This window comes from Podarcis melisellensis (genome assembly GCF_964234715.1).
Source record: "Podarcis melisellensis genome assembly, chromosome: 6".
In the NCBI taxonomy this organism is placed as follows: domain Eukaryota; kingdom Metazoa; phylum Chordata; class Lepidosauria; order Squamata; family Lacertidae; genus Podarcis; species Podarcis melisellensis.
The window spans coordinates 46,099,356-46,154,222 of record NC_138538.1 but is presented as its reverse complement, the minus strand read 5'-3'; the positions used below and the strand labels follow the sequence as shown (position 1 = coordinate 46,154,222).

The 54,867-nt window shown below is 46.4% G+C and overlaps 1 protein-coding gene across 2 annotated transcripts; it reads right to left on the bottom strand.

The window, feature by feature from the left end:
• Window positions 1-1,138: 1,138 nt before the first annotated feature.
• Window positions 1,139-29,055, bottom strand: LOC309373326 (chemokine-like protein TAFA-5). 2 transcript variants are annotated; one of them, XM_081917442.1, is made up of 6 exons: window positions 26,656-29,055; window positions 26,296-26,392; window positions 21,305-21,351; window positions 15,773-15,925; window positions 12,875-13,002; window positions 1,139-1,427 (listed from the first exon to the last, which is right to left on the bottom strand). In XM_081917442.1, exons 1-6 carry the CDS (start codon window positions 26,750-26,752, stop codon window positions 1,419-1,421), a joined length of 531 nt encoding a protein of 176 aa, XP_081773568.1. In that variant the 5' UTR covers window positions 26,753-29,055; the 3' UTR covers window positions 1,139-1,418. The 2 variants fall into 2 exon arrangements, with proteins under 2 accessions (XP_081773568.1, XP_081773567.1); XM_081917441.1 differs by lacking the exons at window positions 21,305-21,351; window positions 26,296-26,392 and having other exon boundaries at window positions 26,656-29,038.
• Between the last annotated feature and the right edge of the window lie 25,812 nt (window positions 29,056-54,867).

The window sequence follows — 54,867 nt, the reverse complement described above, 5'->3', positions numbered from 1 at the left end:
AGCTGTACCAATCCCCTAGCTGTTGGTTGATAGTGCAAAGGGCAGGCTGGGGTGGACCAGGACTGGTGTGGATGGCAAAGCCCAGGCTAGTAATTAGGACAAGGTCTCTGCCTTAATCTCAACCTTTGGTTTGTGGTAGTTTCTCTTCCACTTCCAGTTTAGTACTAGAGGCCAAATCAATCATGGGGGAAACTGTAACCTGGATGCTTTCATTCTTACATAGCTTAGCTTGAAGAAGCAAGCACTGCAGTTAAAAGTTCAAACACTGAAGAGGGGTCTCTTTCAAAGGCCCAGGGCCGCAATATGTCTGGCAAAAAACAACCACTTCAGAGATTTCCAAGGCTGTCCAAACGGGTTGATCTAGTCTGAGGGGGAAAATTGGATGGGAGTTTTTTTGCTTTTCTAAAACCAGTCATGAATGAATATCTTTTTCCAGTCAGAATGCATGAACAATGGCATGTAGCTAATCATATTAAATCAATTCTGCTCAGATTTTGAGCTTGCTCCCATTTAGTGGCGAAGGGCAATGTTTGGGCAGGTGCCATGAGTAAATGGAGGTAAATAAGAAGCTGTAAACACAAAAGGAAGAGGAAAGCTCATTAAATACATACATTTGTTTTTTTTTGTTTTTTTGTCCAGGTTATTTACCCTGCCATTTCACAAGGACCTTTCTTTTCTTTTCTTTTCTTTTCTTTTCTTTTCTTTTCTTTTCTTTTCTTTTCTTTTCTTTTCTTTTCTTTTCTTTCACACAGTATGCCCCATGCCTTTGGTGAACTTCCTCCCCGATGTAGGCAGGGAAGGCCACAGTCAGGAGTGGCAGCCATGACACGTACCATTCCCCCCCCCCAATCTCCTCATCTCCATTGGATTTGGGGGAGGGAGGGGGAGAGAACGAACAAGTAAAAGGAAGAGGCACAGGGAAAAAGAGAACATTTTCTTCACAGCAACTGGAGAACATCCCAGACTCTTAGCAACTGCCTCAGTCTGTCACAGCCATATGTCTGAAGGAGGCAGCCATTCCCCAAATCCAAGAGGCCTGTAGAAATCTTGAGTACCAAGTGGCAGAAATCCTCTGTTGTCATTTCGAGGGGGGAGAAATCTAGGGAAAACTGCATTTCATATTTAGAAACCCACAAAATAAGCCAGAAATAGTTATATTTGCTATGGGGAAGAAAGGGAAAGAAAAAAAGTGGAGGAAATCTCACAGGTACAACCCCAATATACTCTGTTGGTAGCCTTTGTGTTCCATGTTCAGGCACAAGAGGAAATACAGTTGGCATGGGCCCCAATTCATGGGGATGAACCCATGTTGAAGAAGCTGGCCGCTCCCTTTCCCCCAAGATGATTTGATCGCTGAACTGCTGCATCAGTGTGCAGGAAGTAGAGAAGCTGCTCTCATGGACAGGTCACCATGGCTGTCAGGAGACCTAGAGAAGAAGAAGCCATAAAGGGATTGGGTATATTTTATTGTATAATCTCTTGGAGTTATAGTTTGCCTCAGAAAACAGGCTTTCACACAAAACCTTGTACATGTGTACTAAAGACAGCTTGTACCTGTGTCCAGTGTAACATGTGAACAAGTCTAGGAGATATCAGAAGTCGCAGCATTACTTTGTAGAAGTTGCAGTCAGCATAGATAATGCTCTCAATCAACCTATTGTATTTTCTTTTTGCATTCCCAGTTTTTCAGATCATTCTACCTCAGCCAGGCAGCTCCATGAGCCAACTGGGAGCTCCTGGGAGCTCAAGGGGAACACTGATACCCTCCACTGAACAAAAGCCAAACCAAGTGTTTCGCAAAACAAAATCAAAGTATGTGCCTTTGAATGCAAATATTCAGTAGTACAACTCTTCCTATGGCATGATGTTCCACCTCAAAGGTTTAATTTTGATGTACCATTTGATTGACACTGCACCTCAAACTTGACTAAATTTAAAATTAAAAAGGGCACAATGTTACATTACATCAATGATGAAATTGGCTGTGTGCTGCGGTACAGGTGTCACAATGCCCTCTCCCCTGCCCTCAGGTCTTGTATTTAATTTTTTTAAGGCCACAACTTGCTTGCCAAGTTCATCATTAGCATAGCATGGGGGTGGGGCACCTCAGGCCCAAGGGCCAAATGCAGAGTCCTGTGGCACTTAGACCTCTCCTCACTGATCCTGCTTCACACACTGTTTTTGCCTGGCTGGACTGCTGTGGCCTTGAATTCTGCTGAGACCTTTTGCTAGTCTGAATGGAAAATACCAAGGGCTGTGTGAGTGTACGTGTACAAACTAGCCTCCTATCCATTTGTTGTGCACACTGCTGACATGTGGTCCTCGGAAGGCTACCTAGAAGAGAACACAGCTCTCCGTTTGAAACAGGTACCTCACCCCTGATGTAACATGTAGCTAGGTCCCATTCTTGTTCTATGGGGCCAGCTCCCTCCTCCTGTTCACTACAAACAGCCCGACACCAATAGGCTCTTTGGATGTTCAGCTTTATGAGCCCAGACATGTAACACAAGTGACATTCAAACATGACCATGGAACACATGAATGGGTGCACTGAGATGTGACAGAGGTTTGACGGACACTTTGTGTCCAGTATATCTGAAGGAGTGCCTCCACCCCTATTGTTCTACCCGGACACTGAGGTCCAGCGCTGAGGGCCTTCTGGCGGTTCCCTCACTGCGAGAAGCCAAGTTACAGGGAACCAGGCAGAGGGCCTTCTTGGTAGTGGCGCCCTCCCTGTGGAACGCCCTCCCACCAGATGTCAAAGAGAACAACAACTACCAGACTTTTAGAAGACATCTGAAGGCAGCCCTCTTTAGGGAAGCTTTTAATGTTTAACAGATTACTGTATTTTAATACTTTGTTGGAAGCCACTCAAAGTGGCTGGGAAGCCCAGCCAGATGGGCAGGGTATAAATAATAAATATTATTATTATTATTATTATTATTATTATTATTATTATTAATAATAATAAGTGAGCCTCGGCTCAAGAGCACAGACAAAACCAGCTAAGGAATTCCTATCTTTCCCAGCCCCTTGTGAATTCTGGACGTTCAGCTGTGTACGAAGGTGCAATGGAAGGTGGCCCACACACCGACCTGCGCCTAATCAGCTTGCCTTTATCCTGTTAAGTCCCACTGACATGTGCCACACTCGCAGGTGGCAGATCATAACAGCTTTAAGCACATTCGCTCCGGATTTTCCTCCTTAATCTCACCCTCAGCTTTTTCCTTTGGGTTGGAGAATGATATGCAAGAGTTTGGGAGCTGTGGAAAAGGAGGAGGGAGCAAGCGTTTTCCCCAGAGGACCAGATTAGTATGAATTCTTCCACAGGAAAGAAAGAAAAGTAGGAGTCACTTATTCAAAATTTTTGCAGAGTTCAGTAGAAACCCGATTGATTTTTTTGGTATGGGCATTAACATTTCTAACAGACCTGCCCTAAGAGAAACCTCAATTCCCCATTATGGGGACGGTTCCAGGATGAAGTAGAAATGCTGCCCTCATTCTCTGTTCTGTGAGCTTTTCAAAGTGCTGCCTCATAAAATGTTAGTTTCTATAGAAGGAAAGTGAACGCAAGTTACAGAGTGGAGGCTGTGCATGGCTCCCAATATGGAAGGTTCAGGAGGTGCACTGTCCCTGCTTACAAACTTTCTTGCAAAAGGCCACAACCGGGTGGATTACACTGTAAAGTAAGAACATAAAAATAGCCTGCTGGCTCAGGCCAGTGGTCCCTCTACTCCAGCATCCTGTTCTTACAGTGGCTCCTCGGATGTCTGTGGCAAACCTATAAGATGGACAAGGCAGCAGTCTCCCCTCCTATGGTTCCCATCAACTAGTATTCAGAAGCATTGCTGCTTCAAATTGTGCAGGCCCAGCACAGCCATCATGGGTAGTAACCTTTGACAGACCCCTCGTCCATGAATTTGTCCAGCCCTCTTTTAAAGCCATATACGTTGGTGGTCACCATTGCCTCCTGCAGGAGAGAGTATATCTGTCACAAATCTTCCACCATGCAGCTTCATTTGATGTCCACAAGTCCTAGTGTCATGAGGGAGGAAACGTTCCTCTACCCAGCTACTCAGCGCCATGCATAATTTTACGAGCTTCATTCACTGGTGAGAGCCAGTGTGGTGTAGTGGTTAAGAGCGGTAGTCTCTAATCTGGGGAACCGGGTTCGCGTCTCCGCTCCTCCACATGCAGCTGCTGGGTGACCTTGGGCCAGTCACACTTCTGTGAAGTCTCTCAGCCCCACTCACCTCACAGAGTGTTTGTTGTGGGGGAGGAAGGGAAAGGAGAATGTTAGCCGCTTTGAGACTCCTTAAAGGGAGTGAAAGGCGGGATATCAAATCCAAACTCTTCTTCTTCTTCTTCTTCATGTTGCCTCTTGCTCGACTTTTCTCCAAGCTAAAAAGTCCCAAATGCTGCAACCTTTCTTCATAGGAGAGATCCCCTTGATCATCGGGGCTGCCCTTTTCGGAACCTTTTCCAATGAGTCATCTTTTTTCCCTTTTTTTGCAGGGTTCTGTGTTTCCCCTGATTTGTACATAAATGATTCAGTGGCAAAAATGTGCAAACCCCACATTGTCAACCAGCTTGCATGAATATTTAATAATGCAAAATAAGAGCCGGGGCGATCGGGACGGGATTTGCCAAATCTGCGATTGTGTTTGATAAATATGGATGAGTCTCTCCACTCCTCACACACCCCTCCTCCATCATCCCCTGTCCCGAAAGCCCAAGGTGGATTTATCTCCCCTTAACAGCCGGAGAATTACATGCGGGGTCTCAATGCATGGATGAGGCAGTGGCATTGGGAGGAAAGGTTTAGATTTGTTAGGCACTAGGGAACTTCTGGGTAGAGACTGCGCCTGCACAAGAGAGGCAGGTTCCGCCTGAACAGCAATGGAACCAGACTGCTGGTGTTTTCATATCCAAAAGGCTGCAGAGCATCTTCTAGAACGATATCTGAAAGAAAGCTGCCAGGAGCTGGGGGACCATCTGGTTCAGATGTTACTTGTCCCTTGAGGGTAATGGTGTCAATATTTCAGGTCATGGAAGTAAGGGAGAGGATAGATCCTGGCAAAGGGCATACAGGAAGAAATGACAGCCAGCGAGACCAAAGAGTTGTGGGTGAAAATTGCACATGAAAATGATGTATGGAGAGGGACATAATGTTCTGTTTATGAAACAATGCTAGCTGGAGGCTTCCAGGGCAAGATGGGGGAAGTGGAGGGCTTGATGCTAAATGGGAACATAAAGAGGGTGGATGTTTCAGAAACCCAGTGGGACAAAGGAAGATCAGATATCCCAGGATGCAGAAAAAAAAATGAGGAGGGGGATATTGGGAGTGATGTTCCTCTATGCGTTAAAGAGGGCACTTTAACACTAACCTAGAAAACGTAAGAGGAATAAACTCTTCCACTGAATCACTGTGTGTGGAAACTTTAGGGTCTATAAAATAATTTGGTGCTGGGGAGTAAACATACAACTCTGAGCAAGCTCTGGGAGAGATCTTGATAGAGAAAGAAATCAAGAGAGGTAGCCAAAGGAGGAAAAGGTTGAAATATTGGGTGGTTTAAACTTTCTGTACGTGGAATCGATGCAAATGTACATACAAGTCATAACATTTGTAAATATGACAAAGCCTTAGAACACACTGCAATCCTATGTCCCATAGGAGGGCATCCTAAGGGGAATGCATCAGATCTCCTTCCGCAATAAAAGAGCTCTGTGTCAGAAAGGGAGCTCAGATGTCAGATTCTCTCTCCCTACCAATGTAGAAACATCCAGGACACTGGCCCTATTGACATACCAGCTTCAACATCAGTTGAAGGGTCTGGCAGAGAGGACTGGCAAAAGGTATGTTCCGAAAGATCCATAGTCTTCTCAGCCTCACCTGCAAAACCACCCCCATATTTCTAATGGGAGGGAAGTTGTTTTAAAAAGTCAGGCAAAAGGACGGAAGACAAGAGTGCTTTTCCAATCTCCCTTCTTCCCTGCTGCTGAGAACCTGGCAGGGTTTTGAATAAGGTTATATCCACACCATGCTTTTAAAACACACTTATATCACTTAAGAGTTGTGGCTTCTCCCAGAGATTTCTGGAAACTGTAGCTTATTAAGGTCTCCTGGGGCCTTTCAGCACCCTTAACAAGCTACAGTTCCCAGGATCATTTGGGGGAAGCCATGACTCTTAAAGTGGATTGCAGTTGTACCTTAGAAGTCTAACGGAATCTGTCCCAGAAGTCTATTCGACTTCCAAAACATTCGGAAACCAAATCACAGCTTCTGATTGGCTGCAGTAAGCTCCAGCAGCCAATCAGAAGCCCCTTCAGACATTCGGCTTCCAAAAATAGTTCGCAAACAGAACAGTCACTTCCAGGTTTGCGGCGTATGGGAGCCAAAACATTTGAGAACTAAGCTGTTTGAAAACCAAGGTGTGATAGTACTTTAAATAGATGGCGTAGATGTCATGTGACCTAAGGCAGTCAAAACTGTCTTTAGCTCCCTCCTCAACCCTGAGGAACCTTAGTCATAGAAAGGACTGCAGGGGAGGTGACACTGGACATATCAGACTGACTGGGAAGACTGAACACAGTGCAATCAAATGCAACACACAGTGGGAGGATGGGTGGAGGAATATATAGCACAATGATATTGCAAAGTGGGTGCATGTGTCTGAACATTATGGAGATAAGAAAACAAGCTTTGGGGACGGGGAGGGGCAAGGCTGATTTGTTGGGTCCTAAGCTGGCCCTGCTTCCATCGTGTAACATCATTGGGGCTGATATGGGCCCAGTGATTTTGCCAGCTCCAGCCTAGGGTAGTGATTTGCCTGCACCCCTACCTTCCATCCTGGCTGACAAGCTGAGCAAGTCTGCAGACATGGCAACAAAGCCACATCAGTGCAATCAGGGTTAGGATTGCACTAAAGCCATCAGTAATGGGAGCCATTCTATGTTAAGTGTTGTATGAAGGAAGTGCATTCTTTTTGTCTGAATCGGCCACCAATCAGTTCAATTGGGTAACCCTGAGTTCTTCTGTTATGTTCAATAAATAAGAAACTCTCTCCACTTTTTCTGCTTCACACATAATTTTGTGAGCCTCTGCTGTCCCCAGACACCAGCTTCCTCAGCCTGAAAGTGGAGATGAGCATTGCACCCCATAGTCGAATTCGACTGGACTTAAACATCCAGGGGTCCTTTACCTTTTTACCTCTTACACCCCGTTGCCTTTCTTCATCCTAAAAACCAAACAAAACACCGAAACACATTGCCATTTCTTTGTAGGAAATGTGCTCCAATCTGTTAATCATTTTCATTGCCTTTTGATACACTTTCCCCAGCAAATATATATATAAAGACACACACACACACACACAGAGAGAGAGAGAGGGGGGGGGGAGAAATGTGATTTACCCCTCACAGAGCTACAGTCACCAGTACCTATAACAAACCACATTGTCTGTGCACAGCCTAAGTATATGCAATTAAAATAATCAAATATTCCTCCTTGCCTACATGCCTGTTTTTCAATATAGTGCTTTCTTTACCCATTTCCTCTGCTGTCTCCGTATGTCCCTTTCTAGATTTGAAGCCCGTTGGAAGCAGGGGCTTTTCAAAACCTGTTCTTGGTGAAGTGACATGTACATAGATGGTATTATATAAATAACAATTATTATATAAATAACAATTATTTCACATTTGAATTATTTCAGAACTCTCTGGTGGATGCTGTCAATACTGTGTTGTTGATTTTGTTTAAAAAATAATGTGAATCAGCGGAAGGACTTAATCTCTTGTCGCTTCCTCTTTCCTGCCCAGAAAAAGTGTGTTTAGGTGTCTGTCCAACATCTTCCCATGAAGACCAACACAAAGAATGCATTCAGTTTCATCCTCCTCCAGTAATTCCTTTCACATCTTTGTCCTCTTAACGGCCTGACTGCCTCCTGGCTAGTTTCACGTTTCTGATGCGTTTAAAGACGTTTTAAGAATTGACATATTGTTTTTAACAATATGGTGCTCTGATACTTTTTTTTTGCTTGCTTGCCTTATTGTCAACTTAAATTTGTTTTTTTCCAGAGAGTTTCTTTTATTCTCATTGGGCAAGACCCACTTTTTAAAAGAAGCCTTCTTGTCTTTTAAAGCTTCCTTGACTCTGCTCATTAATTCTGCTGGCATTCTGTTGGACTTATTAGTCACTCTCATGTTCTGTGGTATACATTCTAACTGAGCTTCTATTGTTGTGGTTTTAAATAACTCCCTGAAGGGATTTGACCCTCTTGACTCTCTAATTCAACCTCCTCCTGTTTAATCTCCTTTTTTTAAAACAAGTTTTCTCTTTTAAAATTAAATATAACTGTTGAATTTCCTGGACAACTTTCTCCTCATAACCATAACTATATATTCCTCCACCCATCCTCCCACTGTGTGTGGCAGCATGGAACAGGGAAATGCACAAAATATGGGTGTGGGAACTTGAGGTGGGGCTGCCATTTTCCGTGACAGCCCTGGATCAAGTATGATGCCTAACTTCTGCCCTGGGGGAAGGAAGAATTTCAGCAGATATGAAACATGGCCAGGGGAGGCCGGTGGGGGAATCTGCATCTGGTGCAATTTCTTCAGCACCATTATTTACAGGTGCAGGAGCCCTCCTGGCAGCTGGTCTTGGCAGCCCAACTGATGCCCAGAGCAAAACGTACGTGGGAGGCAAACAGGCTTGGCCTGGCAATGCCCATCTCCGCTTTTCTGTGGGGAGCATCGCTCACCTCCCTCTAAACCTCAAAGCCTCTGGCATTAATAAAATATCCCAGTGCGCTTCTGAAGCAACCTCCAGCTCCCCATTCATTGTTATTCACTTACTGAGCTGACTGCAGCACGGGCTGCTGGGCCTCGCACATCCAGTAGCCTGCCAGCTGCTCCTGGATCCGTGTGATCATCTGGGAGGGTGCTGCTAAAGGAGCAGTTTGGCTCCGATGCCTTTTGAATAAGAAATAAACTGGCACACACCCCTCTTCTTCCTGGGTGCACTCTTGACCCTACGTCCCTTCCCACGTCAGGTGGTGGACCACAGCCAAGCAGCTCTGCTCAAAAGCCAGCTCCAGAGAGGCCGGGAGAGCATGAAATAGGCCAGCCATGGCTGCAAAGGCCCCAAACGTAGGAAAGTGGAACTGGAGGCATCACAAGTTTCTTGGCAGGCCAAAGCTAATCCTCAGCTGTAGAATGGTAGCAGGGGGAAAACAGGTTTTCAATGTGAAACATCGTTTCTCCACTACCCAACATCAGCAAAAAGCACTGCTATGCTGTTCTGATGTGCCTGTTCCCCAAAACTACTAGAAAAGGGTGAACAACCCAAATTACAATCCACATGCTCTCCTGTACTTAACAGGGTGGCTTCAGATGTTCCAGGAAAACTGTTTTTTACGCTTTAAGCCACCTTTGTGAATATGGTTGTATGAAGGAGTGGTTCTCCAGCATCACCACACTTCCACTTCCCCAGATTTCTGAAGGGCAGCAACCCTGGGCTTGACCATGTCATTGTTCCCCATCAGCACTGAATCCCTATGGGGGGGAAGGTACCACTTCCTGTGTCATTCTGATATAGAAGTGACATGCTCTGAATTGCCATGAACTGAAATAAGAAGTAGAAGGTGTTCTGCATCGACATTTGTGCAACTCAGTTAAGATAACCATCCATCCCTGACTTCTTCTTGGTGCCTGCTGAAGACATTCTTATTTAGACAAATCTACCCAGATGTTTAGAAAGTTTGTGTGAGTTTTTAATTTGAGTCTATTCTATTCTTGCTTTAACTGTCTGCTCTAAATTAAGGCTGCAAGTTTTTAAAGTTTTTTATTGTTTTATCTTTTCTGTAAACCGCTTTGAGGTTTTTTTTACAATCAAGTGGTTTATAAATTTTACAAAACAAACAAACAAGCCTGCCATTCCTGATCTACAGAGGTTGCCAAATTTCATGGGTGACCTTGGGCTAGTCCCTCTCATTAGGTCTTACCTTTGCAAGGTTGTTGTGAAGATAAAATGTGGGAGGAGAGCAAGACATGGATGCCACCCTATGCATCTTGAAGCAATGGCAACACAAAATCCTAACACCCACCCCGGTGGGACCTACAACAGGATATTGCTGTGCAGAATAATCTTTTCCGCATTTCAGTCATGGCCTCCTCCTCATACTCCATTCTTTTTCCTCTCCCACCCCACGTGGTTTACCATTAGCTGTCTCTCCCTTCACCCCCCTGCTAATGGTCAGTCATTCTTCCACAACCTTAGCATGCTTAGTCTTCATTAGGTTTTTGGGGTGGGGGAAATGCCCTTCCCACTTAAGGCCCCCCCTCCCATGTTTTTTGCACATCTGCGAACTCTGCTATTCCCCTGAATCTGCTTATTCTTTCCCTCTTGTGTATGACTGGTCCCACTGCAGCTACATACAGAACAGCACTCGCAGTCTGAACATGGGCAATACGCGGAACAGCCACCATAGAACACAGACAGGTGGAAGGAGGCATGCAGCAGTTGCACTCACAGCCCTCTCCTTCTTTCATCTTCTTCCCCCACCTGTTAGACCATCAGGCGGAGAAGGAGATTAATGAGAGAGACCAGGAAAGCAACGGCGTGGGAGGTGCCTTAAAGCACTCTAAAGCATGGGCGTGGTCTTCAGGCTGAAGCCTGGCAAACTGAACAGAGGGAGAGTGGCTGGAGTTTCCCTTAGGAATAAAGAAGAACCAGCTTTAACTATGATGCACATTCATTTTTGCTGAAGCCACACTGCAGCACACCCAGCACAAAGCCAAGGCAGTAATCCAGGACTCTTACTATTCTGCTGTCAACTTGCATGGAGGAAAAAATGGAGCTCCTTTGTTTTGCAGGCCTTATTACTCCCTCTCTGCACCGCCGAGAGCTTTGTTTAAGATCCACCCAAATCCATCTCTACCTGTCTAGGCAGCAGTCATTTTAAAAGGCCCTCAGAGAGCACGATCCCTCCTGCGCCTGCGGTGAACTCAACAAAACAAATTGCTTGATGTGGGTCCCTGCAAGTGAGTTATATTAATAGCTGGCAAAGCCCTCGTGCGTGGACCATGTACCAACTCTATTAGCTAGGCTGATTCCCCACAGGCAGAAGGGCAGGCGATGCCTCCCTGTGCTCACAGGATAAACGGGAAGAAACGGCACTGCATATTCTGCCAAAGCTGAGCGTCGCTTCAGGCATCCTCTGCTTCCCAGCATTTCCTCCCTTGCTCCACTGTGATGGCGCATATAGTGACCCCCTCGCTCTAAAAGAGCCCTCTGGATATGGTGTTTTGAAGGCTAATATTCTCAAAAATCTAGATGGTAAGCCACATCCTATTTTTGAATTAGTTCAAAGAATGCAGGTGGGAATGAATGCACTCCAGCCTCCCCTCTGACATCCCATCCCAGCCAGCCACACCCAAGACAAGATGGATGGAGATTCTTCATCTATATGCCAGGATGTGCTTAGAAACCCTCCTTGTGGCTGGGAACCCTGGCTGGGCATGGTTCTGGAACACAGAACCCTTCTGAGCATCTTCAGCCAAACGCATATGTAATCTTCCTTCAGACAACGTGGGAAGGAAAGGAGATGTTGGGGCAGGCCAGTCTGATATCCCCTCCACTATTTACCGTATTTTTTGCTCTATAGGATGCACTTTCCCCCCTCCAAAAATTAAGGGGAAATGTGTGTGTTTCCTATGGAGCGAATGCAGGCTCCTTGGCTTCAGTGATAGCAATGTGAAGCCTCCAAAGCGCAGAGGGAGCTACACGTTGCTTTTGCTGAAGCCTGGAAAGCAAGAGGGGTTGGTGCGTACCGACCCCTCTCGCTCTCCAGGCTTCAGGGATAGCCGCCTGAAGCCTTTGGAGCGCAGTGGGACCTCGCACTGTGCTCCAAAGGCTTCTGGTTCCTTTTGCTGAAGCCGGGAGAGCAAGACTCTCCTGGCTTCAGCAGAGAGAGAGCTGCGCAGCACTCCTTCAGCGAAGCGGGAGGAGAAATAGAAGGGGCTCCGTTTCTCCTGCCGCTTCGCTGAAGGGGCACTGAGCAGACAGGGGGAGATTTTTTCCCCCTTGTTCTCCCCCTCTAAAACTAGGTGCGTCCTATGGTCGGGTGCGTCCTATAGAGCGAAAAATACGGTATTCCCTACCAGGAATGCTGGTGAAATTTGCTATGAGCTGGCCAAGCCTCTAACTCAGGGGTCAGCAAACGTTTTCAGCAGGGGGCCAGTCCACTGTCCCTCAGACCTTGTGGGGGGGGCGGGACTATATTTTGGGGGGTAAAGAAGAACAAATTCCTATGCCCCACAAATAACCCAGAGATGCATTTTAAATAAAAGGACACATTCTACTCATGTAAAAACACACTGATTCCTGGACCATCTGCGGGCCAGATTGAGAAGGCGATTGGGCCACATCCAGCCCCTGGGCCTTAGTTTGCCTTCCCGTGCTCTAACTGGCCTGTAGTCTTGCTTGCAGGATTTCCCCATACCTTGGTACCAAGAATCAGATTACATCCCTATTCTCCATGCAATCTTAGAATGACAGAAAATGGCTACACCAAAGGGTCTGGATACAAAGAACAGGAACAGACCTCGCCTTGTGGTATTTCTGCACAGCTGGTACCTACAGAATTGCTCTAGGCAGAACACAGTTGCTGCAGCCAGTACAGATCTGCCATGGGCCGAAAAGAAGTTTCTTGGCTCACAAGCTGCTTCTCTCTTTTCACAAGATGCCATCTAGCAAAAATCCTGCCCCTGCTATCGGCAACTTCCTCCCTCCTTCCTTCCTTCCCTTCCCATGGCTCAGTCCCCAAAGGAGGAAGTTGTTTTTGCTTGGCGACCCCCAGGGCAGTTTGCTTACCGTAACTGTTTTTATTCGCCCCAGTTGCCGAGTGCAGCTCCAGCCTGAACGGTTTATTAACAAAGTGCACTGCTCCCCGTCATCGCAAGGCTCCATTCCGCACCACTGTTTGTTGACAATGATCTGGGCTGCCGAACGTAGCCAGGGAAGTAAGGAGGAAGGAAAGTATGGAGAGAGAGAGAGGCAAAAAGGGACAAAAATTAAGCACAGGTTTAACAAGAACCATGGATAAAACGTGAGATTTGGGCTTTTTCATATGTCAATTTTATAGTGCAATTCTTTACTTATTTTAATATTTATACTCCACCTTTTCTCCAAAGAGCTCAAAGGGGTGTTCCCTCTCTATTTTTATCCTCACCACATTGCTATTCGGCTGAGAGATTATGACACATGAGCTTCATGGCTGAGTGGGGATTCAAGTGCTGCTCTCCCATGTTGCAGTCCAACACTCTAACCATTGTGCTACACTGCACCACGACAAAGGTGCAGTTAACCAACTGCCCTCCCAAATGAGTCTGTTTTCTCCCCACCAGCGAGATCACCTCCTCCATTTCATGGGAGTGGGATTCCACAAAACAGGTTAGCATGCCTGCACATACTAACTACTTACTTAAATAGAGTGAGGTTTACTTCTATATAAGCACGCATAACGTGGCACTGTTAAGACATATGGTATTTTGCTCATCATTGAGAAAGGCCCTTTGAAACAGAGCACTGGAAGAGGAAAAGGGGGGGAACAGAGTGGAAATGAAAGCAAAGGAAGAGGGAAGGGGAAAAGGAAAAGGGAGAGTGGATCAAATCTATGAAGCTTTGTGATGTGGTCATAACACCCCCGAACGTGAGAAAACAGGCCACCTGTGAGCTCAGAATAGCCTCATACTCGCCACACGTACCAAACACCCACCCACAGGCGGGGGACACCTTCCCACACACGCATAGCAACACTAGGTAGCATGTCACTGTTGCACAATCTCAGCACATTACAACACAAGGTCACACATGCCCACACACCAAAGCCTCAGGGAAGCTTCTTCTAAGGCCTTAAGGTTCAAGAGAGAATCCAGTGCATTTTTGTCTTGTTTTTACACAGTAGCTCCCCAAATATGATCAAGTAGCTTCCTAGAATGGGAAAGTAATGATTTTGTGGAGCCAAACCATTTCCGTGCAGCTCAAGACCAGGTTACCCTCAGTCTCAGAATCCAAAACACATGGCTATTTTCCCCTGAGGTTTTCTTGTTTCTCCCCAGACAGGCTAAAGCTTTTCTGATCACTCTAGTTAATGGATATCAGCAACAGCAAGTGTATTCTCAGGACCTGCCCACTAGGTCCTATTCTCATTCTCTCTCTCTCTCTCTCTCTCTCTCTCTCTCTCTCTCTCTCTCTCTCTCTCTCTCTCAGCTTATCCACATTTACCTTTCCTCTGCTCTTTCTAGTTTCTAGGCACAGCCTGCAATTTAAAGCTCTGTGTCCAAGCACCCCCCCTTTTCTTTCTGCTTCAGAGCTTTGCCCATGGAAACCCACTCTTTAAAGCTCAATCGGAGCAAACTTCAATCCAAGTTGATGTTTGCTCAGCACAGAGCCTTAAGGTGCAGACTTCTGTCTGGAAAGGGCAGGGCAAAAGGTAAGTGTGGATAAACTCTGCTCCCCTCTCTCTTACTCTCTCCTTCAGAACTTTTGTCGTCCAGTGTTTTAAGTCACAGTAAAGCCTCCACACAGATAGTGACTGGCCCTTCTCCCAGAGATTGCCTCTGTCTCCTCAGATGCTCACAGCAGAGAAGAAGAAGCAGTGCAACCGCTCAAACAATCTGATATCCCACCCGCTATAGCACAAAGCCCACGAGGTTACCTAGCCAGTGTGGTGTAGTGGTTAAGAGCGGTAGACTCATAATCTGGTGAACCGTGTTCGCATCTCTGCTCCTCCACATGCAGCTGCTGGGTGACCTTGGGCTAGTCTCTGAAGTCTCTCAGCCCCACTCACCTGACAGAGTGTTTGTTGTGGGGGAGGAAGGGAAAGGAGAATGTTAGCCGCTTTGAGGCTCCTTAGGGTAGTGATAAAGCGGGATAGCAAATCCAAACTCTTCTAGTGGTGGATGGAAAAGAAGGGAACAGTGAACAAGCAGAGCAACAGAATGAGAAGCAGAGAAGCTGCACACTCTTCTTTCGTTGCAGAGCTTTTAAAGAGATGGGCTTCCTCTTCAGGCGGGCACCTAGAAATGCTAAGCACCGATAACTGCTTTACAACAACATGCTTATCAGAAGAGGGCTTATGTATCTCCTCAGAGTGAGAGGGGGCTCTTGAAGCACGCAGATGGAGCGGCACTGCACATCAGTCCAAACCCATGAGTGAGGAGCCTTTTCCAGCCTGAGACCCACTTTCCCTTCTGGGCAACTTTCCTGAGGCAGCAGGCTAGTTGTGGGTGGGGCCAAAGGCAAAAGTGGGAAGCATGAGGCAGGCAAAAACACTCAAGGGGGTTGCAAAGCAAGGTCAGTAGGAGATGTGGCTGGTGAGGGGTTGTGGCCTAGGAAGAGTCCCTGAGGCCAGAGAGAGAGGCTTGGGGGCCACATTTGTCCCCCCAGGCTTGAGGTTCCTCACCAAAACTGAATGTAATAACTTTATTCTTTTTATAACTGTATTGGATCTTAGTTTTGACTAGAAAAACCTCAGCTGGTTAGTTTCAGCACCCCTGGCAGAGACCTATAGATTTAGAGTGGGGGGAAAGACAGCAGTCCCTGCTAGCATTGGAGAGTTCACAGAGACTGTGATGTATATCAGTAGGAGAGCACCAAAAAGCCTCAACATTTCTTTCCACGTTTAAAGATGTTCTTATTCCTTGTTGGACCTGATCCACAGATATTTGGAACAATCAACTGAGGGAGGAGGAGACCTTGCTCTCTTACCATCCACACATGCAGGTTTTGCTTTCGTTGTTCCAGCCACTTGACCCCTCCGACAAGCACACCGCGCTGTCTGCCTGGCGATCATCCTCTTGGGATGGCTCATATCTCTGTCCAATGCTGTGATTTCACATGTCCCCACCTCCAGCTCCTTTCCTGCAGTGAGAGATTGGGAAATGAGACAGACTTAATCCCAGCAGAACCGGAGAAGTATGCAGCCTGTTTGCCAGAGCAGGGCAGGAGGAGTCAGGCCTCTTGGGTTAAAGAGGCAGCCTAAAATGACTCAGCGCCAATTGAGTATGCACACACACACACACACACACACACACACACACACACTACATTTCAAATGCAACCATTCCCCGTGAAACACTTTTGTGCATATGTGTACACTTTTTTCCACTGAAAACAAAAATGATTCTACTGGTTTTGCATCTTCCCGTTTTGGCAATCAGCCAAAAGGATAAAAATCATGCCGAGAATAGAGACACCTTCCAAGAAATGTGAATCCCTTTCTTTAAGTATGTTAATGACCAAAGACTTTGTTATACCAGTCACTCAATATTTTCAATGAAGAGGTTATGTTAAGCATTATGTTTCATTGTTGAATATGTAAGTTTACGTCTAGAGCCAACGGATAGAATGAACACCATTAGATGTACTGCTGGATAAGTGCTTACAAGTGGTTCTTGTATTATTATTTTTAGAAACCAATAAAAAATGGTTTGTTTGTTTTAAAAAAATTACACCAGGCCTGTACAGTTCCAGCAACCTGGTTACCCTGACACTGAGAGGAACCCAGCCTATCTCCATAGGATAGCTAGCAATGTCCCAAGTCACTGGACCAAATTCAGCCATTTTGCATAGCTAAGCTTTGTGGTTGCACTAGATTCTCAACATGCTAAATCCATTCCTCCTCTCACTAGTCCCCTTGGGGATGGAATCTGGAAGTTTGGAAGAATCACACTTTTTTTTTTACACTATATACGAGGCTGAAAAGACGAGCCAACAGTCCAGGGGGTGAAATTCAGATGAGAAGCTGAACCCAGACATTCAACAGAAGGTTTTACCTCCTTTACAACTGCTGTAAAGCGCTTGGGATCTCAAAGCAGGGACTACTGCCAGCCATGCACCCAAGTGTTTTACCTGGAGAGCCACCTCTAGCCAGCACGGGGCTTCCCAAAGCCCAGCAAAACACCCTCACATCCACCTTTTCCCATTTAAATGGGTTGGCCTCACACAGACTCACTGCTTGTGTAGCAAGCATGCAAGAGATTGCTCCTATGGATTCCACTTTGTCTTTGCCACCTATCTACCTGGGCAGGCCGGCAGGCTGGCCTTCCTACCTGCCTGCCTGGCCACCCTGATAACAGCATGTTCCAACCGTTTCCTTCAATCTCTATGTACTCTTCTTGCTGCTTGCTGCGCTATCAGCTGTTATCCAGAGCAGGGAAACAGAATGCAGATCTACAAATACTGGGCCTGCTGGCTCATAAGCCCCTTATTGTTACTTCTTGTGTTACCGTCCGTCCGAATTCCTTTTACTTTCTCCCTGAGCCTTGAATATAATATACTTATGATATGTATCTCCACATATCTGTATCTAAAACCTGCCCCTTTGAATAAGTTCAAAAGCCCCTCTGTTTCCCTATTAGATGGGCAACACCACTTTCTCATTTCCTCACATCTTCTTCAGTGGCATTCATGTGATGGAAGTGCATGCGATCACCGGGATTTATACCGGCACATGCAACAGCCTTTTCATATTTATTTGGACTGTAATATATACATTCAATCTCCAGCTCCCTGTTCTCTCTCTCTCCTAGAGAGAGTTATTTGTTATCTGAATAAGTAGATGTGAGCGGCTGAGACGTTTCTATTAGAACTGTATTCACTGGGTATGATTTACCTTGCTGCATGCTCTGTTATACCTTTTCCTGCTTATGATGACTTGGGGACTGATCCTGCCTGGCTTGTTCAGTGCTACTGACATCAGCAGGGAACAGACTCATAGTAACTTTGCTTTAAATAACTCCTTATCATCAGCATATCCAAGTGCCACAAGTTACTAACACTGGGATGTTTCCATGACCCAGTGTGGCTGAGGGAGCCGTTTCACACAGCGGTTGTGTTTCTCACAGCCCAACTGAATGTAAAGTGTGATGAACAAAACACAGACTCCTGATTGCAGGGTAGGTATGGGCCAAGTATCGCAGCCAGTCATGGACCCACAGTAGACATCCCAAAGTCTTAAGGAGTCTGCACCTACCCATCACGTCTTACAAGTTTGCTTGTAAGCAACTTTTCAAACAGATGCTGGATAGTCCCCTTGATAGAGATGGGGAAATATGTCAATTTCAGGTTGTTGTTTTTTTCAGTTTCCAGTTTTTCCACATGCAGTTCCTCATATTCCTGCATCAGTTTCTGAATAATCTTTTAAAAACAAGTCCTCATGAGAATGCAGCAGCATTTCAGTGCAAATTTCTAATGTACCGTATGTAGGTAAATTTGCCTTGCAGTGCACACATTTTTTCCTGACATTATAATTTTTGTATGCTATTTTCACATATGCATTTTTATCCACACTTTATTCTAATGCATACTCTTTTTTGTACACCTTTCTTGGCTGGAGAACAGCCTGGCAAAATATGAAGAAGTGTGGATTTTGAAGGATGGCTGAGTTTCAGTTTGCGTACTGTTTGTAACATTGTGAATGAGATAGGCTTGCCAGCAGGAGCGCTGGGTTGGCTACACCGCTTCATCCAGACAGCCCTGGTCTTACCCTGCCTCCCAGCCATGCTGCTGCCAGGAGGCTACTGTTGCAGCCCTGCCCCACTTGGCAAGCTGCTTCAGCTACCAGCAATGTGTCCTGCAATATCTATGCAGCCATTGCAAGGAATGCAGCCCCTTTTAAGACTGTCGCTTGAAGCAACAAGGAGGCATGCCTACAGGAAAGTACGTTTACTTGTGATTAGGCACCCCAGCCTGCTACCTGCTATCTTTCAAGCAGTGCAGGGGGGGGGGCAACAGCCTAAGGGCCAGATTGCCTTCTGGACAGCCTTCCAGGGGGCCAGTGGCGGGCAGGGTGATAGGCAAAAGTAGATGCATCAATAAATGCTAGTTTTACCTTTGCACCGTGGTCCTGTTTCTTGACACATATGCATCTCTATCCACCATCCGTCTAGGCAAGGAAGGTAAGAGCTCTGCCTGGCAGAAACACTCACGGAGTGTGTATGGGAGGGCTGGTAAGGGGTGTGGTTTGGGAAGAGGGCATGTGGCCTGGGAAGAACCTCAGGGGCCAGGAAGCTAAGTGTGGAGAGCTGCATGTGGGCCTGAGGTTCTTCATCCATGAAGTAATGAATTTGTCCCTGGCACGTATTATAATCAAGAAAAGGAGGGGGGAGAGGAGGAAGGAAAGAGGGACAATGAGAGAGGAGGGACAAATCAAAATGGAAATAAAATAGGGGGAAAGGCACCGCTCTGGAAAATATTGATTGGAAGGAAGAAAGAGGGGGAAACGCTTCAACTTCTTTAACTGCCTGAGCAAAGAGGTGATTAAAGCACATTAAGGGATAGCTGCCATGTTCTGTGATCTCAGAAATATGCCCTAAAGTGTAGAAAGGCAATTATCATCCATGTCAGTGATTGCAAAAGTAGAAACAGACGGTACAATTTATTCCAAGCTAATTCTTTTTGGAATAAAAATGGTTGCTTTTTAACACCCGGTTCCCTAGTTTTCTGGGTACGCTAATTGCTGAACGCTCTTTTCTCCCAATTTGCTTAATATCAATGGAATGCTTTGTCACCTCGGAGTCTCAGCAACATCGCTCTACTAATGCATTTCATTTTTACATCCTTCTTTATCTTCACATGAATTGATATGGCATTGTGGAGCTGAAAGGGATCTGAAAATGATCTATAGCAACCCTTTGTCCTAAAGGAGCCTTAATGCACCAACCCTCAGCCACATCACACATGAGACCACCAAGAGAGTAACAGATCATCTAAAGCAGCAGTGGACAACAGTAGCAACAGGTGTCACTGCTGCCTACCTGGCTGGGGTGGTGGTGAGCTTAAGGCAACAGGGTTGCATCATCAGGACTGCTGGATTGGCTCTCGTCAATGCAACCGTGCAGGCCCAACCTTACCTATGCTCCAGGAAAGTAGAAGTCAGGTTCCATCCCACCACATAGGCTTCAAGTGATGGGCTCTACTAGATTATTTGCCATTTTGAGGCACATCAAGGTTTTCTGGCTTCCAGCTGTTTAATAATAGAAGGAACAAAAAGACTCCCCACTATTAGGTTGTTAGGAGTCCCTGATCTGTAGTGTTTCAGATGCAGACTTCTACACATGGATCATCCCATTGGATGGCTCATGGGGAGGCAATAGGTCACTGGCTCCACTGCCTGAGCCACCCTTTTGTAGCTGGCTCCACCTTCCTGGTATTTTGCACCTGGCTCTGATTGGTGGACAGCTTTCGGGGTCTATTAAAAAAGAAATCAGATCCCACAAACCTAAAGTCTGCCCACCCTTTACTTAATCTATAATGAAAGTGGAGAACTGAAAGTGGAGAACTGCTCTTTTTATGGAAGATGCTTTGCTGAGTTTCAATACTAGTTTAGTACTGATTTGATAAAGAGGTTAAGAGTTTCCGAGGCCCTGGTTCAGATCTCATATTGGCCACAAAAGCAAGCCTTGATCCTTTATAGAGGTGAGGGGAATAATATCTCTTCACTTCATGGTTTTCCTATTCTGTGCTAGCTCTGGGGGAAGGGGAAGCTGCATTTCTCCATCTCTGGATATATTTTTTTCCCCTATTTGTAAGCATAATCAACAGTTAGCACTTGTGTATATCTCTCTACATCTGCAGAGTATGGCATTAAACTGGACTCACAAACCCTCATGCAACTCATCTAAAGCAAGCATGAAATATTTATTATCTCCCTTGGGTAAAATGGCAAGCCAAAAATAGCAAATTTTAGCTTTGGGTCTACACTTGACTCAGAGATTTTATTGGCATCTCTCCACCCACCACCTATTTGGCTGATCAAAGAGAAGCTCGAACAACATATGAAGTATGGTTTGCTCAAAGCAAAAAGGCATTAAGCAGGAGCTTTAATTCACACATTGCCGCACCATGCTGAAACGACATTAAATCCCTGTGTAGTTTGTCATGTACGACAATTCTACTGGAACTTTCTGCTTTTTTCTTCTTCTAAATTTCCCATCTGTGGAATTCCCTCCCATTAGAAATCAGGCAGGCACCATCCCTGCTTAAATTTCAAAAGCTGGGTTAAAATGGTTTTATTTCAGGAGACCTTTGCACTATGAATATTGTTCTGATGTTTCCATTTTCTGATGTTTCAATACACGTTTTCCATGTTACACATTGTACGTGAGTTGCTTTGAGACATCTACTGAAATGTGGGGGATAAATTCCTGAAATAAACTAACAAACTTTAGTCTCTCTCGACTGAAACTGGAGCAGAGTTAAGCATTTACACAGCATATATTTCATTTTACGAGAGCAAACCTCTTTTGCAATGGAGGCATTCCTGGTCTTGCGAACTTTCAAAAGCCCTGAAAAACACAACCATGGCACATATTGAACAAGACTGTATTAGAGGGAAATGAGCAGTCATTGTCACTCTTCCTGATTTTGTTTCCAAAGCCGTTGATTCTTTGTCACAGTATATTAAGGTTAGACTAAAACAGGAGTGGGACACTTTCTGTCCACATGCCTAATGAGGCCCAGAAAGGGTCCTAATTTGGCCCATAAAGCCATTTCCCCCAAACAGTGCCCACTTGCCTGTCATCTTACGTGACATCAGGTGTAAGGAAGGTAAATGCGTGACTGGCTGCCATTACAGTCATACCTCTGCTCCCGAATGCCTTGGGGGTCGAACATTTTGTCTCCCAAATGACCAAAAAACTAGAAGTTGTTCCGCTTTTCGAACGTTCTTTCGGAAGCCAAACATCCAACAGGGCTTCTGCAGCTTCTGCAGGAGCTTCCTGCAGCCAATCAGAAGCTGCGTTTTGGAAGTCAAACATTTTGGAAGTCGAACGGACTTCCGGAACGGATTCTGTTCGACTTCCGATGTACGACTGTACTTTGAAGCCTGTTTGCAAGAGGTTTGTATTGAAACCGCTCAAAGACTTCACAAATATATCTCTCAGCACCCGTCAGTCAAGAGGTACTGAATGACAGTGCCTCTGACGCCCATCAATGACAAGGCCCTTTCAACTTGACACCTGGCATAATAATGAGGTCGGGTGACTGACAGTTGGGTGGCCCTGCCCACCGGTCATAGAAGGGTCATGGGGTAGGGCAAGGAAGGATCTAGCCCACCCGCCAGATCCAGTTCCCCACTCATGACCTAGCAGGAAAGGCCCAATACATTTAAAGCAGTATCATTCCACTTTAAACAGCCATGGCTTCACCCAAAGCATCCTGGGAACTGCAGTTTGTTAAGGGTGCTGAGAGTTGTTAGGAGTCCCCTTGTTCTCTTCACAGACCTATAATTTCCCAGAGTTCCCTGGGGAAAGGGACTGCTGGCAAAACCACTCTGCGAATAGTAACTCTGTGAGAGGAATAGGGGTCTCTCAGCACACTTAAAAAATAATAATTCTCAGGAATTTTTGTGAGAAGCCATCCCTGTTTAAAGTGCTACGATACTGTTTTAGATGGGGTGTAATACAGTCCACAATCTTCAGCTTGCCACTGAGTCTAAATGCAGACTTTACAACTACAACATTGAGCCAGTTGAGTTCCTTAATGCTTTTACTCTTCCGCCCATTTTGCTTAACATCCAGCCAACGAAGAGTTCTGAAGAACTCAAAACAGTTGCTCTGCTTTGTGATGTTTTCCTCGGTCCGCCTAAGCTATTGCCCAACTGTGGATTTCAGAATCTTTCTTATGGATCAATGCAGCTTCCATCTGTTTTATTTATTGCTGAATTCCAGGCAAAAATCACATAGCTAGTTTTGGATTTATGAGATTCTTTTTAGAATTTTCGCTATGCAGCACATCTAAAAGCAAGTCTGTTTGGGCTGTGTGTGATATGTACACACACTCACACATCCCAGCACTCGGTTTTCCTTGCCATGGAGGCATAGCAATGAACTGCAAGCAATCTCCACCTTAGCTGCTTTACAAACTGTCCAGTGAAAGAAGCTGTGCAGCAACTGGCCTTGTGGCCTATAACACACCTAGGGTTCTGGCAAGGCAGCTGATAATTTGGCAGTGTCTTGCCTCTTGCATGCGGGTGATCAGCACTGAACTCATAGCTCCTGCTCGACTGGCTGAGACTGCATCAACTGAATTATTGCATAAATGTTTGGTTTCAGTTGCTAATTGTGACATTATTTATGGATCCACATGGATCTGCAAAGTGCCCCTCACATCCTGGTTTGCAGGAGGCCTGTCTTGGGAGCTCACGTTTACGCTGACAGTGCTCTTTATGTTTCTGGGTGAGCAAACATCAGCACAGGATTTCTTCTGCAGCTTCTGGGCTTGCAGAGCTGTTTGTTACACAGCATAAACTGGGGGAAAGGAAGTTGGGGAAAACCAAGGGCAACAAATCAGTTACTTAACAAGGCTCAGTGGATCTTGCACACACAGGAGGGGGGGACCCAGGAAACGTTGGTTATCAGCTACCCATGCAAATTGCCAACGGCTTCTAATAGTCTACTTCTTGTGTAATTCCTATTCATTACTCAGTGGTGCTTTACGTGGAGTGTTTCAGACACAAACATAGCTAGGATTTTCTGTGGTAAGTCAAAATGAAAATAGAAAATAGAAAGACATTGGGTTCCTCTTCTGGTAGATGTCTGCCAACTCGGAAAACTGAACTCCCCTTATAGCTATCATCTGAAAATGGGACCCTGAGCGAACCAAAACTGAACCACAGAGTTATTAATGGTGGACATGGGTGGGTCTTTTCCCCATGGGGGGGGGGAGGACAGCCAAATGAACAAAGCATTTGTCTTCCTCTCCCAAAGTTGTGGGCTTGCGCCTTGTAAAGAGTTTTAGAAACCAGCTGTCTCCAGGGCACTCTTCTGCAAACAAATACCAAATCAAGTGGGCTGGGAAGTCAAAGAGGTGATATATCATTCTCTTGAGTGCAGAAAATCATAGCAACTAGTTTCTCATTAACAACCCAACCACACACAGGCCTAGGTGGCTCTTGCCTTTGGAAAATGATCTCTTTCAGGACCAAAATTGCAAATTTAATGGACTATGGGACTTTCAAGGAGACCTCACTCATTGCAGACCTCCTTCCTTTCCCCACTGGTAGCTTTTGCTTAAAGTAAGGGGTAGTACCACATTAGCTACCTGTGACTGAAGAGTTTTAGGACCAGAAAAAATAAGCTCTGCTGAAAGATAAGAATGACAAGTTTGAGGGTCACTGTGTTTAGGCTGCAGAAAGAGACCCAGTTGTGGCAAAGTGATGTGTTCAGCATCACAAGTGAAAGCTAGTGACAGGATTGGAACCTGATCTTAAAGGAGACCAGACTATTTGCCAGTCTAGTATTATCTACTGCAATTGGCACTGGCTCCCTATGGGCTCAAGCAGAAGCTTTTCCCATCACCTGATCAAGCTCCATGATGCATCTCAGCAGCCAAATATAAATGAAACTGGGTTGATATATTAAGATAGCATGTCCTGAAGGTCACATATCCCTATACCTTAGTGTTTACTCCAAAAACAAGCTCCTTTCTCTGTTCATCTTCTCTCTCCAAAAGCATCACAATTAAGTGCATGTTGGGCATGTTGAAGTACTTAATCGTGAAAGTGAAATGGAATCCTAGAAATAAGCCAATGTCTAAATCAAATGTCTAAATCAAAACCAACAATGCAAAAAAACCCTCTTCCTTAGACTGAGGTGCTTTCTCTCCCCTGCATGGCTTGCTACTTGGGCTACTCGGCCTAAATTTTAAAACTTTCTCCAACTGGACTGCAAGTATCAGATTAAATCAATCTTCAAACTCCATGCAATAAACGTGGTCATGTCACTTCTCACCCACAGCAGTACTGCTCAAAGTAGCTAGCAGCCAACAGACCTGAGCCCTTCCAGTAAAGGTTTGCTAGGCAAAATTGTTCAGCCCACTAGAAAGGGTCAGTGGGAGATTACCCAGTGTGCTAAGAGCAACACAGCAGCCATGAACTGCCCCTATTAAACAAGGTGGGCACAGAAAATGAGTTTGATGCAGAGAGAATGTGAAGTCACAAGGAGGAATTCAGTGTAGCCCTAGGCAGATGGCTCCATTAGTGAAAACATTTCTGCTTGCTTCGTGGAATGATCTACCTTCTCCTTTCCCTGTTCTGGGGGTTCTCCTGCCTCAAACCATTTGGGGAGGGTCACAGGAGGCATCCACAAGGAGGAGTGGAAAGTCACATTGTGCTAGAGGAAGCTTCTGCTTGGGAGGGCTACTGAGTAGAATGAATCCAGCCCATTGTGCATGCCCATGCGCAGCTCTTCAGAAATAAGTCTACTGACCCAAGTGGGACTTACTCCCAGATTTGTGCATCTAGAGCTGCGATGGGAAACACAGGGCCTTCCAAAAGTTGTTGCATGGCCAAATATCAGAGATAATGAGAGTTGGTATTCCAACAACTAGAGGGCCACAGGTTCCCCATCCCTGATATAAAAGGTTGCAGCCTCAGATAATGATTTAAACAGCCTTCCTGAAGTCCTCCAGATCTCTATTTTCATGAAGGTTTCCCTTTTGTGTGTGTTTGTCAAGTCCAAATGTTTCTTTCCTGGCTAGAACCACCATTCTTCTGCCCTGGTCTTTGGCTCTTCAGGTTCTGAATCCTTCTTATATATTTATTTTATTATTTCATAAAATTTATAAACTGCTCAATTGTAAAAACAAAAACAAAAAAGACCTCAAAGCAGTTTACAGATATGAGAAACTTGCTGCTTAAATCTCCTTCCAGGAGGATTGTTATTGCACATGTAGCTTGACTGAGCTTACAAATTTCGGGTTGAAGGCCCTCATTTTTCAATGGGCCTTCTTCCCACACAACATTGAACAGAAGTAAAGCCTTAAAATTTGCTGTTTACTCTTTTATTCAACCCTGCTGCCTCCTGTATGGAAAAACCATAGGAAATGTGTAGGTTGTGTCTTATGCCTTTGAAATTTAAATTCTTCAGATGACCACAGAGACCAGGAAAGGAAGACCTGGGATGGGTTGGAAGTGAGGTCAATAGTTCCTCATTCTTGCCTTTGTAGCCTTTTATAAAAGGAGAGGTTAGCAGAATGACCAAATGTGTTCTTGGAGTCTAGATCCCTGATTTTAATTTGAAAGGACTCTCTAACTCATCTGTGAAAAGGTAACCCAGGCCGTGTCCCTTGGATAACCTGGGTGCCACTATGGCACAGCATTTCAGCTAGCTTCCAATTGCTTGCTTTGTTTTCTATGCCCATACTTGGGCTGGTTTGTTTGGGGGGGGGAGCGGAATGGTGGGGTGGCCTAATCTTCCCTGCTTCAACATACCAACCGGCCTGAAGCTTACCAGGTGCTTTTATAAAATCCGAGGAGTCTTGGGTGCCTTAAAGGCCTTTCTGTCCAAATCCCTATGTGCCTTTCTGGTTCTGCTTGCTCTTTCCAACCTAAATAAACGAGGGATGATCATGGCCAAATGGGCAGGCATTTAGATTTGTTTTAAAATGTTCTCCTCGCCAGCAACCCCAGGATAACCCTCAGGACCTTAGACAGCGGCAATGATCCCAATTTAGATTAGCCCAGCCTCATCGCAGGGTTCCCATTTGTGCATAGCCTTGAAGGCGGAATAAGGGAAGCTCCTTCCCTGCACTCTCTGCAAAGGCCATAAGGTGAAGTGGCGAAGTGGTGTATGAAACGGGCACGGACGTACCTTCCTTGGGTGGATGAGAATACAGGAGCCAGAAGAAGAGGAGGCAACAAAGTGTAGCACTTATCCCTGTAGACAGCTCTCTCCATCCGGCCAGCATCCTTATAGAGGTTTCCCCAGATGGGCCAGCAGATGGGCCAAAGAGGGTGGTGCCCCCTCTCCGCCCCCTAAATCCAGACTTTCACACAATCCAACTACCAGGGGGGTGTTTTCCTGGCACAGAGGGGCTCCAGCTGTGCCTGGAGCACAGCTGCATTCCCTTCACAGCAGAGCCAAGCGACAGGCAGTAGCAGCATCAGGCTTCTGAAGGGGGGGGTGCAGCTTCAAACTGCTACTTTACAGAGGCCCCGACAGCTCCTTTTAGGATCCGGCGCTTCTCATCCCGAAGTCCAGAAGCGCCATAAGTCTTATTTCTCACAGGATCCCGAGGTGGGGGGGGGGGTGGCGATGGAGAGAAATGTCTTCTTTTTCACGTGCTATCTCCCAAACTCCAGCCTCCCCGCTTGTCCTGGGAAAGAGGGCGCTCCAAAACCCGACGGGCACCCAATGAGTCGCTTGAAAAGTATCCCCGGGGTCGTAGCCGGAGGGAGCCGCCCCTTTCCCGGGTGCCGGTGCAAGTCCCGACCGCCCTGCAGTTCGGTTCCCCGGACTTCCTCCGGGCCTTTCAGCTCCTCGGCGATTCAGCAGGCGCTGCGCCCGTTCCTGCGAGCACTTGGGCGCCGTTGGTCAGGCGAAACCCTCGCGGCGGCGCGCTCTCCTCCTTGCGGAAGAGCCCACCCGGGAGCAGATCGGCTCCTCGCCTGCGCCGCCGCCTGCTCCGCAGGCTTCCCCAGCGCGCGAGGAGGACGATTCATCCTGGGATGCGAGGAAGAGGACGGGGGGTGGGCACGATGCGGCGGGAGTGGGCGCGCGGGGCGGGGGTCCTCAGCCAGAAGCTTCCGCACCCTTTGGGGGGGAAACGCGGGATTCCGGGTGTGGACGCGCGTCGCGGCTCTCCCTCCAAGCGTGCCGGCGAAGGCGCGGGGCCGCCGCGGCTACCTGTGGCAGGGCGCCTTCCCAGGACCCGGCCGTCGGCTCGCGGCGTGATCTGTCGGGGTGTTTTTGCGCGCGCGCGCGCGGCGGAGGAGGGGTGATGAGTCGATCCGAGGGATCCGATGTGTGTGTTCCAAATGTGCATACACAGAAAGATACCCGGGCAAGATCCGGAGCTGGGGCTCGCAATAACCGCCCGCCTTCTCTTTTTCCACGACGCAGCACGGCCTCGCCACACACACGCGCGCACGGGGAGAGAGAGAGAGACTTCCCGGCTCTCCACAGCAGGAGCGGGCGGCACGTTCCCTGTGGCGGAGGAGCCCCGGCGCCAAGCCGAGTCCGACCGAGGGCTGCGGCAGGAGCCTCGCCTCCTTCACTTTTGCTCAGGCCGGAGGGGCGGCGCGGGAAGAAGCGCCTCCGGACTCCCCCGCGGAGACACCCCGAGGGGCATCTCTCCGCTCCCGCGCCGCGCTGCCGCCTCCTCCGCCTCCTGCTCCTGCAGGGTGCCGGCGATCCCCGCGAGAATCAGCCCCCCCCCTCCACTGCTGCTGCTGCAGCGGCAGCTTCTCGCCAGCCGGGGGTGGGCAGTGCCTGCGTCTTCCTCCTCCTCGCGCGGAGAAAAAGATCCGGGGAAAGTTTTTCTCTCGGCGATGAGCTCTCCTGTACTGCCTGGCGCCCCGAAACGGCGGCACCGGCGGCAGCGCCTGCCTATCCCTTTGGCCGCGGGCCGCCCTCCCAGACGGAGACCACCTGCTCTGAATTCTCCTTGGCGGAGTGTCTCCCTCCGCTTAACCCCTTCCTCGCCGCGCGCCCGGGAGCCGCTGCCTGCCCACCTGATCAGCTCGCCGCCGCCGCCGGGCTGCCGCATTCCCTCGCTCGCGCGGCGCCTTTTCTCGCTCGCTGCTCCGCTCAGGCCGGATGAGAGTCCGGCTTAGAAGCGGGGAGCGCGCCCCTCTCCTCCTCCCCTTAGAGAAAGGTGGAAACCGCAGGGCACGAGCGGGGGGGGGGCGATCAGGCAATGCCGCAGTTCTGCGCTTCCTTGTCCATCCCGGGCAAGTATGGAGGGACTGGAAAGGGCGGCTGGCCGTGCGCTCACCGAGAGCGGTTCGGCTTCTCGCGCCGGGCTCCCTCGCTCGTGGGATCGGCGCCGGATTGCCGCGACCCCGCTCCCCGCGAGGCCGGGGTGGCCTCCGGGTACTGCCCCCGAAGGGACAGCTGCGGAAACCGACGCCTCCGCGCACAATGCGCAGAAGCCGCGGGACAGGATGCCGGACGGGCTGCTTCCAGAGCTGGGCGGCTTGCCTGCTCCGCTGTGCTCGGCGGAGCTCGGGGCTGGATCCGAGCGCCAGGGGCGGTGAGCGAGCGAGGAGATCTAGCTAGAGATTTTTTTTTTTGGGGGGGGGAAATCGGCCGACTTGCCTTTGGGCTCCAAGCGACCTCCCCAAAAGGAGGGTGTTTGGCAGCCATGGAGGCCTCTCCAGTTCTCTGGGGGCTGCTGGCATGCCCTAGCCTAAGGCGTCCATGGGGGCATTCGCTGCCCTAGGCAGGCACGCAGGCAGATTCTGCAGGAATCGGCCACCGCACTCACGGCTGTGGCTGCCTCTGGCAAAAGTAGTACTTGTGTTTTCGCTCTCATCTGGGTTGCTTCCATAGGCTGGGCAAGAAGTGTGCGCGGGGGGGGGGGGTATTTCCGGGAAAACCCCCTGCATGGAACCCTGAAGAGTGGCTGCCAGCCAGTCAGAAAGCAACCTTCCCCAATCTGATACTCTGGACCGCAACTAGGACAATTTGCCATACTGGCTGGGTTTGATAGAAGCTGCACTCCAGGCTTGGGTAAAGACTGGTTGGCAGCTTTATTTTCTTCCTATATTGCCAGCTTGCTGCAGAGGGGGAAAGGGGTGTGGGTTACCTAGAGTGCCAGGAGGGCAGATTAAGAAGTCTGGTGGACCACCAGTAAAAGTCTGCAGGCCAGAGGTTTCATGTATTAGTGTAAACAGTTCTAACCAGATGGACCAGTAGTCTGACATAATATAGGATGAACCCCCTTGTTCCAATGTATTCCCCCATCCCCTGAAATCCTGATCAGATCCTGGTTTCTTCTGGAAATCCTGCACAACCTTCTGACATGTCACCACATGTAGATTAAAACATTTTCAGACCTGTGTTCACATTCTGATTCATTATGTTTATATCCTCTCTCAGGGCAGTGCATGTGTTTTTCTTTCTTCCTTTAATCCTCTCAACAACCCTGCAAGGTAGGTTGAGCTGAGAGATGGTGACTAGCTCAAGGTCACAGAGGGTGCTTTCACAGACTCTCACCATTTTCAGTCACATAGTGGCAACTTCAGGTTGCACAATTAAAGTTGATTATGAGGTCTTGCACAGCAAATCTTGAGTCTCCCCCAAATCAGACATTTTGCAATAAGGAAAGTGATGAGAAAATGCACTTGGAAGTGTGGGACAACACTTGCTTTGATGTACGTCATCTAGCCTCCCTACAAATAAGACTGAATGTTCACTAAATAGCCAATGTCACCTAATCTCTTTGCAAACAATCAGGATGAATGTACAATAATCAAGTCTGAAAGCACCCCTAGTTATCTTGGGTGAGTGAGCGGGATCCTGGCTCCATCAACATTAACCACTACACCACATTGGCTCTTAAAGACTGGTCCTTTCTCCCCTTTTTAAAATAATATACTTAGGATGCTGAATTCTCTTGGAAGGATTCCTTTTTGTTTTGTTTTTTGGTCAGAATCATGGAAGATGTGCAGCACAGGTTTTTATTTTTTAGTTGTTGTTTTTTTACTTTCCATCCCTGCTGTTAAACAACAGTATCTGTTTGGGTCCCATCATTCCCCTTCCTAGACACACCGCCTTGCCTCCAGCGCTCAACTGTCAGAACTGCTTCTCGTTGCTCTTTCCAATTTTGGGTCCTTCCTGGGTTGAAAGGCTCTCTTCTAAAGACTTGTGCAACAATTTAGTTCCCTTCATTCAAATGCAGCAAAAGGAGCCTCTCCCTCGCCATTGGAGGCTTCTACTGTAATGAAAAGCCCCTGCGTTCTCTCTTGGCCCTCTCCTTTGATTTGGGGGAAATCAATACATGTGTTCCACCACAGCAGTGCCTGTGACTGGTTTGTTAACTATGAGGGGCCCTGAATGAATAGCACTCGGGCGGGTAATTTACCATCAGATCTGTGGGGATAAAGGGAAACCAATATAAATAGTCAGTAATAAAACTGTTTACTGACACTGGGCGTTCTTTAAATGAGATTTGTATGCAGGAGAGTACACCTCAGATAAGCTCTCCAGCTTACAGTTATTGACTCCCTTGTCCAGTGAAGCCGGGGCTATTATTAGCACCAGAAAGCTGGGAGACTCTGTCTTCATAATGCACCTGATAATATTAATAAGGAAGGCAACCATATCAGAGTTGAAAAGGAGCCGGCGCACAAGTCAGCATTATTAGTCCTGCTTAAAGAGTAATTGTTGGATGCTGTCAGGGCAGGTATTCTTTGCAAGGGGCAATGCACCAAGATCCATTAGGCTCCCATCGATTTTTCATCAGGAGCTAAGAATGGCCAGAGCTTCATGGGACTGGGACCAAAATGCAGACAGTGTGTGTGTGTGTGTGTGTGTGTTGATGCTCCCGTTTACTGTGCCCTGCACTCACTGCATCTCCATTGCTGGGTTTTTAATCCATGCTCCCATGATGGTATCCACAATGCACATGTATCCTTTACTTTGTTATAAAAATTGGCTGTTTCTGACGCACACGGTTCTCAGACCAGCTTCACACAGATTGCAAGTCCTTAAGGCATTCCTAATTCCTCTCTAGCCAAGGTGTGGGCACCTTTGCATCGGGGTAAAGACATCCCCACCCATCAGTGCCCCCCCAACAAATATGACACTAACAAAGACATGCTGATGTGAGATGCTGGGGGGGGGGGAGAGTTATGAAATGTGCTATGGGGCGGGGGGGCAAAGAGCAACTTCACTGTGGTAATGTGAACACTGTGTGTGTGTGTGTGTGTTGCGGCCTTATTGCCTGCTTTGTCAGATTAATATTTCCAACCAAGTATTAGGTGCAGCTGCCGCCATCCCCATCATTATCTCTGTTTTATGATGGGTGGGGTTAGTTATGCAGGCAGGGAAGGTTTTCATTGATTTCCATTGTCTAGTATATTTCCCATGCTTCTGTAAACTAATGGTGATGAAGATGAAGTTCTAGGAGCCCCACTGATCAGGGATGGAGAAACTTGTTCATCCTGAGGCCCCACATTCCTTTCTGAGAAACCTTCTCGGGAACCACATGAGAGTGGCAGGTGGGGCCAGAGGTTAAGGTGGATGGAAGAACAAATGGAGCAATCATATTACGTTTCTACATAAGGCTGATTTTTGAATGCACACCACTCACATGCCTCTCACTATCCTCCATCCAGAATTTAAGGACCATTCCAGCCCGGCAAACACACTCAATGAGAAAGCAAAGGAGAGCCAGTAAAAGGCTGTCAAGTTTTGACCCTGCGCTACAGAAATAATATCAGAATCTCCTTATCTCCAGCAGTACTTGCTGTGGCCTCTTGGATTTGTGCAAACTCTTGTTTCCCAGCCAGATGCCTTTAAGTGAAAGCAATATTTTCCCCCAGAAGCTTTTCCTTTCAAAGGCTGCTGATGCTCCCTGTCCCTTGGTGAGAAGTTACTGCCCCCCCCCCCGCCTTGCTTCCGAAGGAATCTTGTCCCATCCAGCCTGAGGGAGGGAGCAGGAACATTCTGGGCACCAACCCAGCAGTGGGGATTGGCGGGGGAAGAGAGGTGTCGGTATAAAGTGCTTACCAGACTAGTGAAAGTTACTAATGAGATCTCAATTAAAGTCAATTGGGAGAAATTAAACAGGGGAGAAAATAGGGCAGCAGAGGCACAAAGGGAAATAAACCCTTTTCAAGGAGCTGGTGGAGAAGAGATCAAAGGCAGGGAAAGGAACCACAGAGAGGCTTCAGTGTGTTTTTGACCTGATTTTCTCAAAGGGGTCTTTTCCCCCAAGCACTCCTCCCTTCACAACTTTGAGGTAGTCTAAAGCTGGGTTGCTGTGATACGGAAAGGTTTGACTTCACAGGCAACAGGTCTCGGAGGCATCTCCCAGCTGCATCTTCTTCCCAGACAAAACTTGACACCTGAACTCGGTCCTTTGTGCTGACCTTAAGGCAGAGAAGCCTTTCTGTTTCGCAGTTAAGGAAGAAAGCACAAAGAGCACCGCTAATGAGGCGCTTGCTTTCCAGCCACTGCTTTGGGATGAAATGGAAAGGTGTTTGAACTTTATAGAACTCCTTCATGTAAGGGATGAAGATCAAAATCCCTCATATTTATGAAGCAGCAACAACAACAAAAGATTTGCCAGAAAATGAGTATAAAGGTACACTAGTGATGGTGGTGACTGAAGAACTACCAGAACATTGAGACAGGCAATCTAATGTGTTTAAAGTCTGTGAACTGTATTAAAAATGCAAACAATGAAATACCGTATTTTCATTTTTATTTTTAAATCTTTGCCTCATATCTGATTGTTCACTTCTGCAGGTACACCATACGTTCAAAGCAAGCTTAAATCACAAAACACCCAGATAATACGGGGAACTGTAATTAAGAGTGCTCGGAATTATAGCTCTGTGAGGGTTGAACTACAGTTCCCAGAATTTTTGGGAGGTGGGCGCTTTAAATTTATGTTGTGTATACTGCCTTCCTCCAGGGCCTGTTGGAAGATTTAGGACAGGTAAAGTACTTTTTTATTCTATGTAACATAGAATTTTAGTAGATTTGGCTGTGGTTTTCCTGTATATTTAGTGACGGTTGATGTTTCTGGATAATGTCATGGCCATTGGCTAGTGCAATAAAAGTTTGTAAACATGAACAAGTACTTCTTCAAAGAGAACAGTTAAACTATGGGACTTGCTCCCACAGCAGAAGGCAGTGATGGGCACCAATCACCACCCAAAGGGATTAGACAAATCGATGGCAAGAGCTACAGAAGGCTGCTGGCCATGAATCCTGTGCTCTGCCTTCACAAATGGAGGCTGTGTGGCTTCTGAATACCACAGTTGCTGGAAACCACAGGAGGGGACAGTGTTCTTGTGCTTGAATCCTGCTTTCAGGTTTCCAACAGGCCTCAGGTTGCCCACTGTGAGAACTTCATTTGTTGCAAATACAGTGCCAATTTGAGCTGCGGTACACTGTTACCAGGGATGTGGGTGACACTGTGGGTTAAACCACAGAGCCTAGGGCTTGCCGATCAGAAGGTTGGCGGTTCGAATCCCTGCAATGGAGTGAGCTCCCGTTGTTCGGTCCCTGCTCCTGCCAACCTAGCAGTTCAAAAGCATGTCAAAGTGCAAGTAGATAAATAGGTACCACTCCGGTGGGAAGGTAAACGGCGTTTCTGTGCACTGCTCTTGTTCACCAGAAGCAGCCTAGTCATGCTGGACACATGACCTGGAAGCTGTACGCCGGCTCCCTTGGCTAGTAAAGCAAGATGAGTACCACAACCCCATAGTTGTCTGCGCCTGGACCTAATGGTCAGGGGTCCCTTTACCTTTACCTTTACCCTGTTACCAAGACAAGTCCAGAGTAGCCACAAAGTAATAGCATCAATGGAACAAGCGAACAGAATTTCATGGGCTATTTTCAGATGTTTAACATTATTTTAATGTGTTTTTAGTCTTTATTACCTTACTGTGGCGCATGTGCTTGTGTGTGTGTGTGAATTGGTGACCTTTATAATAAATTGCAGGTCTCCAAACCCTCTTAAAAGAAAAAACTCCACTCCACTGGGATGTTAAGTAACTCTGTGTTGCCATCTAAGGAAGTAAAAATGTTGAAAAGAGATAAATTAAACAAAGTACCTGGATCCATCTGGGGGATGGTTTTATGTTACATTCTCTGCTAATGAGTGTTTTAACGCAGCAGCTCCTAACCTTCTCATAAAGAGCACCTCTCATACAGTGAAGTGTACTCACTTGAAGTAGATGCAAACATCAGACGCAAGAGAGAGACACATCTAGCCTGGATGCCAAGTTGGACAGAGGAGATCCACTTCCCAGGAGCTTTGGAGAGGCTCAGTCTGTACACGGCCAGATACTCAGGCCACATCCACAGCATACATTTAAAGCACCCGGCTTCCCCTTCCCAAAGAATTCTAGAAACTGTAGTTCACCCATCTTAGAGCTACAATTCCCAGCAGTCCTAACAAATAGCTTCCCCCAAAGAAATCTGGGTATTGCAATGTGCTTTAAGTGTACACTGAGGATTTAGCTTCAGTGCCATTTCATTAGCTGCAGGGTGACGGCCCCATGAGGGCAATCAAAACGCTTATTCACACAACCCTGCAGCTGCCAGATTCAACGCCTTGTTGTCCTCACAGGGGGTGGGAAGCCTTTTTCATTCTGAGGGCCATACTCCTTCATGTGGCACCACCTGGGTGGACAGGACCACAGGCAAAAGTGAATGGAGCAGCTCTTTATATAGTCAGCTGCATTCCAGCCACCAAAAAGTCAAAGGTTTCTCTCTTCTTCCTTCATCTAGACAAGCCAGGGACATTAAACTGGTTCAAGGACACATTACAGACCACTGCCTTAATTAAGCAGCAATAACTCGTAGTGAAATTGGCTTGGGTTTTAAACCCCTTTCCTGATCTCCTAAATATTTCTGTAAGACTTGCTGGAGAAAGGTAATGGGGTCTGTGACTCCATCATAGCCATACAGCTGGATTCTTGCACAAAGCATGTACCTATTTCTGCTCAGCAAAAATTGCTCTTAAATAGGTTCAAAACACACACATCCATGAGGCAACCTGTCTGCTTCCCAGTAGAGCTTGTCCACCAGAGCAGCCAAGACCATGTCAAACCACCAAGTAAATGGATCCATATAATCAATATCGTCCAGAAAGTCCTGAAGCTGAGTCACTATGTTACAAGGCTTGGGCAGTGAGTGTCCGTTTTGTCTTCCGGAGTGGACCAAAGATGGGTTTCGCTAAAGCCAAGGACCATGGGAAATGATTCTCCTATCTTGACCTTAGTTGATTTCTCCATGCTGGACCTTCTCGCTAGCACAGTCATGAGGATCCAGGAAGGTCATTGGTCAACTTGGTTGCAAGATCGGAAAACAAAAGCTCACCACATTTCTGTATCTAAAAGCTCCTTCATGGAGCTCCAAAGGCAAGCTTCCTGCATCAGCCAGAAGTTCTATAGAAATGTAGATGCAGGCTGATTGGAACAATAGCATCTGCAAGGAAGACAGCATGACTCACCAGGAAGCCACCTGCCATAGTCATTGTTCTTGATGGGGAAATTGATCCAGCAGGACTATCCACAAGGTAACCCTCCAGATGAGTCATACTTGTTTGTTTGCCTGCGCCATCCTACCTCTTATCAAAACCCTCCCTATTACATCTCCCAAATCCCCTCCCATATGCCCAATCACGCCTGCCTGGATTTTGCCCACTCCCTGGTCATTCCCCCACTTTAACCTCCTCTCATTGGTCATCATGACCAACTCACTTCGACACACTTTCAGATCTCCTACAAGACTATGTATGGGTTGCCACCATGTCTATTCTAGGCTGTCTCTCTGAGCAACCTCACTACACACCCCAGGAACATCTTTAACTCACCACTGGCCTTCACATCTAAGGCTTGGTGAAGGATCTGTGCCACGAATCCTGCTTTCTGATAAAGATCTGAAATCTCCTGACACCAGCACCTGAGTCCCAGCGCTTGCACCAAACACACTGTCTCAGTTTGCTATTAGTATATATGATCATCCAGGAGGTGTGCAGGTGATGGACCTCACTCCACCAAGGAATCTGTCCATAGCCTCAAACTGTACAAATTGAAAGGTAGCCATAACAACATGATAAACAGTGACCAGAGGTACATCAATGGCTCTGCAATCAATGTGTGGCCAATGTCAGAAAAGAGGCAGGCAACTTTACCAACAAGGTGTTTTGCAAATTGCTCACAGCAGGAAGGCCTCTAGGGGATTCCTCCTGCTCCTCCCTGAGGGCTGAGAGTTAAAATGCCCTTTGCCATCCTGAGCAGATCTGCTGGACAACAATGTGCAGATCCAAAGTTTTCTGATTTGCCCTTAAGCCTAAAATGGTACCTGTAAGGACATTCCATGTCAGAAGTAAGTCAGCCTTGCTCTAATTGTGATGTAATAACTTCACCCAACCACCCCCCCTATTTTGCTCATGCCATCTGGCTCCCTAATTCTTTCATCCCAACTACTTAAAGGGGGGCGGGGCCTGCCATGCTAAAAAATCTAAGTTACATGCACAAGATCACAGTTTTTAGTAACAGTGAAAAAGGACTTGACGTGCATAAAGGAGCCTCTGAACCCTATAAACTTTAATGTTGCTATGGCTACTCATTCTTCTCTGAATTCCTCTCTTTCTTCTTCTTCTTTCCCCCCTTCATAACATATATAGTAAGCTTAAATGTCATTTACTGATTTGCAGTTATAGTTGTTTGTACTTGTGCTGCTGAAATGCACTTGGAATCCACATGACTGATGAAATTAAGGGAACGTGCAGTTTCGTTTCCTTTGCATGTGGTCTGAAAAATTAATTTTCTGGCAGAGGCTAGTGTGGAGGGCTTTAAGCAAGGGCCCAGAAGTTGGCTATTACTCTGCTGTGACCTCTCTGCTCTCACAGCATCCTTGGGGAAATTGTCATTTTCTCTCTCTCTGCCCCATCTTCTCCTTTCCTCCCCCTGCTCTCCTACAGAATGAGCTCAGCTTTAGTTTACACAAAACAATGAGGGATGCGTTTGTCATCCGTATGAGTTGTCCTGCTCAGCCCACACAACATAAAGCAAAGGTTTCTTCTTTTATCCTGGAATAGGAACCTTAGTGATGTAAAGAGTGGCCTGCTTTTGTTGGTAGAGCCATTATACTATGCTAGCATCCTGCTGGCTGACATGATCAGCAGATGTGTATTCTCCAGTTCGCTGAGTCTACTTGGCCACTCTGTGATGTAGGGATATGGGACGAAGGATTTTGCACCAGAATGCCATTGTTTTCTGGCGGGATTCATTCACATACCCCAAGGTTGTGCAATTAAAGTTCATTTGGAGCTCTTGCCCCCAACAAACCAGCTTCCTCCAAAAATTGGGCTTTTTGCAGTAAGGGAGGTGATGGGGAAATGTATGGGAAAGTGAGGGATAACATTTTATTGATGCAATGTCAATCTACCTTCCCTGCAAACAGAGCAGAATGAATACTCAATAGATAGCCAATGTGGCCTCGTCTCCCTACAAGCAAATCAATATGAATGCTAGATAAACAGGTCAACAGGAACCATCCTCAGTTGGGAGAGCTGGCTGGCCCCTTGCAGAAATGGTGGCTTTCCATAGGATGTAGGAAGCATGGCTGGGAACATTATGCTGTACTCGGTGCTATTTTTTCCAGGGGGTACTCAAGGGTACACAGTACGGACAGCTCTTTGTTGTTGTTAAAAAGTGTGGCACTTAATGTAACAACTTCATGGTAAGTACCGGCACCTATTTTTCTATTTTTAAAAAAGCACTGGCTGTACCCTTCAGAGATTCCCATTAGCAAGCACTGGCCATAATTCTGTAGGATGTAGCATAAACAGTCAAGTACAACACTTCCTGTTTGCCCAGAGTGGATACACAGGGGGATGCTATTCCAGCCAGGAGGAGACTTCCTGTCACACCTGGTCTGGAGCATCCTCTGCCTATGTGTGACCAGGTAGGTGGGCGTGACCCTGGGAGACCCTGTAAAAGGGTCAGTCACACAGCCATCTTCCCTTACTCTTTTTGCTGCTTTCTTCTGATACTGATGTATTTTGCTGTCTGCTGGCTCTCAGCCAGCAGGACACAGGCTCAAATCCCTACATGGGATGAACCCACTCTCTTTTCTCTAACTACAAGCTAAAGCCTGCCTTCAGGGAACCAGCTGTGAAGTGAATGTAAGTAAACTTCTTGTTATACTTTTAAAAGAAGACTGCTGTGTCTTTATTCTTGTTAAGAGGGATAAAAGGGGAATTTACCAGGATCAATCCCAATCTGGACAAGCCAGATTGGATTGCTTAAGTAAAGAGATTCAAACGAATCTACCAACTAGCTTCCTGCTATATACTGGGGAATATACTCTGCAACTAACTCACTAGCGTGAGTGAAGAAGGATAATATTTAATTAATATATCCTTTCTAATATCCACAACATTCCCAAAATTCTAGTTCTCTCTGAAGTTTTGTGTCTGTTGCCTTTTGACCCGTAATCATTTTTAGCAAATGGCGCAGACATACAGATCTGGGTCTCCTAGCACTTGGTACTGAGCCAGGCACAACTAGGGTCAAACTTCATCTCATGATTGGTCACAAAGTACACCTGAGAGAAGGTATTACAATTCAATAGCAATGAAGGGGCATATATCCACACACACTTTGGGTGGCTCACTGAATGAATGGAGAAGAGGCAATAGGAGGTTAAACCCTCATGAGCTTCAGCAGTTATCAATAGGGGTGTGCGGCGAATTCAAGCCAGTCTCAAATTCTGGGATGAAGCAGGGTAGTTGAGATGGTTTATCGTCTTGTCAGAGGTAAACAAGGATCTGCACAGTGTCCAAACTGAAGTGGTTACCACATGAAGCACTTTGTGGTACCTCAACAATTATGGGGTTTTTTTAAAAAGAAAAAAACCTGCAGCAAATGTCTGCTAAAAGTGAAATGAATGTACCTAAGCTTACCACATAAGGAAAATTCCAGGGTGAGGTCAAAGTGAGGGAAAAGGCACTGTGGAGAGGGGAAGAGAGCTCTGTTATAACTGACATATCAAACTTGCAATCAGAGGGAATGATTTTACCCAAACTGTCCAATCCGAGTGGTTTGGAGAAAGATATTGCCCTTTGTAAAATACCTTTAGCCTCACATGCTTTTTGCTCTTTTGCAAGTTCGGTCTCAGAGGAGCAGGAACATTCTTAAAAGAGTTTTGCTGGAACCGGAAAGGTAGCCTCCCTTTCGAAAGTGCTGCTGCCAGTGGCCAAGATGCTGTCTGAAAAAGCTCAGCTGTGAGGGAAGTGAATGGTCTTGCTGCTGAACCACAAAAAAATGGCTGCATTGATGCACCAGGTGTGTGTACTGGGGGTGGGAGGGTGGGGGAGCAGCATGATGAGGGCACCCCTAAAGTCTGGTGTCAGTCCTGGGTATTGTGTCTCTTTTGTAGAGGTGGGGGGCAACCTAAGCACTTCATTTGTGAAATGGTACTACTGTATTAGTGATGGTCCTGTATTAGAAAGATCAGCAAGAAATACTGGTAAGGTTATGTGCACTACTGCCCTCTGCTGCAGAGAACTAGAACTGCTGGTAGTCATAGGAGAGGCTCCTTTTGCCCCAATCAAACGACGAGTCTCACCTCTTATTTCTAGTCCTGGAGGGCACCAGGTTTGTGAAGGCTGGTATAGGAGACGTCAAATTATATTCCTCAAACTTTGAAGGAAACACACAACTGGCAAACATAAGGGGCAGTATTATCGTGGCTAGAGTACAAGAACAGCATTCCCCTCCCCTTCAAGCCTCCCACCAGCCTCTTCGCTTCACAGCCGCATTCTTTGGGCTCTGTCTTCTTCAGCTGGAGCTCAGGGAATGCAGTGTCAGACTGGAAGCGGAGAAGCAACAGTGCTAGTCTGCTTCAGCAAAGCCAAAAAGGAATATTGTGAGACCTTAGACTAGCCTTTCTCAACTTTGGGTTCCCAGATGTTGTAGGACTACAACTCCCATCTTCCATAGCTAGCAAGACCAGTGGTCAGGGATGATGGGAGTTGTAGTCCAACAACATCTGGGAACTTAAGGTCAAGAAAGCCTGCCTTAGACTAACACATTTACTGTAGTGTAAACCCTTGTGGAGTAGGGGACCCTCCAGATGGTGCTTTTTAAATGGGAACATTCTGCAGCATTTCATTGACACAATAATGATGGATTAAAAGTAAAGGTTAAGGGACCCCAGACCATTAGGTCCAGTCGTGACCGACTCTGGGGTTGCAGCGCTCAGGGAGCCGGTGTACAGCTTCCAGGTCATGTGGCCAGCATGACTAAGCCGCTTCTGGCGAACCAGAGCAGCGCACAGAAACGCCGTTTACCTTCCCGCCGGAGCGGTACCTATTTATCTACTTGCACTTTGACGTGCTTTCGAACTGCTAGGTTGGCAGGAGCAGGGACCAACCAATGGGAGCTCACCCTGTCATGGGGATTCGAACCACCGACATTCTGACTGGCAAGCCCTAGGCTCCATGGTTTAACCCACAGTGCCACCCGCGTCCCCTAATGGTGGATCACTTGTTCTGTGATGCTCCTTCAATGCTACCGCATTATTGCCACGTTGAGGGACATTCTTGTGCTATAGTGTAACAAATGCGGGGCTAGACAAGCAAGCAAACCCTGGAACATTTGGTGGTAGGAAAAGTTATAGGATTTCAGCAGGGAAACTGTGGGACATGCATCAACTGCAAACAAACTCGTATGTCCACCTCAAGCTCATTGCAGGTGCAAGCAATGTTGAAGCAGGGTTGCATATACCAATAGCATCATGAGCACAAATCACCAGAAATACACAAGAGAAATAACAACTAAAGGGCCCCCAGATTAGATGTGTGAAGTCTTATCATATGTGGGTGTATGTGTGCGTACACATATGCACAAAGAAGAGGACAGGGCATAGCTCAGTGGCAAAGCACCTGCTTTGCATGTAGAAGACTCCAGGTTCAATCCAGGTGGAGTTGGGAATGTCCCCCTTCTAAAACCCTAGGGAGATGCCACCAGTCAGTGTAGACAATACTAGGCTAGATGGACCAGTGGTCTGATTCACTATAAGGTAGCTTCCTATGTTCACCCCCATGAATACAGAGGGCGGAAGTTGCAAACAATGGCATGCAATGGGTAGCTATAGGTCTGCCATATTTCTAGGTAAAGGTAAAGGTACCCCTGCCCGTATGGGCCAGTCTTGACAGACTCTGGGGTTGTGCGCCCATCTCACTTAAGAGGCCAGGGGCCAGCGCTGTCCGGAGACACTTCCGGGTCACGTGGCCAGCGTGACAAAGCTGCATCTGGCGAACCAGAGCCGCACACGGAAACGCCATTTACCTTCCCGCTAGTAAGCGGTCCCTATTTATCTACTTGCACCCAGAGGTGCTTTCGAACTGCTAGGTTGGCAGGTGCTGGGACCGAGCAGCGGGAGCGCACCCCGCCGCAGGGATTCGAACCGCCGACCTTTCGATCGGCAAGTCCTAGGTGCTGAGGCTTTAACCCACAGCGCCACCTGCGTCCCCTGCCATATTTCTACGCTGAGCCAAATTAACACAGCTGCCACCTTGGCATTATCTGGAGAGGAGGGGTCTTGATTCGTTGTCTGCAGGCGGGAAAAGCGAGATGAAGCGAAGAGCTGTGCCCGAGCGATAGAACGGAGGATTGTGTGTTGAAAGCAGCCTTTGATCTCCAGCTGCCCATTGCTGTGACCCCATTGGGTCGTGGCCTCTCTGATCGTAGAAACATTGCGGCGCCTCTTTGCCGGAGACTTTAAACGCAACGTAGGAAAGGGGCCAAGCTGCATCCACGCATCCTCAGAAGCTCCGCATTCATATTCCGCCGGCGGATGTGCTGATGCAGGGCAGGAAGCCCAAAGACACTTTCTTCCTTTCAAATCCAGGCAATACATTAATTGCTTTCTTAAAGCTGGCACTCTCCCAGTACAATTAAGATTCTAATAGATCAACAATTACAGTCATGCACTGTGGGGAAGGATTAAATTGATCCCTGTTAACCCCAAGGCTCTGAACTGCATCAAGTTCTAACATCTCTGCTGCTTTCTTGTTAATAGCATGAAAGAGCCTCTGCCTTTGCAGTGGGCAGCGGCTGAAGATGGAGAGATCCTACTTCAGTCGCTCTCATCCATCCTGCAAAGTGCAAAATGCCCTCTCTCCCAGAGCTGTGAGTGTTTAGCACCTTCCGAATGTCATCTGAGCTCTCCAGGTTCACGTGCATAAACATGGGGGGGGGGACTCAGTTGATTCTAACATCCATTTAGCACGGGACTCATCTCCAAGACGGGATAACTGCTATGCCAAGTAAAGTAGGACCCTGCCATTTCTATAACCCTTTGGGAATTGCAAGTGGTGGCTGTTTAATTTGGCTTACATTAAGTTATTGTAAGGGACGCAGGTGGCGCTGTGGGTTAAAGCCTCAGCGCCTAGGGCTTGCCGATCGAAAGGTCGGCGGTTCGAATCCCTGCGGCGGGGTGCGCTCCCGCTGCTCGGTCCCAGCGCCTGCCAACCTAGCAGTTCGAAAGCACCTCCGGGTGCAAGTAGATAAATAGGGACTGCTTACTAGCGGGAAGGTAAACGGCGTTTCCGTGTGCGGCTCTGGCTTGCCAGAGCAGCGATGTCACGCTGGCCACGTGACCCGGAAGTGTCTTCGGACAGCACTGGCCCCTGGCCTCTTAAGTGAGATGGGCGCACAACCCCAGAGTCTGTCAAGACTGGCCCGTACGGGCAGGGGTACCTTTACCTTTTAAGTTATTGTAATGCTGGTTTTTACTGTGATTAATTGCATTTGTAAAACTTTTGGGTGTAGATCTGTTTTTAAACTTCTACTAAGGTGCTTTGTGGAGGATATCACCAAAAAGCAAGGCAACCATTTCTTCAATAAATAGTCTTTTGTAAGCCTAGAGCTATGCCCTAGCCTAGAGCTATGCCCCCTCCCACACCACATTCTGTCCTTGACTAAAAAGTATAAAAATGAATTTATTCTGGCATGGGTGGACTAGAGTACACTTCCATCAGTTATACCCACAGAGGCTTATGCTATAGGAGAAATTGGTTCGGTCATATCCAAGCCACACATTTAAAGCAGTATCACATGACTTTAAACAGCTGTGGCTTCCCTCAAAGAATCCTGGGAACTGTAATTTGTTAAGGTTATTCCAGTATGTTTCTGAGCACAATTCAAAGTGTTGCTACTGACTTTTAAAGCCCTAAATGGCTTCAGCCCTGTATACCTGAAGGAGCGTCTCCACCCCCATTGTTTAACCCGGACACTGAGATCCAGCACTGAGGACCTTCTGGTGGTTCCCTCATTGTGAGAAGTGAAGCTATAGGGAACCAGGCAGAGGGCCGTCTCAGTAGTGGCACCCACCCTGTCGATTGCCCTCCCATCAGATATAAAGGTGATGAGTAATTATATAACATTTAGGAAACATCTGAATGCAGCCCTGTATAGGGAAGCTTTTTAAGGTGTAATGTTTTAGTATGTATTTATATATGCTGGAAGCCACCCAGAGTGGCTGAGGCAACCCAGTCAGATGGGTGGGGTATAAAGAAATTATTATTATTATTATTATTATTATTATTATTATTATTATTAATCTATCCCTCTTCCCAGGGAACTCTGGGAATAATCCACCCAACATATGATAGTAGAGTTGGGGTCCTATCACCAGCCTCATAGAAACAGGATGCTGGACTAGATGGGACTCTGGTTTGATTTAGCAGGATAGTTCCTAGATATAAGATACCAGTAGAACAGTCACCTGTTTCCCTGAGGTTATTCAAGAGATCATTGCATGGGCAGAGTGGCAGAGTGGAGGAGACACTGTTGCTGGAACAAAACATCCCAGAAACAAAAACAAAAATGACCCCAGCTACTCTGCCCTAAAATGTTCTTTGGACTCCTCCAGACAACCTATTTAACTGCTCAAACTAAATTTTTGGTATGCACTTGAATCCACCTGTCCAGAGGTGATGTTTGCAGTGCAGAAGTGGTCTCTCAAAATTATCCACTAGGGGACCATTTCATCAAATTTCTCAGGGCGGGGGATTCTCCACAGTTTCTGGTGGTTGTGGGTCTCAGCGGTAGTAGTTACAATACCACAGCTTCTTTCTTTCTTTCTTTCTTTCTTTCTTTCTTTCTTTCTTTCTTTCTTTCTTTCTTTCTTTCTTTCTTTCTTTCTTTCTTTCTTTCTTTCTTTCTTTCTTTCTTCCTTCCTTCCTTCCTTCCTTCCTTCCTTCCTTCCTTCCTTCCTTCCTTCCTTCCCCAAAGTGTGTGTGTATTGCAATTGCAATAATAATCAGCGACAAGTATTTTCTCCAGTCTGGCCAACATTTTGCACACTCCATGACGTTTCAGTCTCAACATCATTCTGTGACATTTTTGGGAGGGAAATAGTGGCTGTCATTTTTTTAAAAAAAAACTTGGATAATATTTGGAGAAAATTCTGAAGAATGGCTTCTTTTTAGAAGCAGTAGGAACTGGGGAAGAAAAAGAAAAATCCATTTTTTTTCACTCTGAAAAATATCTTTGGAGAACCTTCAGCTCAGCTATTTTTGAAATAGCGGACTTGAGGCAAACAACAGCAGGGTGAATGCCTGTGAATTTCTCCCATTAAAGTGCTTTTTTTACAAGGCCACACGGGAAGCCATTCAAAATAATTGTGGAGTGCAGAGGGAGGGAAATGTTGTGAAGGGCCCTCAATGAGAGTTATTGAACTGAACCTGCTGGCAAATGATGTAAACACCTGAAGGGGCAGATTGAAAATGCCAAGTGCCCCAGCTGGAAATCCTGTGGTGGGTGCTGGTGCCCTGAAGTGAACCTGAATCCTCTTCAAAGCTTTTTGAAGACAAGCAGGAGAGGCTGGGTGTTTTAAACGGTCTTTAATTTTATAAAATGTGTTTGTGTGTTGGGGGGGGGGGGAATTCAGTATTCAATGGTGAAATGAAAGCAAGAGGATGGCAGCAAAATAGGTTTAAATCCATGACTCTGCTCAACTTCCAGAAAAAGACTGGGATCCAGACCAAAACATAGTGTTGTATTCAGAATCTCCGAGTGGTGTAAGATTTCAGGGGTTCCAGGCTTTGTGCTTCATTCGGAATGAGGCACAGCAGAGACCGTGGTGTCTTTATGATACGTGGTTTATTTACACACACATATATAACCTGACGCGGGTGGCGCTGTGGGTAAAAGCCTCAGCGCCTAGGGCTTGCCGATCGAAAGGTCGGCGGTTCGAATCCCCGCGGCGGGGTGCGCTCCCGTTGCTCGGTCCCAGCGCCTGCCAACCTAGCAGTTCGAAAGCACCTCCGGGTGCAAGTAGATAAATAGGGACCGCTTTCTAGCGGGAAGGTAAACGGCGTTTCCGTGTGCAGCTCTGGCTCGCCAGAGCAGCGATGTCACGCTGGCCACGTGACCCGGAAGTGTCTTCGGACAGCGCTGGCCCCTGGCCTCTTGAGTGAGATGGGCGCACAACCCCAGAGTCTGGCAAGACTGGCCCGAACGGGCAGGGGTACCTTTACCTTTATATAACCTGAGTCCACGGTGGAGGGCTTCACAGCGATAATATCCCAAGAGGGTCTTGCTTCCCCCATAGCCGCAGCCTTGGATTCAAACAGAAATCAAACATCACTGTGCCTCTCTCAGTTCCCAGTTTGCTGCTTTGCTTCTAGCTCACAGCAATCCAAACTCTCTGCTCTCAACTCTGGGTTTGTCCTTCTTAACTATCTATGAGTTGGGGAAGGGAGCCCTACCCATTTCCCATCTCGCACAGAGTTCCTTTCTTTGTTCTCCTAATGGCCAAGCCTATCTCCTGAATGGGAAGCTAGTCTGGCTATTCCAAGAATTAAAGGGGGTGGGGAGTTTCAGGCATTAGAAGGGTCTTGGCATACAGTCTACTCTTCCCACCCACCCCAACTCATAACAATACTTGAAACTATAAATGAACACAGGCAACCATTTATCAAGTGATATGTAGGGAGATAGGGCCCTTCCAGGTTACTGAGCATTCAACCCAATTTGTTTGCAGGGATGTTAGATGGTGTTGCATCAAAGCACATGCTATCCCAGACTTTCCAGTGTGTTTTGTCATCACCCTCCTTATCACAAACATTCAAGTCTTCTGAGGAAGTGGGTTTGCTGTGCAAGACCTCCTTGTCAACTATCCTTGTGCAACCTAAATTTGCAAAACTGTAATTAATCCCACTTCAAAATAGCAACAATCTGGAAGTGTCCCTGTTCGTTTACAGCATCTATCTTAGCTGATGAGGATAGTTTTGCCTGACATCCATGCCCAATCTGAAAACTAGGGAACAATGGCACAGTAAAATCCTTCTCACAATACAGGCAGAGTCTGCAAATGATTTGCTCACACTATGGTTCTATGCCCACTTTGCATGTTTCCACTTGGAATAAAGGTAAAGGTAAAGGGACCCTGATCATTAGATCCAGTCGTGACTGACTCTGGGGTTGTGGCGCTCATCTTGCTTTATTGGCCAAGGGAGCCGGCGTGCAGCTTCCGGGTCATGTGGCCAGCATGACCAAGCCGCTTCTGGCGAACCAGAGCAGCTCATGGAAACGCTGTTTACCTCCCCGCTGGAGTGGTACCTATTTATCTACTTGCACTTTGACGTGCTTTTGAACTGCTAGGTTGGCAGGAGCTGGGAGCGAGCAATGGGAGCTCACCCCGTCACCCTCGTGGTTCAGGCAGCAGATCTTGGGCGTCTCATGTGGGTGTCTATCTGCTTCTGTCTGCTTTTTTAAAAAATCTAATGGATAGTATTTTTATTTTTGATACACTGGCTCTCAGAAATTGCTGCATGTCAAGATCTGCTGCCTGAACCACTATCTTCTTTTTCCAGAGGTAAGTGATTGTCTTGGAAGGGTTGTTTGGAGCTGCTGTTTGTCAGGACCTTCGACCCAGACGACTATCAGCTCTTCTGGCATACAGCAGTAACATGTGAAAATGGCAAAGACTCTGGTGGCATGAAGGGCTTGACATGTAGTGGTTGGTGTGCTGTTTGCTTTTACTGAGTGGCTGTTATAAATTGTTACTTGTGAAGATTTTGTACCTCTTTTTAGGGGATAGTATAAATGGATAAGATGTGCTCATGACAGAGTGATTTTCAGAAATTGCTACTTGTCAGAGCCCTTCTCCAGTATACCTGAAGGAGCGTCTCCACCCCATCATTCTGCCCAGACACTGCGGTCCAGCGCCAAGGGCCTTCTGGCAGTTCCCTCATTGTGAGAAGCAAAGCTACAGGGAACCAGGCAGAGGGCCTTCTCGGTAGTGGTGCCCGCCCTGTGGAACACCCTCCCATCAGATGTCAAAGAGATAAACAACTATCTGACATTCAGAAGACATCTTAAGGCAGCCTATTCAGGAAAGTTTTTAATGTGTGACATCTTAGTGTATTTTTGGTCTTTGTGGAAGCTGCCCAGAGCGGCTGGGGAAACCCAGCCAGATGGGTGGGGTACAAATAAATTATTATTATTATTATTATTATTATTATTATTATTATTATTATTATCCTGAACAGCTGTCTGCTTCTTTGGCCAAGAGTAGCACAGAATCATAGACTCATAGAAATGTAGAAGCAACCACCAGGATTATTCAGCCCAACCCAATGCAATGAAGGAATATTTTGGTCAATGTGGGGCTCAAAGCCATGACCCTAAGTTTAAGAGTCTCATGCTCTACCAACTGAGCTACTAAACTGGATAGACAATGTTTGGAGCAGACCTAAAGGTGGCCTGGATTGTTGGTAGGCTTGGGGGAAGAAATTCAGTTCATGTCTGGAGATGAACCTACTTGATGCACACTTTCCAAAGCAATACATGAACCAAAAGGCAGGCATCTTTTGAAACTTGCACTTCTCTGAATTTTGCATTGTAGTTATCAAAGTGTTTGCAGGGAGGATGGAAGCTGAATAGGGAAAACATGGGTGGAGCATGTTTTGATCATGATGTCATGATGATGCCCTGTTAAAAAATGTGAGTGAACAAAGCACAGCTATTCAATAGTTAAAAACATCCAGTACTGCAGCAGCCACAGTTCCCCCGCTATTTCTTAACCCTGTGATGAATCATCAGCCAAAGAGCTAAGCTAACCATTCTGTAAAATAAAGAGAGTGGCTTGTGTAACATAGCATATGCTTTATAGTATCATAGGCAGAAATGAATTTGTTTGGAGAGAAAGTCTGTAGTTGTTAATGGATGTTCTCATTTCTTTTTGCAGACTCAAATTTCCCTGATGTGCAGCCACATTTGGGGCAGAAAACGTTTGGCTAGAAACATACTTCATATTTCCAGTGTGGAGCTTCCTCCCGTGCTGCATTGTTGTAAATAAAACAGCAGAGAAAATAAAATTTAATTAACTAATATTGGGTGCAACAGCTAAACAAACCATGTCTTCAAACAATCATAGGAAGTTGGTTAATTACTCTTGGCCTCATCTTCTGAGGACACCTTCAAAACATAAACAATTCCAAACATATCCACTAAGGAGAAGCACGTTTAGGGATTAATATTTATTATTTCAAAAGTTAAGAGTTCACCAGCTGCAGTTCCACCATGTTGACACCTCTAAGACTATTGGAAAACACAAACTCAGAACTCAAAAAGCAGGAGGACTTCCGGTTGGCGCCAGTGCTTAATGGAGTGGTTGTGGCTGTACTGCCAGAGGCAGGGGTTTGTGCTGCAAAACCTTTAACAGTACCTACCCAGTATTTAATAACTCTGCAGGGGCAGACAATGTGCTGCTCTCCAGACGTTTTTGGAGTCCAACTCCCATCAATGACAGCTAGCATGCCTAATGGACAGGAATGAGTGTACAGTGGTACCTCGGTTGTTGAACTTAATCCGTTCCAGAAGTCTGTTTGACTTCTAGAACCGTTTGAAAACCAAGGCACAGCTTCCGATTGGCTGCAAGAGCTTCCTGCACTCAATCGGAAGCCTCAGAAGCCCTGTCAGACGTTTGGGTTCTAAAGAACGTTCGCAAATCAGAACACTTATTCCCGGGTTTGCAGTGTTTGGGATCGGATTTGTTCAGGAACCAAGGTGTTTGACAACTAAGGTACCACTGTAATCCAAAAAATTATTGAGATCACCATATCTGTTACCTCTGAAACACAATAACTGGGGAGGGTGACATTGGCATAACAATGAATTAATATGTAGGACCATTCATCATGGTTGTGTCAGTATTGCTAATAAAAATCTGGAAATACAGAGGTGATGTGGGATAAATGAAAATCTGACTACTTTTTACCAACTACTATTGAATATGAAAACATAAGAGGATGCCTTTTCAAAGATTTATTACAGTTTGATTGGTCGTTTTCAGGGATGACAAATGCTGAAGACAATGGGAAAAGGCTTTATTAACTAGGTAGGGAACAGTGAAGACATTTGTGAGTTGTAAGCACTGTTTTGTAGAAAATGTCGATAAGATTCTACTTTAGTGGTGTGGTACTATAAACTGACTAGAATAAGGGAAATGTATAGTTGACACTGGCAGTATACAGATGCCAGCATATGACGGCAATGTAATGTTTTCAGCAGACGGTCTTAACAGCCAAGAAATTGCAGGTGATGTTGTTATATTTAGTCTGCAGGGATGTTATTTAATGACCTAAGAAATTGGGTAAGTAAAGAACACAGCAGATTGCTTGACAATTTATTTGTAGATGCCAAAATTTTAAGAGATAAAAACCAGGAGCGCAATAAGAGGCCATTGATTGAGAAAAGGTTTAGATAAAAGAATGTGGAATGTGATGCTAATGAGTAAATTAACAGCCATAATCAGATTTAGGAAGTAGGAAATGATAGCTGTACAATTTTCTTTTGGAGAACTAGGGGGGGAAATACAAATTATTGGAATATAAAAAAGCTCAGGAAAGTATAGGGTTACAATGGATATTAGTGATACAAATTCCAATTGTACCTCTAGTCTTTTAGTTAAAGAGGAAAACATATGTCCCTTATGTTGCTATATTTTTCTAAAGATATATATATATTTGGTAAACTTTAAATGAGGTCAAATAATGCATTTTCAAAGTAGCTTAGGTACCTCTTATTACTGGGCAAAGAAATATGTATTTAATTTGAACCTAATATTGGAGCATATCTTCAAAGTAGATTAGTTTGACCAGTAGGACAATTTGGTCAGTGACTGATCTAACACCTTTGCTGGTATAGCCTAAGCTTTGAAATTTTGAGCATTCTAATATCTGATAGATTTACTGTTACAGACTAACATGACTACCCTTTGGAAGTTGCACTAATTTGAGCTTGCTGCATGTATAAACAGTGCTGGTCCTACCTGTGGCACAGTCCTCCTCTAGCCTGTTCTAGCCTGTCCCTTTGAGATAACCCAGTTTCTCTGGTCCTCTGTTATGTATAAATGAGGTCAGATCTCTCCTCTACCAGACTGGAATACACAGGATGCAGATTTCTCTGGACCACTCCAGCCGTAGTTAACTTTCTGATGACCTCCATCTCTCTCTCATTGATACCTGGATCACTTCATCCTCTAGCCCCACAAAATGGTGTTACAGCCAGGATAGATGTAAGTGCTGTGATTGGCTGTTCAGAGCCACCTGTCAATCAGAGGTCACCTGGGTCAAAAGCCCTTAAAAATAGAATGCTACCTACATGACTTTGTCCCTCATCCTCCATCCAGATTGCCATGATACTCATGTTGAGACCAGAAGCTTATCTGTAGGTAGCTGCATAAAGCAGACAGACTTGAAGTGTTTCTTTATTTTCTTACACGCACCATTTTGGCTTTTCCCTTTTGCTCTCTTAAATCTTATTCTTAATAAATTCTTAAAATTTGCTGCTGGGGTTTGATGTACATTTGTGACAAGTGATTTTCTTCTCCCCACTGCGCCTTGATCCTTGGGACACTAGTCATTTAGGTCTATGGAGAACTGGAGAAGAGAAAGCTGCCCTGCTCCCCAGAGAGGGAGAGGTATCAGACTAGATGCTCCCTCATCTCCCTGACTAAGGTCGCCTCGAGAATTGTCCTTGTCTCAAGGCTGGAGGGAAAATGAAAGGCTGATGGCAGCATCCCTCATATTTGGAAAGATGGGTTACGCCTGTTCCTGGCAGGGGAAGTGTGAGCTCTTGGGATCTCTGCTGCACTATCATTTGGAAATGTGAGATGGTTGCCTTAGACAACAGATTATTGGAGGGCAGTAGTAGAAACTTCTTGGCTGTTCCTCTTATGCTGCCCTCCATTCAGTTCTGTTCCCCTTAAACAACTGGCTGCCTTGGGTGTAGTGGAAGATACTAGCCCAGGCATAGGCAAACTCGGCCCTACAGATGCTTTGGGACTACAACTCCCATGATCCCTAGCTAACAGGACCAGTGGTCAGGGATGATGGGAATTGTAGTCCCAAAACATCTGGAGAGCCGAGTTTGCCTATGCCTGTACTAGCCCATCTCTAGTCCTGAAGCTGTGTACACACCATACATTTAAAGCACATGGTTTACCCCAAACAATCCTGGGATTTTAGCATACCCCTAACAGAACTACAATTCCTACACCCTAAACAAACTAAAGTTCCCCGGGTTCTTTGAAGGGACTGGTGTGTGCACAGTCTAACTGGCCTTCCAAAGCCAGCTGCACCACAGAGTGAGTTAACTTCTCTTTTTTAAAAAAAATATTTTTATTGGTTTTTACACATATCAAAGACAATACAATACAAAACAAAACACAAACATAAAAAACATACAACAATAATTTGACTTCCCCATACCTTCCCTTCGCTACATCCTTATTTTACCATTTTTTTCGAGCAACTCATCAGTCCATTTTTAATCAAGTCCCTTTTAAATTTACTTAAAGTTTAAGATTTACAGCTGTAATTCTTTGTTTCCTGCCCCTTGACATCTTATCAGTCCACAATTTTACAATGATTTTTAAGATATGTTTTAAATTTCCTCCAGTCCTCTTCCACTGTCTCTTTCCTCTGGTCGCGGATTCTGCCGGTCATCTCTGCCAATCCCATATATTCCGTCACCTTCGACTGCCATTCTTCCAGAGTAGGTAGTTCTTGCATCTTCCAATACTTTGCCAACAAGATTCTTGCTGCTGTGGTTGCGTACATAAAAAATGTCTTATCCTTCTTTGGTACCAATTGGCCGACCATGCCCAAGAGGAAAGCCTCCGGTTTCTTTACAAATGTCCACTTAAGGACTTTCTTAATTTCATTATAGATCATTTCCCAGTAGGCCTTAATCTTTGGGCAGGTCCACCAAAGATGATAAAAAGTACCTTCAGCCTCATTACATTTCCAGCATTTGTTATTGGGCAAATGGTAGATCTTTGCAAGTTTGACTGGGGTCATGTACCACCTATAGATCATTTTCATTATGTTCTCTTTCAAGGCAACTTCTCAGGTGGCTGATGCTGGGGCCAGGAGGCTCCTCTATCGGAAGACTGATCTAGCTGTGCCACACAGCTTATCCTGCACCCCCTAAACTAGCCTGCTGCCCTCAGGTGCTGTGATGGCTGCTGTCCCATTGCATTGCTGAACTAACTTTCAGCGGCCAGTCCAGTTGGCTTCTGTCTGGAATGGGGGTGATGTCACATCCTTTGCCTTGGGCAGCGTGGAATGGAGCACTATTTTGTCATTCACTCCATGCCACAAAACATCGCAAGCTTCCCTTGTGTATGCATCAGACCAACTCTGCATTACAAAGATGTCTGCAAATGAGACGTGAAGGCTGGCAACATCAACCCTGCTGTGTGGGAATCCATTGCAGACGACTGCAGAGCCTGGAGACAGGCAGTCAAGTCATGTATTCTTAGCAGTCACCAGAGGAGAAATGATTGCTGGGAGGAGGGCAGTGAGAAGAAACTCCATGGTGCATCGGCAGCAGCACAACTGGATGCCTTCATCTGCCCCAGCTGCAACAAAACATCTCTCTCCTCTATTGGTCTCTAAGCCACAGCAGGCATTGCAACCATCCAACAGTTCAAAGGTGCACTCCCCCATTGTCTTCTGAGACTGATAGATGCCAGCTAGATAAGTATCTGTGGGATTTCTAGAGATCAAAGTTCTGCTCTTTTTCTTCAGACTTTTCTGAACACTCTGTGCTGCTTTGTGACCTTCTGATTCTGCAGCTCATGGTATGCTTGGAGCTGTGAAAAGTCTGAGAAAAGCTTCATTTTGGAGCAAGCTAGGCTCTTTTTGCTTCTGGGGAAGGAGGGAACAGCGGATCAAAATGCCATCGTGCTTTGTGATGTCACCACCACACTATACTCTTTATCTCTTTATGACACCTAGGTAAGACTTTTTTAAAATTCTCTGTGGCCCTTTAGGACCCTGCACAGTGGGGTGGTGGTGGTGGTTTTGCTTTTGTTCTTGGAACAATTAAGTTTTGAATGGGCTTTAAGTGCTGCAAACATTGTGCTGCTGATATAATGGTGAATCAGTCCTCATAAAATCCAGCAAGCCTACATTAGAAAATAATCAAAGATAGTTTTGTGCTCTGTTTTGTTGAAGAGGCAATGAATAAAAGCAAATTCCTTTCTGGAGATAATTTATATGTTCTCTCTCTCTCTCTCTCTCTCTGTACCACTAAGTAGCAGATCTTTAAACCCAGCCAGACTGCATCAGGGTGAAGGACAGTACAAAGAGAAAGGCATGCAACAAATGTTAAGTACTTTGGGAAGTGGGTTCCCAGTTGCGATTAGGAGATTCTTTTATCATTTCCTTCTCTAATTTCAGGCCCATAATTCAATCTGGCACTCCATAGGGTTGTAGGAGGGGGAGAGGAGGGGGAGTTCAGCAGCTGTTTGCTTGCTGCTTCTCCATTCTCTGCGCACAGAGTGCGGAAGGGATGTTGTGCTGAGCCCTGGGAAACCGAGGAAACCAGCAGAGGCTGCGTACATACCATACATTTAAAGCACATGGTTTTCGTGCAAAAAAAAAAACCCCTGGGCACTGTAGTTTAAAGTTCTCAGCACCTTTAATAAACTACAGTTCCCAGGATTCTTTGGGGGAAGCAATGTGTTTCAAGTGCAAGGTGTGTTTGCAGCCAGAGCGAAGCTGAGACGGATTCTATGAAACAGAAGTGGGGAATCTGGGACTCTCTAGAACAGGTTTCCTCAAACTCAGCCCTCCACATGTTTTTGGCCTACAACTCCCATGATCCCTAGCTAGCAGGACCAGTGGTCAGGGATGGTGGGGATTGTAGTCTCAAAACGTCTGGAGGGCCAAGGTTGAGGAAACCTGCTCTAGAAGGTGTTGCTGGACTACAGGTCTCAACATCCTCGACCGTGTTGGCTGGGTGGGTGCAGCTAATGGGAGGTGGAGTCCAGTAACATCTGGAAGGCGACATCTTCCCCATC

What these genes read in the sequence shown, in the direction of transcription:
- LOC309373326 (XM_081917442.1), bottom strand. Translation starts at nt 26,752, where the DNA reads ATGCTGGCCGGATGGAGAGAGCTGTCTACAGGGATAAGTGCTACACTT. An exon ending in ATGCCTCCATTGCAAAAGAG is followed by an intron (nt 15,926 to 21,304) that starts GTTTGCTCTCGT and finishes CTCTCACTGCAG; the next exon opens with GAAAGGAGCTGGAGGTGGGG. An exon ending in AAAACCTGCATGTGTGGATG is followed by an intron (nt 13,003 to 15,772) that starts GTAAGAGAGCAA and finishes TACGTTCGGCAG; the next exon opens with CCCAGATCATTGTCAACAAA.